The 65,389-nt window shown below is 60.8% G+C and overlaps 4 protein-coding genes across 4 annotated transcripts; all 4 read right to left on the minus strand.

The window, feature by feature from the left end:
- Positions 1-10,869: 10,869 nt before the first annotated feature.
- On the minus strand, positions 10,870-19,248 carry LOC116985505 (extensin-like). Its single transcript, XM_033040267.1, has 5 exons — positions 19,149-19,248; positions 18,809-19,104; positions 16,522-16,578; positions 14,275-14,340; positions 10,870-11,169 (listed from the first exon to the last, which is right to left on the minus strand). The coding sequence occupies exons 1-5, from the start codon at positions 19,246-19,248 to the stop codon at positions 10,870-10,872; spliced, it is 819 nt and encodes a 272-aa protein (XP_032896158.1).
- An 871-nt stretch (positions 19,249-20,119) lies between these two features.
- On the minus strand, positions 20,120-35,362 carry LOC116985506 (proline-rich extensin-like protein EPR1). Its single transcript, XM_033040268.1, has 5 exons — positions 35,181-35,362; positions 33,093-33,450; positions 30,502-30,770; positions 27,533-27,820; positions 20,120-20,702 (listed from the first exon to the last, which is right to left on the minus strand). The coding sequence occupies exons 1-5, from the start codon at positions 35,360-35,362 to the stop codon at positions 20,120-20,122; spliced, it is 1,680 nt and encodes a 559-aa protein (XP_032896159.1).
- Positions 35,363-47,425: 12,063 nt separating this feature from the next.
- Positions 47,426-50,396, minus strand: LOC116985507 (proline-rich extensin-like protein EPR1). Its single transcript, XM_033040269.1, has 2 exons — positions 50,067-50,396; positions 47,426-47,698 (listed from the first exon to the last, which is right to left on the minus strand). The coding sequence occupies exons 1-2, from the start codon at positions 50,394-50,396 to the stop codon at positions 47,426-47,428; spliced, it is 603 nt and encodes a 200-aa protein (XP_032896160.1).
- A 1,502-nt stretch (positions 50,397-51,898) lies between these two features.
- LOC116985508 (basic salivary proline-rich protein 4-like) lies at positions 51,899-61,047 on the minus strand. Its single transcript, XM_033040271.1, has 2 exons — positions 60,839-61,047; positions 51,899-52,361 (listed from the first exon to the last, which is right to left on the minus strand). The coding sequence occupies exons 1-2, from the start codon at positions 61,045-61,047 to the stop codon at positions 51,899-51,901; spliced, it is 672 nt and encodes a 223-aa protein (XP_032896162.1).
- Between the last annotated feature and the right edge of the window lie 4,342 nt (positions 61,048-65,389).

Raw genomic sequence — 65,389 nt, forward strand, 5'->3', positions numbered from 1 at the left:
TTTAACTATTGATTCAACCAAACTATATTTTAATTCAATGATTGTGCCATACATGACCTACTGTATAACAACTTGGTCACTGGCATGTAAGTCCACACTAAAGCCTGTTGAAATTGCTTATAAACAAGCCCTAAAAACTCTTGACAAAAAGCCCAGAATCACATCACTGTATCATTCTGAAGAAGTTTGATCTGCTGAGCTGGGAAAACGTAATAAAATATTTGGACTCGATTTGGTTTACAAAATCTTCCGTGGACTAGCCCCACCTCCGTTAAAGGACTTCATAATAGGTCGACAAGAGCAGCATCCAGGGGTGATTGTACAGTCCCGTTTAGGAAAAGTGTCTTTGGGCAGTCAGTATTTTCATATCGAGCGTCGCAGACCTGGAACGCGATACCATGCATCATACGGGATCTGCCAACCCTTACCTCATTTACCAAACATCTAAAAACATGGTTACTGCAAAATCAAAATTGCAATCATAATCTACCTTAAAATTATCCTTTTGTCTTCTTGATTGATTGTGTTGTGATGTGTTTACCTTGTTTACCAGAGGGACTAAAGATGGAAATTAGCTACTGGCTACAATCTTGCGTATTACATGTAATTTTTTATTAATATGCACTGTCCCCTAAATAAATAAATTACAAATTACAAGTTGAATACAGGGTGATGTCCAGATGTCACCTCTATTGTTAATATGTGTGAGGGTTTTTCAGAAAGAGATGAGCAGGTTTGCAAATGCATGATCAGGATTGGTTATGGAATGAGGTGTTTTAAACTATAGGAGCAACCTATACCCAGCCACTGACACTCTCGTCCGCTTAGCGGAGTTGGTCCTCACCCTCAACAACTTTACATTTGACTCCTCCCATTTCCTCCAAACACAAGGCGTAGCTATGGGCACACGCATGGGCCCCAGCTACGCCTGCCTCTTTGTCGGGTACGTTGAACAATCCTTGTTCGAGACGTACCAGGGCCCCATCCCCGACCTCTACCTCCGTTACATTGACGACTGCTTTGGGGCCACCCCCTGCACCTACACACAACTGACTGACTTCACCCACTTCACCACCAGCTTCCATCCGGCACTCCAATACACCTGGACGATTTCCGACACTTCCCTACCATTCCTTGACCTCACCATCTCCATCGCAGGGGACAGACTCCTGACCGACATACATTACAAACCCACTGACTCACGTGGCTATCTGGACTACACGTCTTCCCACCCTGATCCCTGTAAAGACTCCATCCCCTATTCCCAATTCCCCCGCCTACGCCGCATCTGTTCCCAGGATGAGACATTCCATACCAGGGCATCGGAAATGTCCTCGTTCTTCAGGGAACGGGGATTCCCCTCCGCCACCATAGATGAGGCTCACACCAGGGTCTCATCCATTCCCCGTAACACTGCTCTCTCTCCCCATCCCCGCACTCGCAACAAGGGCAGAGTCCCTCTGGTCCTCACCTTTCACCCCACCAGCCGGCAAATACAACACATAATCCTCCGCCATTTCCGCCACCTCCAACGTGACCCCACCACTCGCCACATCTTCCCATCTCCCCCCATGTCTGCCTTCCGCAAAGACCGCTCCCTCCGCAACTCCCTCGTCAATTCTTCCCTTCCCTCACGCACCACCCCCTCCCCGGGCACTTTCCGCTGCAACCGCAAGAAATGCAACACCTGTCCCTTCACCTCCCCCCTCGACTCCATTCAAGGACCCAAGCAGTCGTTCCAGGTGCGCCAAAGGTTCACCTGTATCTCCTCCAATCTCATCTACTGCATCCGCTGCTCTAGGTGTCAGCTGATTTACATCGGGGAGACCAATCGTAGGTTGGGCGATCGTTTCGCCGAACACCTCCGCTCAGTCCGCAATAACCTACCTGAACTCCCGGTGGCTCAGCACTTCAACTCCCCCTCCCATTCCCAATCCGACCTCTCTGTCCTGGGTCTCCTCCATTGCCAGAGTGAGCAACAGCGGAAATTGGAGGAACAGCACCTCATATTCCGTCTGGGGACCTTGCGTCCGTATGGCATTAACATTGAATTCTCCCAATTTTGCTAGCCCTTGCTGTCTCCTCCCCTTCCTTAACCCTCTAGCTGTCTCCTCCACCCTCCCATCCGCCCGCCCTCGGGCTCCTCCTCCTCCTCCCCTTTTCCTTCTTCCCCCCCCCCCCCCCCACCCCCCATCAGTCTATTTCCTTCGCTCCATAGATGCTGCTGCACCCGCTGAGTTTCCCCAGCAATTTTGTGTACCTTTGTTGTAAACTATTGTTCATTATGTTGCAGAGTCTTTGTGCTGTTATCTTGTGATTGGTCAAATTATGGAGCCTTGTTCAAATTGTTTACACCACCTGGGGAAATGTTTCTTTACTTTGGTGAAGTGGCTTCCAACTAGAACCTTCTGTGGAAGCAATGTAATGGGGTACTTTGTGATTGGGAACTGTCAATAAATGAGTTTTATTATCTTTATTTGTGATTAGCTTGTAGGGGTTGCCCCTCCATGTACTTTCGTGTCACGGGTCTGTAACAGTATAAAAGAGGGGACACTACATGGATCAGAGTCGATATTCTCGAAGTGCACGTGGGACTGTGTTGACTGTCTGGAGGTGTCTATTGGCACAAGGCTGAGGGCTTGGACGAGTAGAGACAAGGATCTGACCCACGGTGTTGGTTAGGTATCGTATAGGAAGTTCGTTTGTGAGTGAGAATAAAGAGTTAGTTGATCCAGTGCTTGACTCAGTGTTTTGTTGAACTAGACTAAATCGGTAAGCTGTCGGAGTATAATTACAATATATGTTGGTCTGAAACACTCTACAGTGCAAGAGCCCACTCCATCTTTTCAAATAACATGTACCAATTTCAAATGGACCATTTGAATCAAAGTTGCCTTTGTATGTTTGGGTTATCCACATAGAATATAAAACAGTACACACAGGAGCAGGCTCTTCAGTGTCCCTGCCATGTATAGCATGGCACCATGTTAAACTAATCTCCTCTGCCTGCTTGTGATCCATATTCCTCCATTCCCTGCATATCCATGTGCCTCATAAATATCACCATTGTTTCTGCCTCCATCACCACTCCCAGTAGTGCATTCCTGGCACTCATCACCCTCTATATAAAACAAACTTGCCACACATATCTCCTTTAAATTTTGCCCCTTTCACCTTTATCCTTGACAGTTCCACACTGGAGAAAGGTCCCTGACTGTCGACACTATCTATCTAACGTTTATACACTTCTACCAGGTCTACCCTCAACCTGCGATGTTCCAGAGAAAACAATCTAAGTTTATTCAAACTTTCCTTGTAACTAAGACCCTCCAATCTAGTGACATTCTGGTAAACATCCTCTCCATTCTTCCTGCAATGGGATGACAAGAACTGCACACATTACTTCAAATACGGCCAAAACAAAGGCATACTAAGCTATAAACATGTCTTCCATACTCATATACTCAATGATACAACTGATGAAGGTAAGACAAAGATACACCTTTACCATTACATCTACTTGTGTTGCCACTTTCATTGAGCATTGGACTTGGATCCCATGATCCTTCTTTCATCAACGCTGTTAAGATCCTGCCATTAACTGTAGACTTTGCTCTTACATTCGACCTCCTGAAGTGCAACACCACACACATGTAGAAACATGGAACTACAGATGCTGGCTTACAAAAATAAATAAAGTTCTGTCGTAACTGAGTGGGTCAGGTAGTAGTATTTTATTTTATATATTTTATTTCGAACATGTAAAACAAAAAAAAGTCAAAAACAAAGCAAAGTACCAATAAAATGAAATGAACAATAAACCGATACACAACTCATTGAATAACTTCTCATAAACATCACAAATTAAATCTTACATGTTCGAAAAGGAGTAGGAGGAAGTATACACTTATTTATTCCTAAACCCCTTCTCCGCTACTCATCAATTAATTCACAAACATGATCTCATCTATATATGTATATATACACAATGTGCACATACACAAACATGTGCATACATACATACATATATCCATACATAAGCCACATGCATACATACACGCATATTGGTGGTGGCCCATCGGTAATGATGATGGCAGGTTGTGCAGTCTCAATTCTGATGAGTTCTGACATGACACAAGAGATGTAGTGTATAGAAGAGAGCTGCACAAAAACCTGTGCGTGAATGAGTTTAAGGTGGAGAAGCAGTTGCACTGTAACAACCCCATCCTCTCGGCCGCAGACGTCAGTGTCCAGTGGTATGAAAAATCATCCCGGCTGGAGACTTCTTGGCTGCAGTAGATAACCATGTGGTCTTTAGGTATCTGACTCGCCTTTCGCATTCCACAGTGCATTGCTACGTCGCCTTTCCAGCCGTTGGTTCATTAAGATCTCTTCCACCTGGTCCGCCAAAGCAGACTTCCCATGAAGGATGAGCATGTCCCACAGGTTGAACTGGACTACATGGTACCATGGCAAACTTACATATATACAGTTCATAAACAATTATCCAAATTCTATGTACAACACGAATATCACACTGTGTCATTAAATTAAAGCATAACCGTCATCACATCCCTTCCTCATTCTAATACCTCTGGAAAATATCCACAAACTTCAAGGCATTTGATTTTAAAAACAGAAAGTTGGTTTGTTTACAAACTCCTACATTATTAACTATTCTCATGGCCTTTTTTTGCAGTTTGCTTTTGTAAATGTTACCCTGCAGCGACACATGCTGGTGCGCGCCAGCGTTGAAACCTGCGGTCGGAAGCCGCGCGCACGTGACTCTGGAGCGTTCGTGTATCCGCGCGGTTTCTGGGCTCAGCCAGCCAGTCTATTGAGGACCACCGTTGTGGTCACTTGTGTGTTAGGACTTGTGATACCGGAGAACCTTCATGCACAATAAATCTTGTTTCAAACCATTGGTCCTTGTCTGTGATCCACTAAAACCCCATACTTCCACACAGTAATTTAGATATGGCAGTACAAGTGAACAATAAACATCGTACAGTGCTTTGTGATTCACAATGTGCCTTGTTCTTCCCAAGACTGCAATGCTCCTTGTCCTTGCCAGCTTTGCTCGCACATCTTTTATATCAGGTTTCCAGCAGATTTTATGGCTTAATATCACGTCTATGTGGCGGCACCTGGGGGTCGGCCACAGACAGAACGAACCCTTGGCTCTGGAAGGAGGAGTTAGGAGGCGCAGGTCACGGGGTTGACCCTTAGGGGTATTTAAGGTCGTGCAACACCCGTGCCCATTTGAGAAGTAGGAAGCTGTATCTTACCGATTAAAACACGTCTTATGCACAACATGTGTCCCCTTAGTTGTTGGCTGGACTCCTGCGAGTCCCCGTTATACTGGTGACGCCCACGTTCAGGAGTGTGTGTAATCCTGGAAGGGACATTTCATGAGAAGATGCATTCCGCCGCTGCCGCCAACGAGGCCGATGACGTCGAACTAAACGTGGTCTCCCTGAAGCTGCTACATTTTGGACTTCGCAGCCGGGTGTTTGGTTCCGACAGGCCGAATCCTACATCCGCGCAGTAACGGCTGATGAGACCCGTTACCACTATGTGGGTTAGTGTTCTTGATCAACGGACGGCCGGTCGGGTCGTTCCTTTCACCACGAAAACCCACCGGCGGCGGGTAAGTACATAGGCTTCAAGAAGCTACAGCTCCAGATCTATGGGCCGAGCCGTATGGAGCGCGGCTGTCGGGTCCTCAACATGGGCGGGCTCGGCGACCAGAAGCCCTTGACCATGAGTGAGATGCTAACGCTCCTGGGCGACCACCAGCCCTGCCCGCTGTTTGAATTTACCCACCTGCAGCAGTTGCCGCGAGACATCCGCCGGCAGCTCTCAGGGGGAGAGCATCGAATATCCGATTAGACTAGCGGCACATGCCATCGGCGCTGGTGGAATGTCCGTACATCATTCTGCACCGTGACGCCCACAGATCATCCTTGCAGCGCTCTTATGAATGTCCCTTTCGGGCGCTGTGGCACGGGTACACGACATTCGTCTTGGACATGGGGGGCCGGCAGGACATTGTATCGGTGGCTCGTTTAAAGCCAGCACATCTTCACCTGAGTGAGCCAGTACAGGTGGCTCAGCCCCCACGTCGCATGCACCCACCATCCCGGGTCCCCTTAAATAATTCCCGACCGGGCAAGTTCCCTGTGCGATGGGACGTATTTACACGATCTGGCCGCCTCGTACGGCGTCCCGTCCGTTCGTGGTGGGGGGTGGGGGATGGGGGGTGGGGGGGGGGGTCATGTGACCGCACCTGGTGGTAGGCCACGGGCAGAATGAACCCTTGGCTCTGGAGGGAGGTTAGGCGTCGCAGTGTGGGAGGCGCAGGTCACAGTGTTGACCCTTAGTGGTATTTAAGGTCGGGGCAATGCCCGTGACCATTTGAGGAGTAGGGAGCTGTATCTTAATAATTAAAACACATCTCCAACACACAACATGTGTCCGCTTAGTTGTTGTCTGGACTCCTGTGAGTCCCCGCTACCTAGAAATGTATTTTCACAAACTCTTTCTATATCAACATCCTCACTTGTACCTGGGTGTTTATTTTACATTTTCCAAACAACATCATCTTTGTTTTGTTCAAATGTAATGATCATTTTTTTCTGCCAAATCACCTTTTTATTTTTCTCATTTCTGATGTGATCTCCTCCAAAACCTGCTGTAAATTCTCTCCAGAACAAAATATATTATTATTCTTCACAAATAAACAAATTAAACACATTTCAATACTTTTGATACTCTCTATATATCATTTATATATAAAATGAACAATGTTGGTCCTAATACTGCCCCTGACGTACTCCACGTGTAAAATCCAATCATGTTGATTAATGCTTACCTATCTTCACAAGCTTGTTACTTAAAAAGCTTCTCAACCAATTGACCACCAACCGGCTGATACCGTACATTTCCAATGTATCAAGTTGTAGCGGCACCTGGTGGCAACCCAAGGGCACAACAATCCATGGGCTCTAGAGGTCGGTGTCTTGGTATGGGAGGCGCTAGTCACAGGGTCATTAACGGAGTTGGTATTTAAGGCTGGGCAACGCCTGTGTCCTGTGTCAGGCGAAGATTAGGAAACTGCATTGGGGAGAATAAACATGTATAGTCCACACAACTCGTGTCTGACTGGTTTGTGACTGGACTCCTGCGAGTCCCCACCACATTGGTGACTACCAACACCCAGGAGTGTAATCCTAGAAGGGAAATTTGAAACAATGCATTCTGCCGCTGCCGTCCACGAGGCCAGACTCAACGCGGTCTCCCTAAAGCTACCAACATTTTGGACCTCGCAGCCAAGGATTTGGTTCCGACAGGCCGAATCCTAATTTTACATCCGCGGCATTACAGCCGACGAGACTCGCTATCTATGTGGTAAGCACCCTTGACCAGCAGACGGCCGGTCGGATCATTCCTTACCTGGATAATCCGCCGACGGTGGGTAAGTACACAGGCCTCAAGGAGCTGCTGCTCCGGATCTACGGGCCGAACCAAATGTAGCGTGCCTGTCATAGAAACATAGAAAATAGGTGCAGGAATAGGCCATTCGGCCCTTCGTGCCTGCACCGCCATTCAATATGGTCATGGCTGATCATCCAGCTCAGTATCCTGTACCTGCCTTCTCTCCATACCCCCTGATCCCTTTAGCCACAAGGGCCACATCTAACTCCCTCTTAAATATAGCCAATGAACTGCCCTCAACTACCTTCTGCAGGAGAGAATTCCACAGATTCACCAGTCTCTGTGTGAGAAAAGCTTTCCTCATCTCGGTCCTGAAAGATTTCCCCTTTATCCTTAAACTGTGACCCCTTGTTCTGGACTTCCCCAACATCGGGAACAATCTCCCTGCATCTAGCCTGTCCAACCCCTTAAGAATTTTGTACGTTTCTATAAGATCCCCCCTCAATCTTCTAAATTTTAGCGAGTACAAACCGAGTCTATCCAGTCTTTCTTCATATGAAATTCCTGACATCCCAGTAATCAGTCTGGTGAACCTTCTCTGTACTCCCTCTATGCAAACAATGTCTTTCCTCAGATTAGGAGACCAAAACTGTACGCAATACTCCAGGTGTGGTCTCACCAAGACCCTGTACAACTGCAGTAGAACCTCCCTGCTCCTGTACTCAAATCCTTTTGCTATGAATGTCTGTCAGGTCAGGTCCTTAACATGGGCGGGCTCGGCGACCAGATACCCTCGGCCTTTAGGAGCGACATGCTAATGCTCATGGGCGGCCACCTGCCCTGCCCGCTCTTTGAATTTAACTTCCTGCAGCAGTTGCCGTGAGACATCCGCCGGCAGCTCGCGGGAGAGAGTTGTGATGATCCCATCTGGCTAGCGGCCCGCACCGATGAACTGTGGCTGTCCGACCAGCAGCATGTGGGCACGTTGGAATACCTGGAACCGCTGGGATCCCCGGAATCACTGGACCGGATTGATTAAACGCCCAGTGACCCACGCCCACAGGAGCCAAGACAAGTGGCACAGGAACGGAGGATGGCTGAGCCACAGACCAGACAAGTGGCACAGGAGAGAAGGTTGGCGGAACTGGACCCAGGTGACCCACTGAGAGGAATGTGGGGTTTTTACCACCGGGTTTTTGAGGCCGGTGTTGGGGTTTCGCAGGTGGCGTTGGGGTTTCGCAGGTGGCGTTGGGGTTTAGAGGCTGGCGTTGCGTTTTAGAGGCTGGCGTTGGTGTGTCACGGCTCGAAGGGCCAAATGGCCACCTCCTGCATCTATTGTCTATTGTCTATTGTTTCGCTGCTGGCCTGGGGTTTGGAGGCTGGCGCTGAGTTTTAGCGGCTGGCGCTGGGGTTTAGCTGCTGGCGCTTGGGTTTCGCGGTTGGCTTTGGGTTTTCGCGTCTGGCGTTGGGGTTCTAAAATCTGGCGTTGCGGTTTAGAGGCCGGCATTGGGGTTTCGCAGCCGGCATTGTGGTTTCGCGGCTGGCGATGGGGTTTCGCGGCTGTCGTTGGGGTTTCGCGGCTGGCGTTGGGGTTCCGCGGCTGGCGATGTGGTCTAGCGACTGGCTTTGGTGTTTCGCGGCTGACGTTGGGGCTTTTGCGGCTGGCGTTGGTGGTTCACCGATGGCGTAGGGGTTTAGCGGCTGGCGTTGGGGTTTAGGGGCTGGCGTTGGGGTTTCACGGCTCACGTTGGGGTTCCGCGGCTGGCGATGTGGTCTAGCGACTGGCTTTGGTGTTTCGCGGCTGACGTTGGGGCTTTTGCGGCTGGCGTTGGTGGTTCACCGATGGCGTAGGGGTTTAGCGGCTGGCGTTGGGGTTTAGCGGCTGGCGTTGGGGTTTCGCGGCTGGCGCTGGGGTTTCGCGGCTGGCATTGGGGTTTCGCGACTGGCGTTGGGGGTCGCGGCTGGCGTTGGGGTTTCGCGGCTGGCATTGGGGGTTCGCGCCTGGCGATGGGGGTTCACGGCTGGCGTTGGGTTTAGCGGCTGGCGTAGGGGGTTCGCGCCTGGCGATGGGGGTTCGCGACTGGCGTTGGGGGTTCACGGCTGGCGTTGGGGGTTCGCGGCTGGCGTTGGGTTTAGCGGCTGGCGTTGGGGGTTCGCGGCTGGCGTTGGGATTTAGCGGCTGGCGTTGGGGTTAAGAGACTGGCGGGGTTAATAGGCTGGCATTGCGTTTTAGAGGCTGGTGTTGGGGGTTTCGTGGCTGGAGGGGGCTTCGCGGGTGGCATTTGGGGTTTCGCAGGTGGCGTTGGGGTTTCGCGTCTGGCGTTGGGTTTTCGCGGCCGGCGTTGGGGTTTTCCGGCTGGCGTTGGGGTTTCGCGTCTGGCGTTGGGGTTTCGCGGCTGGCGTTGCGTTTTAGAGGCCGGCGTTGGGGTTTCGCAGGTGGCGTTGGGGTTTCGCGGCTGGCGTGGCGGGTTCGCGGCTGGCGTTGGGGTTTCGCAGGTGGCGTTGGGGTATCGCGGCTGGCGTTGGGGTTTCGCGGCTGGCGTTGCATTTTAGAGGCCGGCGTTGGGGTTTCGCTGCTGGCGTTGCGGTTTCGCTGCTGGCGTTGCGGTTTCGCGGCTGGCGTTGGGGTTTCGCAGGTGGCGTTCGGGCATCGCGGCTGGCGTTGGGGTTTCGCGACAAGCGTTGGGGGTTCGCGTCCGACGTTGGGGGTTGGCGACTGGCGTTGAGGGTTCGCGGCTGGCGTTTGGGTTTAGAGGTTGGCGTTAGGGGGTTTGTGGCTGGCGTTGGGGTTTCGCGGCTGGCGTTGGTGGTTCGTGGCTGGCGTTGGGGTTTAGCGGCTGGCATTGGGGGTTCGCGCCTGGCGATGGGGGTTCGCGACTGGCGTTGGGGGTTCACGGCTGGCGTTGGGGGTTCGCGCCAGGCGACAGTGTTTCGCGGCTGACGGTGGGGTTTCTCGGCTGGCGTTGGGTTTTCGCGGCTGGCGTTGGGGTTTACAATCTGGCGTTGGGGGTTCGCGACTGGCATTGAGGGTTCGCGCATGGCGATGGGGGTTCGCGACTGGCGTTGGGGGTTCGCGGCTGGCGTTGGGGGTTCACAGCTGGCGTTGGGGGTTCGCGGCTGGCGTTGGGGGTTCGCGGCTGGCGTTGGGGGTTCACAGCTGGCGTTGGGGGTTTCGCGGCTGGCATTGGGGGTCGCGGCTGACGTTGGAGTTTTGCGGCTGGAGTTGGGATTTCGCCGCTGGCGGGGTTTCGTGGCTGGCTGGGTTTCGCAGCTGGCGTTGGGGTTTAGCGGCTGGCATTGGGGGTTCGTGCCTGGCGTTGGGGTTTCTAAGCCGGCGTTGATTTTTTCGCGGCTGGCGTTGTGGTTTAGCGGCTGGCATTGGAGGTTCGCGGCTGGCGTTGGTGGTTTGCGGCTGGCGTTGGGGTTTAGCGGCTAGCATTGGGGGTTCGCTGCTGGCGTTGGGGGTTCGCGGCTGGTGTTGGGGGTTTGCGGCTGGTGTTGGTTGTTCACGCCTAGCGATGGGGGTTCGCGGCTGACGGTGGGGTTTCGCGGCTGGTATTGTGGTTTCCCAGCTGGCATTGGGGTTTCGCAGCCGACGTTGGGATTTCGGGGCTGGCGTTGGTGGTTCGTGGCTGGCGTTAGGGTTTCGCGGCAGGCGTTGGGGTTTCGCGGCAAGCGTTGGGGGTTCGCGTCTGACGTTGGGGGTTCGCGACTGGCGTTGAGGGTTCGCGGCTGGCGTTTGGGTTTAGAGACTGGCGTTGGGGGTTTGCGGCTGGCGTTGGGGTTTCGCGGCTGACGTTGGTGTTTCGCGCCTGGCGCTGGTGGTTCGCGACTGGCGTTGGGGGTTCACGGCTGGCGTTGGGGGTTCGCGGCTGGAGTTGGGGTTTCGCGGCTGCTGTTGGGGTTTCGCTGCTGCCGTTGAGGTTTCGCAGGTGGCGTTGGGGATCCGCGGCTGGAGTTGGGGTTTCGCGAGTGGCGTTGGGGTTTCGTGGGTGGCGTTAGGGTTTCGCGGCTGGCGTTGGGGTTTCGCGGCAAGCGTTGGGGGTTCGCGTCTGACGTTGGGGGTTCGCGACTGGCGTTGAGTGTTCGTGGCTGGCGTTTGGGTTTAGAGGCTGGCGTTGGGGGTTTGCGGCTGGCGTTGGGGTTTCGCGGCTGACGTTGGTGTTTCGCGGCTGGCGTTGGTGGTTCGTGGCTGACGTTGGGGTTTAGCGGCTGGCATTGGGGGTTCGCGCCTGGCGATGGGGGTTCGCGCCTGGCGATGGGGGTTCGCGACTGGCGTTGGGGGTTCACGGCTGGCGTTGGGGGTTCGCGGCTGGCTTTGGGGGTTCGCGGCTGGCGTTGGGGGTTCGCGCCTGGCGATAATGTTTCGCGGTTGACGGTGGGGTTTCTCGGCTGGCGTTGGCTTTTCGCGGCTGGCGTTGGGGTTTAGAATCTGGCGTTGGGGTTCAGAGGCCGGCATTGGGGTTTCGCAGCCGGCGTTGGGGCTTCGCGGCTGGCGTTGGGGGTTTCGCGCATGGCGATGGGGGTTCGCGACTGGCGTTGGGGGTTCACTGCTGGCGCTGGGGGTCCGCGGCTGACGTTGGATTTTCGCGGCTGGCGTTGGGGTTTCGCGGCTGGCATTGGGGTTCAGAATCTGGCGTTGGGCTTCAGACGCTGGAGTTGGTGTTTAGCGACCGGCGTTGGGGATTTAGCGGCTGCCGTTGGTGGTCCGCCGATGGCTTTGGGGTTTCGTGGCTGGCGTTGTGATTTCGCGGCTGACGTTGGTGTTTCGCGGCTGGCGTTGGTGGTTCGTGGTTGGCGTTGGGGTTTAGCGGCTGGCATTGGGGGTTCGCGCCTGGTGATGGGGGTTCGCGACTGGCGTTGAGTGTTCGTGGCTGGCGTTTGGGTTTAGAGGCTGGCGTTGGGGGTTTGCGGCTGGCGTTGGGGTTTCGCGGCTGACGTTGGTGTTTCGCGGCTGGCGTTGGTGGTTCGTGGCTGACGTTGGGGTTTAGCGGCTGGCATTGGGGGTTCGCGCCTGGCGATGGGGGTTCGCGCCTGGCGATGGGGGTTCGCGACTGGCGTTGGGGGTTCACGGCTGGCGTTGGGGGTTCGCGGCTGGCTTTGGGGGTTCGCGGCTGGCGTTGGGGGTTCGCGCCTGGCGATAATGTTTCGCGGTTGACGGTGGGGTTTCTCGGCTGGCGTTGGCTTTTCGCGGCTGGCGTTGGAGTTTAGAATCTGGCGTTGGGGTTCAGAGGCCGGCATTGGGGTTTCGCAGCCGGCGTTGGGGCTTCGCGGCTGGCGTTGGGGGTTCGCGCCTGGCGATGGGGGTTCGCGACTGGCGTTGGGGGTTCACTGCTGGCGCTGGGGGTCCGCGGCTGACGTTGGATTTTCGCGGCTGGCGTTGGGGTTTCGCGGCTGGCATTGGGGTTCAGAATCTGGCGTTGGGCTTCAGACGCTGGAGTTGGTGTTTAGCGACCGGCGTTGGGGATTTAGCGGCTGCCGTTGGTGGTCCGCCGATGGCTTTGGGGTTTCGTGGCTGGCGTTGTGATTTCGCGGCTGACGTTGGTGTTTCGCGGCTGGCGTTGGTGGTTCGTGGTTGGCGTTGGGGTTTAGCGGCTGGCATTGGGGGTTCGCGCCTGGCGATGGGGGTTCGCGACTGGCGTTGGGGGTTCACGGCTGGCGTTGGGGGATCGCGGCTGGAGTTGGGGTTTCGCGGCTGCGGTTGGGGTTTCGCGGCTGCCGTTGAGGTTTCGCAGGTGGCGTTGGGGATCCGCGGCTGGAGTTGGGGTTTCGCGGGTGGCGTTGGGGTTTCGTGGGTGGCGTTAGGGTTTCGCGGCTGGCGTTGGGGTTTTGCGGCAAGCGTTGGGGGTTCGCGTCTGACGTTGGGGGTTCGCGACTGGCGTTGAGGGTTCGTGGCTGGCGTTTGGGTTTAGAGGCTGGCGTTGGGGGTTTGCGGCTGGCGTTGGGGTTTCGCGGCTGACGTTGGTGTTTCGCGGCTGGCGTTGGTGGTTCGTGGCTGACGTTGGGGTTTAGCGGCTGGCATTGGGGGTTCGCGCCTGGCGATGGGGGTTCGCGGCTGGCGTTGGGGGTTCGCGGCTGGCGTTGGGGGTTCGCGCCTGGCGATAGTGTTTCGCGGCTGACGGTGGGGTTTCTCGGCTGGCGTTGGCTTTTCGCGGCTGGCGTTGGGGTTTAGAATCTGGCGTTGGGGTTCAGAGGCCGGCATTGGGGTTTCGCAGCCGGCATTGGGGCTTCGCGGCTGGCGTTGGGGGTTCGCGCATGGCGATGGGGGTACGCGACTGGCGTTGGGGGTTCACTGCTGGCGCTGGGGGTTCGCGGCTGACGTTGGATTTTCGCGGCTGGCGTTGGGGTTTCGCGGCTGGCATTGGGGTTCAGAATCTGGCGTTGGGCTTCAGACGCCGGCGTTGGTGTTTAGCGACCGGCGTTGGGGATTTAGCGGCTGCCGTTGGTGGTCCGCCGATGGCGTTGGGGTTTCGTGGCTGGCGTTGTGGTTTAGCGGCTGGCGTTGGTGGCTCGTGGCTGGCGTTGGGGTTTCGCGGCTGGCGTTGGGGTTTCGCGGCTGGCGTTGGGGTTTCCCGGCTGGCGTTGGGATTTCGCAGCTGGTGGGGTTTCGAGGCTTGCGGGGTTACGCCGATGGCATTGTGGTTTCGCAGCTGGCGATGGGGTTTCGCGGCTGGCGTTGGGGTTTAGCGGATTGCGTTGGGGTTTAGCGGCTTTCGTTGGGGTTTCGCGGCAGTCGTTGGGGGTTCGCGGCTGGCGTTGGGATTTAGCGGCTGGCGTTGGGGTTTAGCGGCTGGCGTTGGTGGCTCGTGGCTGGCGTTGGGGTTTAGCGGCTGACGGGGGTCGCGGCTGACGTTGGAGTTTTGCGGCTGGAGGGGATTTCGCAGCTGGCGGGGTTTCGCGGCTGGCGTTGGGGTTGAGCGGCTGGCGTTGGGGTTTCGAGGCTGGCGGGGTTTCGCCGATGGCGTTGGGGTTTCGCGGCTGGCGTTGGGGTTTAGCGGCTGACGTTGGTGGCTCGTGACTGGCGTTGGGCTTTCGCGGCTGTCGTTGGGGCTTAGCGGCTGGCGTTGGGGTTTCGCGGCTGACGTTGGGGTTTCGCGGCTGTCGTTGGGGTTTAGCGGCTGGCGTTGGGGTTTCGCGGCTGGCGTTAGGGTTTCGCGGCTGTCGTTGGGGTTTAGCGGCTGGCGTTGGGGTTTCGCGGCTGGCGTTGGGGTTTCGCGGCTGGCGTTGGGGTTTAGCGGCTGGCGTTGCGGTATAGCGGCTGAAGTTGGGGTTTCTCGGCTGGCTTTGGGTTTTCGCGGCTGGCGTTGGAGTTTCCCAGCCGACGTTGGAGTTTTGCGTCTTGTGTTGGGATTTCGCAGCTGGTGGGGTTTCGCGGCTGGCGCTGGAGTTTAGCGGCTGACGTTGGGGTTTAGCGGCTTTCGTTGGGGTTTAGCGGCTTGCGTTGGGGTTGCGCGGCTGTCGTTGGAGGTTCGCGGCTGGCATCGGGGGTTCGCGGCTGGCGTTGGGGTTAGCGCCTGGTGATGGGGTTTAGCGGCTGGCGTTGGTGTTTCGCGGCTGGCGTTGGGATTTAACGGTTCGCGGCTGGCGTTGGGGGTTCGCGCCTGGCGATGGTGGTTCGCGGCTGACGGTGGGGTTTCTCGGCTGGAGTTGGGTTTTCGCGGCTGGCGTTGGGGTTTAGAATCTGAAGTTGGAGTTTAGAGGCCGGGATTGGGGTTTCGCAGTCGGCGTTGGGGCTTCGCGGCTGGCGTTGGGATTTCGCGGCTGGCGTTGGGGTTTCGCGGCTGTCGTTGGGGTTTCGCGGCTGCCGTTGGGGTTTCACGACTGCCGTTGGGGTTTCGCGGCTGGTGTTGGGGGTTCGCGCCTGGCGATGGGTGTTCGCGGCTGGCGTTGGGGGTTCGCGGCTGTCGTCGGGGTTTAGCGGCTGGCGTTGGGTTCGCAGCTGGAGTTGGGTTTTCGCGGCTGGCGTTGGTGTTTAGTGGCTGGCGTTGGGGTTTAGCGGCTTGCGTTGGGGTTTCGCGGCTGACGTTGGGGTTTAGCGGCTGGCGTTGGTGTTTCGTGGCTGGTGTTGGGGTTTAGCGGCTAGCGTTAGGGTTTCGCGGCAGACGGAGGTCGCGGCTGACGTTGGAGTTTTGCGGCTGGATGGGGATTTAGCAGCTGGCGGGGTTTCGTGGCTGGCGGGGTTTCGCGGCTGGCGTTTTGGTTTCGCGGCTGCCGTTGGGATTTAGCGGCTGGCGTTGGTGTTTAGTGGCTGTCGTTGGGGTTTCGCGGCTGGCGTTGGGGGTCGCGGTTGACGTTGGAGTTTTGCGGCTGGAGTTGGGATTTCGCAGCTGGCGGGGTTTCGCGGCTGGCGTTGGGGTTTCGCATCTGCCGTTGCGATTAGGTGACTGGCGTTCGGGTCGCGGCTGACGTTGGTGTTTTGCGGCTGGAGGGTATTTCGCAGCTGGCGGAGTTTCGCGGCTGGCGTTGGGATTTAGCGGCTGGCGTTGGTATTTAGCGGCTTGCGTTGGGGTTTCGCGTCTGGCGTTGGGGTTTCGCGACTGACGGGGATCGCGGCTGACGTTGGAGTTTTGCGGCTGGAGGGGATTTCGCAGCTGCCGAGGTTTCGTGGCTGGCGTTGGGGTTTAGCGGCTGGCGTTGGTGTTTATCGGCTGGCGTTGGTGTTTAGCGGCTGGCGTTGGTGTTTCGCGGCTGGCGTTGGGGTGTCGAGGCTGGCGCTGGGGTTTCGCGGCTGGCGTTGGGGTTTCGCGGCTGGCGTTGGGGTTCCGCGACTGGCGTTGGGGTCGCGGCTGACGTTGGAGTTTAGCGGGTGGCGTTGGTGTTTAGCTGCTGGCGTTGGGGTTTCGCGGCTGGCGTTGGGGGTTCGCGGCTGGCATTGGGGTTTCGCGGCTGGCGTTGAGTTTTCGCGCCTGGCGATGGGGTTTAGCGGCTGGCGTTGGTGTTTCGCGGCTGGCGATGGGGTTTAGCGGCTGACGTTGGTGGTCCGACGATGGCGTTGGGGTTTCGTGGGTGGCGTTGCGGTTTAGCGGCTGGAGTTGGTGGCTCATGGCTGGCGTTGGGGTTTCGCGTCTGGCGTTGGGGTTTCGCGGCTGACGTTAGAGTTTTGCGGCTGGTGGGGATTTCGCAGCTGGCGGGGTTTCGTGGCTGGCGGGATTTCGCAGCTGACGTTGGGGTTTAGCGGATTGCGTTGGGGTTTCGTGGCTGGCGTTGGGGTTTAGCGGCTGGCGTTGGTGGCTCGTGGCTGGCATTAGGGGTTGCGGCTGACGTTGGAGATTTGCGGCTAGCGTTGGGCTTTCGAGGCTGGCGGGGTTTCGACGATGGCGTTGGGGTTTAGCGGCTGGCGTTGGAGTTTCGCGGCTGACGTTGGTGGCTCGTGGCTAGAGTTGGGGTTTAGCGGCTGGCGTTTGGATTTCGCGGCTGGCGTTGGGGTTGAGCGGCTGGCGTTGGGGTTTATCGGCTGGCGTTGGTGTTTAACGGCTGGCGTTGGTGTTTCGCGGCTGGCGTTGGGGTTTCGAGGCTGGCGCTGGGGTTTCGCGGCTGGCGTTGGGGTTTCGCGACTGGGGTTGGCGTCGCGGCTGACGTTGGAGTTTAGCGGGAGGCGTTGGTGTTTAGCGGCTGGCGTTGGGGTTTCGCGGCTGGCGTTGGGGGTTCGCGGCTGGCATTGGGGGTTCGCGGCTGGCGTTGAGGTTTCGCGCCTTGCGATGGGGTTTAGCGGCTGGCGTTGGTGTTTCGCGGCTGGCGATGGGGTTTAGCGGCTGGCGTTGGTGGTCCGACGATGACGTTGGGGTTTCGTGACTGGCGTTGGGGTTTAGCGGCTGGCTTTGGGGCTCGTGACTGGCATTGGGGTTTAGCGGCTGGCGTTGGAGGTTAGCAGCTGGAGTTGGGTTTTCGCGGCTGACGTTGGGGTTTCGCGGCTTGCGTTGGGGGTAGCTGCTGACGTAGGAGTTTTGCGGCTGGAGTTGGGATTTCGCAGCTGGCGGGGTTTCGCGGCTGGCGGGGTTTCGTGGCTGGCGGGGTTTCGCGGCTGGCGTTGGGGTATAGCGGCTGGCGTTGGGGTGTAGCGGCTTGCGTTGGGGTTTCGCGGCTGGCGTTGGGTTTTTGTGGCTGGCGTTGGGGTATCGCAGCTGGCGTTGTGTTTTTGCTGCTGGCGTTTGGGTTTAGAGGGTGGCGTTGGGGTTTCGCGGCTGCCGTTGTTTTTTTTGCTGCTGGCATTTGGGTTTAGAGACTGGCGTTGGGGTTTCGTGGCTGTCGTTGGGTGTTCGCAGCTGACGTTGGGGTTTCACGGCTGGCGTTGAGGTTTCAAGGCTGGCATTGGGTCTCGTGGCTCGCGTTGGGGTATTGCGGTTGACGTTAGGGTTTTGCGGCTGCTGTTGGGGTTTGGCGGCTGGCATTAGGTTTTCGCAACGGGCATTGGGTGTTCGCGGATGGCGTTTGTGTTTCGCGGCTGCCGTTGGGATTTTGCTGCTGGCGTTTGGGTTTAGAGGTCGGCGTTGGGGGGGTTCGCGGCTGGCGTTGGGGGCTGGCACCTGGCACTGCACGTTCGCGGCGCGTTGCGGATTCGCGGCTGGCGTTGGGATTTCGCAGCTGGCATTGGGGTTTCGTGGCTGGCGGGGTTTCACACTGCCGTTGGGGTTTCGCGGCTGGCGGGGTTTTGCAGCTGGCGTTGGGGTTTAGAGGCTGGCGGGGTTTAGAGCCTGGCGTTGGGTTTTCGCGGCTGGCGTTGGGTTTTCGTGGCTGGCGTTGGGGTATCGCGGCTGGCGTTGGGATATCGCGGCTGGCGTTGGGCGTTCGCGGCTGGCGTTGGGGTTTCGTGGGTGGCGTTGTGGTTTCACGGCTGGTGTTGTGGTTTCGCCGCTGGCGTTTGGATTTCGCTGCTGGCGTTTGGGTTTAGAGCCTGGCGCTGGGTGTTCGCGGTTCACGTTGGAGTTTAGAGGCTGATGTTAATGTTTCGCGGCTGGCATTGGGTTTCGCGGCTGGCGTTGGAAGTTCGCAGCTGGCGTTGGGTGTTTGCGGCTGGCGTTGGAGTTTCGCAGCTGTCGTTGGGTGTGTAGAGGCTGGTGTTGCGGGCATTCTTTGGGGTTTAGCGGCTGGCGTTGGGGTTTTCCCGGCTGACGTTGAGGTTTAGAGGGCTGGCGTTGTGGATTCGAGGTTGGCAGTGGAGTTTTGCGGCTGGCGTTGGGGTTTCGCGGATGGTGTTGGGGTTTCGCGGTTTGCGTTGGGGTTTTGCGGCTGGCGTACGGGGTTTGCGGCTGTGGTTGGAGTTTATCGGCTGGGGTTGGGGTTTAGCGGCTGGCGTTGGTGTTTAGAGGCTGGCGTTGGGGTTTCGTGGCTGGCGCCGGGTTTTTGCTGCTGGCGTTTTGTTTTAGAAACTGGCGTTGCGGTTTCGTGGCTGGTGTTGGATGTTCGCGGCTGACGTTGGGGGTTCGCAGCTGAGGTTGCGGTATCGCGGCTGAGGTTGCGGTATCGCGGCTGGCGTTAGGGTTTTGCGGCTGGCGTTGGGGTTTAGAGGCTGGCGTTGCGTTTTCGAGGCTGGCGTTGGGATTTCACGGCTGGCGGTGGGTTTTTGCTGCTGCTGTTTGGGTATAGAGACTGGCATTGGGGTTTCGTGGCTGGCGTTGGGAGTTCGCGGCTGACGATGGGATTTCGCGGCTGCCGTTGGGTGTTCGCGGCCTAGGTTGGGGTTTCGCGGTTGGCGTTAGGGCTTCGCGGCTGGCGTTGTGGTTGCGCGGCTGGGGTTGGGGTTTCAGGGCTGGCGGCGGTATAGAGGCTGGCGTTGGGGGTTCGCCGTTGGCGATGGGGGTTCGCGGCTGTCATTGCGCGTTCGCGCTGTTGTTGCGGGTTCGCGGCTGGCGTTAGGATTTCCCGGCTGGCGTTGGGGTTTCACGACTTGCGTTGAGGTTTCGCGGCTGGCGTTGGGGTTTTACGACTGGCGTTGGGGGTATAGCTGCAGCCGTTGGGTGTATAGCGGCTGCCGTTAGGGGGTTTGCGGCGCGTTGGGGGTTCGCGGCTGGCTGCTCGTTCGCGGCTGGCGTTGCGGGTTCGCGGCTGGCGTTGGGATTTCGCAGCTGGTGTTAGGGTGTAGATGCAGGCGCTGGGGGTATGCGTTAGGGTTTTGCGGCTGGCGTTGGGGTTTCGCGGCTGGCGTTGGGGTTTCGCAGCTGGCATTGGGTGTTCGCGGCTGGTGTTTGGGTTTAGCGGCTGCCGTTGGTTTTTCGCTGCTGGCGTTTGGATTTAGAGGCTGGCGTTGCGGGTTCGCGGCTGGCGTTGCGGGTTCCGGCTGGCATTGGGGGTTCGCGGCTGGCACTGCACGTTCGGTGCGCGTTGCGGGGTCGTGGCTAGCGTTGGGATTTTGCAGCTTGCGTGGTTTCGCGGCTGGCGATGTTTCGCGACTGGCGTTGGGGTTTTGCGGCTGTCGTTGGGTTGTAGATGCGGGCGTTGGGGGTTTGCGTTGGGGTGTAGCTGCGGGCGTTGGGGGTATGCGTTGGGGTTTAGCGGCTGACGTTGGGGTTTTGTGGCAGGCGTTGGGGTTTAGAGGCTGGCGGGGTTTAGAGGCTGGCGTTGTTGTTTAATGGCTGACATTGGGCGTTTTGCGGCTGGCGTTGGGGGTTCGTGGCTTGCGTTGGGGTTCGCGGCTGGTGTTGGGGATTAGCGGATGGCATTGGGGGTTCGGGGCTGAGGTCGGGGTTCACGGCTGGAATTGAGGGTTCGCTGCCGTCGTCTGGGTTTCGCGACTGACGTTGGGGTTTCGCGACTGACGGTGGGGTTTCTCGCCTGGCGTTGGGGTTTCGCGGCTGGCGTTGGGGTTTAGAATCTGAAGTTGGAGTTTAGAGGTTGGCATTGGGGTCTCGCAGTCGGCGTTGGGGCTTCGCGGCTGGCGTTGGGATTTCGCGGCTGGCGTTTGGGTTTCGCGGCTGACGCTGGGGTTTCGCGGCTCCCGTTTGGGTTTCGCAGCTGGTGTTGGGGGTTCGCGCCTGGCAATGGAGGTTCGCGGCTGGCGTTGGGGGTTCGCGGCTGGCACTGCACGTTCGGTGCGCGTTGCGGGGTCGTGGCTAGCGTTGGGATTTTGCAGCTTGCGTGGTTTCGCGGCTGGCGATGTTTCGCGACTGGCGTTGGGGTTTTGCGGCTGTCGTTGGGTTGCAGATGCGGGCGTTGGGGGTTTGCGTTGGGGTGTAGCTGCGGGCGTTGGGGGTATGCGTTGGGGTTTCACGGCTGGCGTTGTGTTTTCGCGGCTGGCGTTGGGGTTTAGGGCTGGCGTAGGGGGTTCGCGGCTGGCGTTGGGATTTAGCGGCTAGCGTTGGGGTTAAGAGACTGGCGGGGTTAATAGGCTGGCGTTTTAGAGGCTGGTGTTGGGGTTTCGTGGCTGGAGGGGGTTTCGCGGGTGGCATTGGGGTTTCGCAGGGGGCGTTGGGGTTTCGCGTCTGTCGTTGGGGTTTCGCGTCTGTCGTTGGGGTTTCGCGGTTGGCGTTGCGTTTTATAGGCCGGCGTTGGTGTTTCGCTGCTGGCGGGGTTTCGTGGCTGACGTTGGTGTTTAGCAGCTGGCGGGGCTTCGAGGCTGGCGGGGTTTCGCCGATGTCGTTGGGGTTTCGCGACCGGCGTTGGGGTTTCGCGACTGGCGTTGCGGTTTGGAGGCTGACGTTAGAGTTTTGCGGCTGGAGGGGATTTCGCGGGGTTTCGTAGGCTGGCGGGGTTTCGCGGCTGGCGTTGGGGTTTCGCGGCTGGCGTTGGGGTTTCGCGGCTGACGTTGGGGTTCAGCGGCTGGAGTTGGTGGCTCATGGCTGGCGTTGGGGTTTCGAGTCTGGCGTTGGGGTTTCGCGGCTGACGTTAGAGTTTTGCGGCTGGAGGGGATTTCGCAGCTGGCGGGGTTTCGTGGCTGGCGGGGTTTCGCAGCTGACGTTGGGGTTTAGCGAATTGCGTTGGGGTTTCGTGGCTGGCGTTGGGGTTTAGCGGCTGGCGTTGGTGGCTCGTGGCTGGCATTAGGGGTTGCGGCTGACGTTGGAGCTTTGCGGCTAGCGTTGGGCTTTCGAGGCTGGCGGGGTTTCGACGATGGCGTTGGGGTTTAGCGGCTGGCGTTTGAGTTTCGCGGCTGACGTTGGTGGCTCGTGGCTGGAGTTGGGGTTTAGCGGCTGGCGTTGGGATTTCGCGGCTGGCGTTGGGGTTTAGCGGCTGGCGTTGGGGTTTATCGGCTGGCGTTGGTGTTTAGCGGCTGGCGTTGGTGTTTCGCGGCTGGCGTTAGGGTTTCGAGGCTGGCGCTGGGGTTTCGCGGCTGGCGTTGGGGTTTCGCGACTGGCGTTGGCGTCGTGGCTGACGTTGGAGTTTAGCGGATTGCGTTGGGGTTTCGTGGCTGGCGTTGGGGTTTAGCGGCTGGCGTTGGTGGCTCGCGGCTGGCAATAGGGGTTGCGGCTGACGTTGGAGCTTTGCGGCTAGCGTTGGGCTTTCGAGGCTCGCGGGGTTTCGACGATGGCGTTGGGGTTTAGCGGCTGGCGTTGGAGTTTCGCGGCTGACGTTGGTGGCTCGTGGCTGGAGTTGGGGTTTAGCGGCTGGCGTTGGGATTTCGCGGCTGGCATTTGGGTTTCGCGGCTGACGCTGGGGTTTCGCGGCTCCCGTTGGGGTTTCGCGGCTGGTGTTGGGGGTTCGCGCCTGGCGATGGAGGTTCGCGGCTGGCGTTGGGGGTTCGCGGCTGGCGTTGGGGTTTAGCGGCTGGCATTGGGGTTCGCGGCTGACGTTGAAGTTTTGCGGCTGGAGTCGGGATTTCGCCGCTGGCGGGGTTTCGTGGCTGGTGTTGGGGGTTCGCGCCTGGCGATGGGCGTTCGCGGCTGGCGTTGGGGATTAGCGGCTGGCGTTGGGGTTTAGTGGCTGGCGTAGGGGTTTCGCGGCAGGAGTTGGGGTTTCGCGCCTGGCGTTGAGGTTTATAATCTGGCGTTGGGCTTTAGACGCCGGCGTTGATGTTTAGCGGCCGGCGTTGGGGTTTCACGGCTGGCGTTGTGTTTTCGCGGCTGGCGTTGGGGTTTAGGGCTGGCGTAGGGGGTTCGCGGCTGGCGTTGGGATTTAGCGGCTAGCGTTGGGGTTAAGAGACGGGCGGGGTTAATAGGCTGGCGTTTTAGAGACTGGTGTTGGGGTTTCGTGGTTGGAGGGGGTTTCGCGGGTGGCATTGGGGTTTCGCAGGGGGCGTTGGGGTTTCGCGTCTGTCGTTGGGGTTTCGCGTCTGCCGTTGGGGTTTCGCGGCTGGCGTTGTGGTTTAGCGGCTGGCTTTGGTGGCTCGTGACTGGCATTGGGGTTTAGCGGCTGGCGTTGGAGGTTAGCAGCTGGAGTTGGGTTTTCGCGGCTGACGTTGGGGTTTCGCGGCTGGCGTTGGGGGTAGCGGCTGACGTAGGAGTTTTGCGGCTGGAGTTGGGATTTCGCAGCTGGCGGGGTTTCGCGGCTGGCTTTGGGGTTTAGCGGCTTGCGTTGAGGTTTCGCGTCTGGCGATGGGGTTTAGCGGCTGGCGTTGGTGTTTAGCGGCTGGCGTTGGTGTTTCGCGGCAGGCGTTGGGGTTTCGAGGCTGGCGGGGTTTCGTGGCTGGCGCGGTTTCGCGGCTGGCGGGGTTTCGTGGCTGGCGGGGTTTCGCGGCTGGCGTTGTGGTTTCGCGGCTGGTGTTGGGGGTTCGCGCCTGGCGATGGAGGTTCGCGGCTGGCGTTGGGGGTTCGCGGCTGGCGTTGGGGTTTAGCGGCTGGCATTGGGGGTCGCGGCTGACGTTGAAGTTTTGCGGCTGGAGTCGGGATTTCGCCGCTGGCGGGGTTTCGTGGCTGGTGTTAGGGGTTCGCGCCTGGCGATGGGCGTTCGCGGCTGGCGTTGGGGATTAGCGGCTGGCGTAGGGGTTTCGCGGCTGGAGTTGGGGTTTCGCGGCTGGCGTTGGGGTTTAGAATCTGGCGTTGGGCTTTAGACGCCGGCGTTGATGTTTAGCGGCCGGGGTTGGGGTTTCACGGCTGGCGTTGTGTTTTCGCGGCTGGCGTTGGGGTTTAGGGCTGGCGTAGGGGGTTCGCGGCTGGCGTTGGGATTTAGCGGCTGGCGTTGGGGTTAAGAGACTGGCGGGGTTAATAGGCTGGCGTTTTAGAGGCTGGTGTTGGGGTTTCGTGGCTGGAGGGGGTTTCGCGGATGGCATTGGGGTTTCGCAGGGGGCGTTGGGGTTTCGCGTCTGTCGTTGGGGTTTCGCGTCTGTCGTTGGGGTTTCGCGGTTGGCGTTGCGTTTTATAGGCCGGCGTTGGTGTTTCGCTGCTGGCGGGGTTTCGTGGCTGACGTTGGTGTTTAGCGGCTGGCGGGGCTTCGAGGCTGGCGGGGTTTCGCCGATGGCGTTGGGGTTTCGCGACCGGCGTTGGGGTTTCGCGACTGGCGTTGAGGTTTGGAGGCTGACGTTAGAGTTTTGCGGCTGGAGGGGATTTCGCGGGGTTTCGTAGGCTGGCGGGGTTTCGCGGCTGGCGTTGGGGTTTCGCGGCTGGCGTTGGGGTTTCGCGGCTGACGTTGGGGTTCAGCGGCTGGAGTTGGTGCCTCATGGCTGGCGTTGGGGTTTCGAGTCTGGCGTTGGGGTTTCGCGGCTGACGTTAGAGTTTTGCGGCTGGAGGGGATTTCGCAGCTGGCGGGGTTTCGTGGCTGGCGGGGTTTCGCAGCTGACGTTGGGGTTTAGCGAATTGCGTTGGGGTTTCGTGGCTGGCGTTGGGGTTTAGCGGCTGGCGTTGGTGGCTCGTGGCTGGCATTAGGGGTTGCGGCTGACGTTGGAGCTTTGCGGCTAGCGTTGGGCTTTCGAGGCTGGCGGGGTTTCGACGATGGCGTTGGGGTTTAGCGGCTGGCGTTTGAGTTTCGCGGCTGACGTTGGTGGCTCGTGGCTGGAGTTGGGGTTTAGCGGCTGGCGTTGGGATTTCGCGGCTGGCGTTGGGGTTTAGCGGCTGGCGTTGGGGTTTATCGGCTGGCGTTGGTGTTTAGCGGCTGGCGTTGGTGTTTCGCGGCTGGCGTTGGGGTTTCGAGGCTGGCGCTGGGGTTTCGCGGCTGGCGTTGGGGTTTCGCGACTGGCGTTGGCGTCGTGGCTGACGTTGGAGTTTAGCGGATTGCGTTGGGGTTTCGTGGCTGGCGTTGGGGTTTAGCGGCTGGCGTTGGTGGCTCGCGGCTGGCATTAGGGGTTGCGGCTGACGTTGGAGCTTTGCGGCTAGCGTTGGGCTTTCGAGGCTCGCGGGGTTTCGACGATGGCGTTGGGGTTTAGCGGCTGGCGTTGGAGTTTCACGGCTGACGTTGGTGGCTCGTGGCTGGAGTTGGGGTTTAGCGGCTGGCGTTGGGATTTCGCGGCTGGCATTTGGGTTTCGCGGCTGACGCTGGGGTGTCGCGGCTCCCGTTGGGGTTTCGCGGCTGGTGTTGGGGGTTCGCGCCTGGCGATGGAGGTTCGCGGCTGGCGTTGGGGGTTCGCGGCTGGCGTTGGGGTTTAGCGGCTGGCATTGGGGTTCGCGGCTGACGTTGAAGTTTTGCGGCTGGAGTCGGGATTTCGCCGCTGGCGGGGTTTCGTGGCTGGTGTTGGGGGTTCGCGCCTGGCGATGGGCGTTCGCGGCTGGCGTTGGGGGTTAGCGGCTGGCGTTGGGGTTTAGTGGCTGGCGTAGGGGTTTCGCGGCAGGAGTTGGGGTTTCGCGCCTGGCGTTGGGGTTTATAATCTGGCGTTGGGCTTTAGACGCCGGCGTTGATGTTTAGCGGCCGGCGTTCGGGTTTCACGGCTGGCGTTGTGTTTTCGCGGCTGGCGTTGGGGTTTAGGGCTGGCGTAGGGTGTTCGCGGCTGGCGTTGGGATTTAGCGGCTAGCGTTGGGGTTAAGAGACGGGCGGGGTTAATAGGCTGGCGTTTTAGAGACTGGTGTTGGGGTTTCGTGGTTGGAGGGGGTTTCGCGGGTGGCATTGGGGTTTCGCAGGGGGCGTTGGGGTTTCGCGTCTGTCGTTGGGGTTTCGCGTCTGCCGTTGGGGTTTCGCGGCTGGCGTTGTGGTTTAGCGGCTGGCTTTGGTGGCTCGTGACTGGCATTGGGGTTTAGCGGCTGGCGTTGGAGGTTAGCAGCTGGAGTTGGGTTTTCGCGGCTGACGTTGGGGTTTCGCGGCTGGCGTTGGGGGTAGCGGCTGACGTAGGAGTTTTGCGGCTGGAGTTGGGATTTCGCAGCTGGCGGGGTTTCGCGGCTGGCTTTGGGGTTTAGCGGCTTGCGTTGAGGTTTCGCGTCTGGAGATGGGGTTTAGCGGCTGGCGTTGGGGTTTCGAGGCTGGCGGGGTTTCGTGGCTGGCGCGGTTTCGCGGCTGGCGGGGTTTCGTGGCTGGCGGGGTTTCGCGGCTGGCGTTGTGGTTTCGCGGCTGCCGTTGGGGTTTAGCGGCTGGCGCTGGGGTTTCGCGGCTGGCATTGGGGTTTCGCGGCTGGCGTTGGGGTTTCGCGACCGGCGTTGGTGGTCGCGGCTGACGTTGGAGTTTTGCGGCTGGAGGGGATTTAGCAACTGCCGGTGTTTCGTGGCTGGCGGGGTTTCGTGGCTGGCGGGGTTTCGCGGCTGGCGTTGGGGTTTAGCGGATTGCGTTGGGGTTTCGTGGCTGGCGTTGGGGTTTAGCGGCTGGCGTTGGTGGCTCGTGGCTGGCATTAGGGGTTGCGGCTGACGTTGGAGCTTTGCGGCTAGCGTTGGGCTTTCGAGGCTGGCGGGGTTTCGACGATGGCGTTGGGGTTTAGCGGCTGGCGTTGGAATTTCGCGGCTGACGTTGGTGGCTCGTGGCTGGAGTTGGGGTTTAGCGGCTGGCGTTGGGATTTCGCGGCTGGCGTTTGGGTTTCGCGGCTGACGCTGGGGTTTCGCGGCTCCCGTTGGGGTTTCGCGGCTGGTGTTGGGGGTTCGCGCCTGGCGATGGAGGTTCGCGGCTGGCGTTGGGGTTTCGCGGCTGGCGTTGGGGTTTAGCGGCTGGCATTGGGGGTCGCGGCTGACGTTGAAGTTTTGCGGCTGGAGTCGGGGTTTCGCCGCTGGCGGGGTTTCGTGGCTGGTGTTGGGGGTTCGCGCCTGGCGATGGGCGTTCGCGGCTGGCGTTGGGGATTAGCGGCTGGCGTTGGGGTTTAGTGGCTGGCGTAGGGGTTTCGCGGCTGGAGTTGGGGTTTCGCGCCTGGCGTTGGGATTTAGAATCTGGCGTTGGGCTTTAGACGCCGGCGTTGATGTTTAGCGGCCGGCGTTGGGGTTTCACGGCTGGCGTTGTGTTTTCGCGGCTGGCGTTGGGGTTTAGGGCTGGCGTAGGGGGTTCGCGGCTGGCGTTGGGATTTAGCGGCTGGCGTTGGGGTTAAGAGACTGGCGGGGTTAATAGGCTGGCGTTTTAGAGGCTGGTGTTGGGGTTTCGTGGCTGGAGGGGGTTTCGCGGGTGGCATTGGGGTTTCGCAGGGGGCGTTGGGGTTTCGCGTCTGTCTTTGGGGTTTCGCGTCTGCCGTTGGGGTTTCGCGGCTGGCGTTGCGTTTTATAGGCCGGCGTTGGTGTTTCGCTGCTGGCGGGGTTTCGTTGCTGACGTTGGTGTTTGGCGGCTGGCGGGGTTTCGAGGCTGGCGGGGTTTCGCCGATGGCGTTGGGGTTTCGCGACTGGCGTTGGGGTTTCGCGACTGGCGTTGGGGTTTGGCGGCTGACGTTAGAGTTTTGCGGCTGACGTTAGAGTTTTGCGGCTGGAGGGGATTTCGCGGGGTTTCGTAGGCTGGCGGGGTTTCGCGGCTGGCGTTCGGGTTTCGCGGCTGGCGTTGGGGTTTCGCGGCTGGCGTTGGGGTTCAGCGGCTGGAGTTGGTGGCTCATGGTTGGCGTTGGGGTTTCGCGTCTGGCGTTGGGGTTTCGCGGCTGACGTTAGAGTTTTGCGGCTGGAGGGGATTTCGCAGCTGGCGGGGTTTCGTGGCTGGCGGGGTTTCGCAGCTGACGTTGGGGTTTAGCGGATTGCGTTGGGGTTTCGTGGCTGGCGTTGGGGTTTAGCGGCTGGCGTTGGTGGCTCGTGGCTGGCATTAGGGGTTGCGGCTGACGTTGGAGCTTTGCGGCTAGCGTTGGGCTTTCGAGGCTGGCGAGGTTTCGACGATGGCGTTGGGGTTTAGCGGCTGGCGTTGGAGTTTCGCGGCTGACGTTGGTGGCTCGTGGCTGGAGTTGGGGTTTAGCGGCTGGCGTTGGAGGTTCGCAGCTGGAGTTGGGTTTTCGCGGCTGGCGTTGGGGGTCGCGGCTGACGTTGGAACTTTACGGCTGGAGTTGGGATTTCGCAGCTGGTGGGGTTTCGAGGCTGGCGGGGTTACGGTTATGGCATCGGGGTTTCTCGGCTGGCGCTGGGGTTTCGCGGCTGACGTTGGTTGCTCGTGGCTGGCGTTGGTTGCTCGTGGCTGGAGTTGGGGTCTAGCGGCTGGCGTTGGAGGTTCGCAGCTGGAGTTGGGTTTTCGCGGATGGCGATGGGGTTTCGGGGCTGACGTTGGAGCTTTGCGGCTGGAGTTGGGATTTCGCAGCTGGTGGGGTTTCGAGGCTGGCGGGGTTACGCCTATGGCATCGGGGTTTCGCGGCTGGCGGTGTGGTTTCGCGGCTGACGTCGGTTGCTCGTGGCTGGCGTTGGTTGCTCGTGGCTGGAGTTGGGTCTAGCGGCTGGCGTTGGAGGTTCGCAGCTGGAGTTGGGTTTTCGCGGATGGCGATGGGGTTTCGCGGCTGCCGTTGGGGTTTAGCGGCTGGCGTTGGTGTTTAGTGGCTGTCGTTGGGAGTTGCGCGGCTGGCGTTGGGGTTTAGTGGCTGGCGTTGGTGTTTAGCGGCTGGCGTTGGTGTTTCGCGGCTGGCGGGGTTTCGTGGCTGGCGGGGTTTCGCGGCTGGCGTTGTGGTTTCGCGGCTGCCTTTGGGGTTTCGCGACCGGCGTTGGTGGTCGCGGCTGACGTTGGAGTTTTGCGGCTGGAGGGGATTTAGCAGCTGCCGGGGTTTCGTGGCTGGCGGGGTTTCGTGGCTGGCGGGGTTTCGCGGCTGGCGTTGGGGTTTAGCGGATTGCGTTGGGGTGTCGTGGCTGGCGTTGGGGTTTAGCGGCTGGCGTTGGTGGCTCGCGGCTGGCATTAGGGGTTGCGGCTGACGTTGGAGCTTTGCGGCTAGCGTTGGGCTTTCGAGGCTAGCGGGGTTTCGACGATGGCGTTGGGGTTTAGCGGCTGGCGTTGGAGTTTCGCGGCTGACGTTGGTGGCTCGTGGCTGGAGTTGGGGTTTAGCGGCTGGCGTTGGGATTTCGCGGCTGGCGTTTGGGTTTCGCGGCTGACGCTGGGGTTTCGCGGCTCCCGTTGGGGTTTCGCGGCTGGTGTTGGGGGTTCGCGCCTGGCGATGGAGGTTCGCGGCTGGCGTTGGGGGTTCGGGGCTGGCGTTGGGGTTTAGCGGCTGGCATTGGGGTTCGCGGCTGACGTTGAAGTTTTGCGGCTGGAGTCGGGATTTCGCCGCTGGCGGGGTTTCGTGGCTGGTGTTGGGGGTTCGCGCCTGGCGATGGGCGTTCGCGGCTGGCGTTGGGGATTAGCGGCTGGCGTTGGGGTTTAGTGGCTGGCGTAGGGGTTTCGCGGCTGGAGTTGGGGTTTCGCGCCTGGCGTTGGGGTTTATAATCTGGCGTTGGGCTTTAGACGCCGGCGTTAATGTTTAGCGGCCGGCGTTGGGGTTTCACGGCTGGCGTTGTGTTTTCGCGGCTGGCGTTGGGGTTTAGGGCTGGCGTAGGGGGTTCGCGGCTGGCGTTGGGATTTAGCGGCTAGCGTTGGGGTTAAGAGACGGGCGGGGTTAATAGGCTGGCGTTTTAGAGGCTGGTGTTGGGGTTTCGTGGCTGGAGGGGGTTTCGCGGGTGGCATTGGGGTTTCGCAGGGGGCGTTGGGGTTTCGCGGCTGGCGTTGGGGTTTCGCGGCTCCCGTTGGGGTTTCGCGGCTGGTGTTGGGGGTTCGCGCCTGGCGTTGGGGGTTCGCGGCTGGCGTTGGGGTTTCGCGGCTGGCGTTGGGGTTTAGCGGCTGGCATTGGGGGTCGCGGCTGACGTTGAAGTTTTGCGGCTGGAGTCGGGGTTTCGCCGCTGGCGGGGTTTCGTGGCTGGTGTTGGGGGTTCGCGCCTGGCGATGGGGGTTCGCGGCTGGCGTTGGGGATTAGCGGCTGGCGTTGGGGTTTAGTGGCTGGCGTAGGGGTTTCGCGGCTGGAGTTGGGGTTTCGCGCCTGGCGTTGGGATTTAGAATCTGGCGTTGGGCTTTAGACGCCGGCGTTGATGTTTAGCGGCCGGCGTTGGGGTTTCACGGCTGGCGTTGTGTTTTCGCGGCTGGCGTTGGGGTTTAGGGATGGCGTAGGGGGTTCGCGGCTGGCGTTGGGATTTAGCGGCTGGCGTTGCGTTTTATAGGCCGGCGTTGGTGTTTCGCTGCTGGCGGGGTTTCGTGGCTGACGTTGGTGTTTGGCGGCTGGCGGGGTTTCGAGGCTGGCGGGGTTTCGCCGATGGCGTTGGGGTTTCGCGACTGGCGTTGGGGTTTCGCGACTGGCGTTGGGGTTTGGCGGCTGACGTTAGAGTTTTGCGGCTGACGTTAGAGTTTTGCGGCTGGAGGGGATTTCGCGGGGTTTCGTAGGCTGGCGGGGTTTCGCGGCTGGCGTTCGGGTTTCGCGGCTGGCGTTGGGGTTTCGCGGCTGGCGTTGGGATTCAGCGGCTGGAGTTGGTGGCTCATGGTTGGCGTTGGGGTTTCGCGTCTGGCGTTGGGGTTTCGCGGCTGACGTTAGAGTTTTGCGGCTGGAGGGGATTTCGCAGCTGGCGGGGTTTCGTGGCTGGCGGGGTTTCGCAGCTGACGTTGGGGTTTAGCGGATTGCGTTGGGGTTTCGTGGCTGGCGTTGGGGTTTAGCGGCTGGCGTTGGTGGCTCGTGGCTGGCATTAGGGGTTGCGGCTGACGTTGGAGCTTTGCGGCTAGCGTTGGGCTTTCGAGGCTGGCGAGGTTTCGACGATGGCGTTGGGGTTTAGCGGCTGGCGTTGGAGTTTCGCGGCTGACGTTGGTGGCTCGTGGCTGGAGTTGGGGTTTAGCGGCTGGCGTTGGAGGTTCGCAGCTGGAGTTGGGTTTTCGCGGCTGGCGTTGGGGGTCGCGGCTGACCTTGGAACTTTACGGCTGGAGTTGGGATTTCGCAGCTGGTGGGGTTTCGAGGCTGGCGGGGTTACGGTTATGGCATCGGGGTTTCTCGGCTGGCGCTGGGGTTTCGCGGCTGACGTTGGTTGCTCGTGGCTGGCGTTGGTTGCTCGTGGCTGGAGTTGGGGTCTAGCGGCTGGCGTTGGAGGTTCGCAGCTGGAGTTGGGTTTTCGCGGATGGCGATGGGGTTTCGGGGCTGACGTTGGAGCTTTGCGGCTGGAGTTGGGATTTCGCAGCTGGTGGGGTTTCGAGGCTGGCGGGGTTACGCCTATGGCATCGGGGTTTCGCGGCTGGCGCTGAGGTTTCGCGGCTGACGTCGGTTGCTCGTGGCTGGCGTTGGTTGCTCGTGGCTGGAGTTGGGTCTAGCGGCTGGCGTTGGAGGTTCGCAGCTGGAGTTGGGTTTTCGCGGATGGCGATGGGGTTTCGCGGCTGCCGTTGGGGTTTAGCGGCTGGCGTTGGTGTTTAGTGGCTGTCGTTGGGAGTTGCGCGGCTGGCGTTGGGGTTTAGTGGCTGGCGTTGGTGTTTAGCGGCTGGCGTTGGTGTTTCGCGGCTGGCGGGGTTTCGTGGCTGGCGGGGTTTCGCGGCTGGCGTTGTGGTTTCGCGGCTGCCTTTGGGGTTTCGCGACCGGCGTTGGTGGTCGCGGCTGACGTTGGAGTTTTGCGGCTGGAGGGGATTTAGCAGCTGCCGGGGTTTCGTGGCTGGCGGGGTTTCGTGGCTGGCGGGGTTTCGCGGCTGGCGTTGGGGTTTAGCGGATTGCGTTGGGGTGTCGTGGCTGGCGTTGGGGTTTAGCGGCTGGCTTTGGTGGCTCGCGGCTGGCATTAGGGGTTGCGGCTGACGTTGGAGCTTTGCGGCTAGCGTTGGGCTTTCGAGGCTAGCGGGGTTTCGCTGATGGCGTTGGGGTTTAGCGGCTGGCGTTGGAGTTTCGCGGCTGACGTTGGTGGCTCGTGGCTGGAGTTGGGGTTTAGCGGCTGGCGTTGGGATTTCGCGGCTGGCGTTTGGGTTTCGCGGCTGACGCTGGGGTTTCGCGGCTCCCGTTGGGGTTTCGCGGCTGGTGTTGGGGGTTCGCGCCTGGCGATGGAGGTTCGCGGCTGGCGTTGGGGGTTCGGGGCTGGCGTTGGGGTTTAGCGGCTGGCATTGGGGTTCGCGGCTGACGTTGAAGTTTTGCACTGGAGTCGGGATTTCGCCGCTGGCGGGGTTTCGTGGCTGGTGTTGGGGGTTCGCGCCTGGCGATGGGCGTTCGCGGCTGGCGTTGGGGATTAGCGGCTGGCGTTGGGGTTTAGTGGCTGGCGTAGGGGTTTCGCGGCTGGAGTTGGGGTTTCGCGCCTGGCGTTGGGGTTTATAATCTGGCGTTGGGCTTTAGACGCCGGCGTTGATGTTTAGCGGCCGGCGTTGGGGTTTCACGGCTGGCGTTGTGTTTTCGCGGCTGGCGTTGGGGTTTAGGGCTGGCGTAGGGGGTTCGCGGTTGGCGTTGGGATTTAGCGGCTAGCGTTGGGGTTAAGAGACGGGCGGGGTTAATAGGCTGGCGTTTTAGAGGCTGGTGTTGGGGTTTCGTGGCTGGAGGGGGTTTCGCGGGTGGCATTGGGGTTTCGCAGGGGGCGTTGGGGTTTCGCGGCTGGCGTTGGGGTTTCGCGGCTGGCGTTGGGGTTCAGCGGCTGGAGTTGGTGGCTCATGGTTGGCGTTGGGGTTTCGCGTCTGGCGTTGGGGTTTCGCGGCTGACGTTAGAGTTTTGCGGCTGGAGGGGATTTCGCAGCTGGCGGGGTTTCGTGGCTGGCGGGGTTTCGCAGCTGACGTTGGGGTTTGGCGGATTGCGTTGGGGTTTCGTGGCTGGCGTTGGGGTTTAGCGGCTGGCGTTGGTGGCTCGTGGCTGGCATTAGGGGTTGCGGCTGACGTTGGAGCTTTGCAGCTAGCGTTGGGATTTCGAGGCTGGCGAGGTTTCGACGATGGCGTTGGGGTTTAGCGGCTGGCGTTGGGGGTCGCGGCTGACGTTGGAACTTTACGGCTGGAGTTGGGATTTCGCAGCTGGTGGGGTTTCGAGGCTGGCGGGGTTACGCCTATGGCATCGGGGTTTCGCGGCTGGCGCTGAGGTTTCGCGGCTGACGTTGGTTGCTCGTGGCTGGCGTTGGTTGCTCGTGGCTGGAGTTGGGGTCTAGCGGCTGGCGTTGGAGGTTCGCAGCTGGAGTTGGGTTTTCGCGGATGGCGATGGGGTTTCGCGGCTGACGTTGGAGCTTTGCGGCTGGAGTTGGGATTTCGCAGCTGGTGGGGTTTCGAGGCTGGCGGGGTTACGCCTATGGCATCGGGGTTTCGCGGCTGGCGCTGAGGTTTCGCGGCTGACGTTGGTTGCTCGTGGCTGGCGTTGGTTGCTCGTGGCTGGAGTTGGGGTCTAGCGGCTGGCGTTGGAGGTTCGCAGCTGGAGTTGGGTTTTCGCGGATGGCGATGGGGTTTCGCGGCTGCCGTTGGGGTTTAGCGGCTGGCGTTGGTGTTTAGTGGCTGTCGTTGGGAGTTGCGCGGCTGGAGTTGGGATTTCGCAGCTGGTGGGGTTTCGAGGCTGGCGGGGTTACGCTTATGGCATCGGGGTTTCTCGGCTGGCGCTGGGGTTTCGCGGCTGACGTTGGTTGCTCGTGGCTGGCGTTGGTTGCTCGTGGCTGGAGTTGGGGTCTAGCGGCTGGCGTTGGAGGTTCGCAGCTGGAGTTGGGTTTTCGCGGATGGCGATGGGGTTTCGCGGCTGACGTTGGAGCTTTGCGGCTGGAGTTGGGATTTCGCAGCTGGTGGGGTTTCGAGGCTGGCGGGGTTACGCCTATGGCATCGGGGTTTCGCGGCTGGCGCTGAGGTTTCGCGGCTGACGTTGGTTGCTCGTGGCTGGGGTTGGTTGCTCGTGGCTGGAGTTGGGGTCTAGCGGCTGGCGTTGGAGGTTCGCAGCTGGAGTTGGGTTTTCGCGGATGGCGATGGGGTTTCGCGGCTGCCGTTGGGGTTTAGCGGCTGGCGTTGGTGTTTAGTGGCTGTCGTTGGGAGTTGCGCGGCTGGCGTTGGGGTTTAGTGGCTGGCGTTGGTGTTTAGCGGCTGGCGTTGGTGTTTCGCGGCTGGCGGGGTTTCGCGGCTGGCGGGGTTTCGCGGCTGGCGTTGTGGTTTCGCGGCTGCCGTTGGGGTTTCGCGACCGGCGTTGGTGGTCGCGGCTGACGTTGGAGTTTTGCGGCTGGAGGGGATTTAGCAGCTGCCGGGGTTTCGTGGCTGGCGGGGTTTCGTGGCTGGCGGGGTTTCGCGGCTGGCGTTGGGGTTTAGCGGATTGCGTTGGGGTGTCGTGGCTGGCGTTGGGGTTTAGCGGCTGGCGTTGGTGGCTCGCGGCTGGCATTAGGGGTTGCGGCTGACGTTGGAGCTTTGCGGCTAGCGTTGGGCTTTCGAGGCTAGCGGGGTTTGGACGATGGCGTTGGGGTTTAGCGGCTGGCGTTGGAGTTTCGCGGCTGACGTTGGTGCATCGTGGCTGGAGTTGGGGTTTAGCGGCTGGCGTTGGGGTTTAGCGGCCGCCGTTAGAGGTTCGCAGCTGGGGTTGGGTTTTCACGGCTGGCGTTGGGGTTTCGCGGCTGACGGGGATCGCGGCTGAGGTTGGAGTTTTGCGGCTGGAGGGGATTTCGCAGCTGCCGATGTTTCGTGTCTGGCGTGGTTTCGCGGCTGGCGTTGGGGTTTAGCGGCTGGCGTTGGTGTTTATCGGCTGGCGTTGGTGTTTAGCGGCTGGCGTTGGTGTTTCGCGGCTGGCGTTGAGGTTTCGAGGCTGGCGCTGGGGTTTCGCGGCTGGCGTTGGGGTTTCGCGACTGGCGTTGGGGTCGCGGCTGACGTTGGAGTTTATCGGGTGGCGTTGGTGTTTAGCGGCTTGCATTGGGGTGTAGCGGCTTGCGTTGAGGTTTCGCGGCTGGCGTTGGGTTTTTGTGGCTGGCGTTGGGGTATCGCAGCTGTCGTTGTGTTTTTGCTGCTGGCGTTTGGGTTTAGAGGGTGGCGTTGGGGTTTCGCGGTTGCCGTTGTTTTTTTTTTGCTGCTGGAATTTGGGTTTAGAGACTGGCGTTGGGGTTTCGTGGCTGTGGTTGGGTGTTCGCAGCTGACGTTAGGGTTTCACGGCTGGCGTTGAGGTTTCGCGGCTGGCGTTGAGGTTTCGCGGCTGGCATTGGGGTTTCGCGGCTCGCGTTGCGGGTTTGCGGCTGGCGTTGGGATTTCGCAGCTGGTGTTGGTATTTCGCGGCTGGCATTAGGTTTAGAGGCTGTAGGAGGTTCGCAGCTGGCGTTGGGGGTTCGCGGCTGGTGTTGCTGGTTCGCGGCTGGCATTGCTGGTTCCGCGGCAGGCATTGGGGTTTTGCGGCTGGCGTTGGGTGTTTGCGGCTGATCTTGAGGTTTAGAGGCTGGCGTTGTGGTTTCGAGGCTGGCAGTGGAGTTTTGCGGCTGGCGTTGAGGTTTCGCGGATGGTGTTGGGGTTTCGCGGTTTGCGTTGGGGTTTTGCGGCTGGCGTACGGGGTTTGCGGCTGTGGTTGGAGTTTATCGGCTGGGGTTGGGGTTTAGCGGCTGGCGTTGGGGTTTCGTGGCTGGCGCCGGGTTTTTGCTGCTGCCGTTTTGTTTTAGAAACTGGCGTTGAGGTTTCGTGGCTGGTGTTGGGTGTTCGCGGCTGACGTTGGGGTTTCGCAGCTGAGGTTGCGGTATCGCGGCTGAGGTTGCGGTATCGCGGTTGGCGTTAGGGTTTTGCGGCTGGCGTTGGGGTTTAGAGGCTGGCGTTGCGTTTTCGATGCTGGCGTTGGGATTTCACGGCTGGCGGTGGGTTTTTGCTGCTGCCGTTTGGGTTTAGAGACTGGCATTGGGGTTTCGTGGCTGGCGTTGGGAGTTCGCGGCTGACGATGGGATTTCGCGGCTGCCGTTGGGTGTTCGCGGCCTAGGTTGGGGTTTCGCGGTTGGCGTTAGGGCTTCGCGGCTGGCGTTGGGGTTGCGCGGCTGGGGTTGGGGTTTCAGGGCTGGCGGCGGTATAGAGGCTGGCGTTGGGGGTTCGCCGTTGGCGATGGGGGTTCGCGGCTGTCATTGCGCGTTCGCGCTGTTGTTGCGGGTTCGCGGCTGGCGTTAGGATTTCGCGGCTGGCGTTGGGGTTTTACGACTGGCGTTGGGGGTATAGCGGCTGCCGTTGGGTGTATAGCGGCTGCCGTTAGGGGGTTCGCGGCGCGTTGGGGGTTCGCGGCTGGCTGCTCGTTCGCGGCTGGCGTTGCGGGTTCGCGGCTGGCGTTGGGATTTCGCAGCTGGTGTTGGGGTTTCGTGGCTGGCGGGGTTTCGCGGTTGGCTTTGGGGTTTCGCGGCTGGCGTTAGGGTGTAGATGCAGGCGTTGGAGGTATGCGTTAGGGTTTTGCGGCTGGCGTTGGGGTTTCGCGGCTGGCGTTGGGGTTTCGCAACTGGCATTGGGTGTTCGCGGCTGGTGTTTGGGTTTAGCGGCTGCCGTTGGGTTTTCGCTGCTGGCGTTTGGATTTAGAGGCTGGCGTTGAGGGTTCGCGGCTGGCGTTGCTGGTTCCGGCTGGCATTGGGGGTTCGCGGCTGGCACTGCACGTTCGCGGCGCGTTGCGGGTTCGTGGCTAGCGTTGGGATTTTGCAGCTTGCGTGGTTTCGCGGCTGGCGATGTTTCGCGACTGGCGTTGGGGTTTTGCGGCTGTCGTTGGGTTGTAGATGCGGGCGTTGGGGGTTTGCGTTGGGGTGTAGGTGCGGGCGTTGGGGGTATGCGTTGGGGTTTAGCGGCTGACGTTGGGATTTGTGGCAGGCATTGGGGTTTAGAGGCTGGCGTTGGGGGTTCGCGGCTTGCGTTGGGGATTCGCGGCAGGTGTTGGGGATTAGCGGATGGCATTGGGGGTTCGGGGCTGAGGTAGGGTTTCACGGCTGGAATTGAGGGTTCGCTGCCGTCGTTGGGGTTTCGCGACTGACGTTGGGGTTTCGCCACTGACGGTGGGGTTTCTCGGCTGGCGTTGGGTTTTCGCGGCTGGCGTTGGGGTTTAGAATCTGAAGTTGGAGTTTAGAGGTTGGCATTGGGGTCTCGCAGTCGGCGTTGGGGCTTCGCGGCTGGCGTTGGGATTTCGCGGCTGGCGTTTGGGTTTCGCGGCTGACGATGGGGTTTCGCGGCTCCCGTTGGGGTTTCGCGGCTGGTGTTGGGGGTTCGCGCCTGGCGATGGAGGTTCGCGGCTGGCGTTGGGGGTTCGCGGCTGGCGTTGGAGTTTAGCGGCTGGCATTGGGGGGTCGCGGCTGACGTTGAGGTTTTGCGGCTGGAGTCGGGATTTCGCCGCTGGCGGGGTTTCGTGGCTGGTGTTGGGGGTTCGCGCCTGGCGATGGGCGTTCGCGGCTGGCGTTGGGGATTAGCGGCTGGCGTTGGGGTTTAGCGGCTGGCGTAGGGGTTTCGCGGCTGGAGTTGGGGTTTCGCGGCTGGCGTTGGGGTTTAGAATCTGGCGTTGGGCTTTAGACGCCGGCGTTGATGTTTAGCGGCCGGCGTTGGGGTTTCACGGCTGGCGTTGTGTTTTCGCGGCTGGCGTTGGGGTTTAGGGCTGGCGTAGGGGGTTCGCGGCTGGCGTTGGGATTTAGCGGTGGCGTTGGGGTTAAGAGACTGGCGGGGTTAATAGGCTGGCGTTTTAGAGGCTGGTGTTGGGGTTTCGTGGCTGGAGGGGGTTTCGCGGGTGGCATTGGGGTTTCGCAGGGGGCGTTGGGGTTTCGCGTCTGTCGTTGGGGTTTCGCGTCTGTCGTTGGGGTTTCGCGGCTGGCGTTGGGGTTTCGCGGCTGGCGTTAGAGTTTTGCGGCTGGAGGGGATTTCGCGGGGTTTCGTAGGCTGGCGGGGTTTCGCGGCTGGGGTTGGGGTTTCGCGGCTGGCGTTAGAGTGTTGCGGCTGGTGGGGATTTCGCAGCTGGCGGGGTTTCGTGGCTGGCGGGGTTTCGCAGCTGACGTTGGGGTTTAGCGGATTGCGTTGGGGTTTCGTGGCTGGCGTTGGGGTTTAGCGGCTGGCGTTGGTGGCTCGTGGCTGGCATTAGGGGTTGCGGCTGACTTTGGAGCTTTGCGGCTAGCGTTGGGCTTTCGAGGCTGGCGGTGTTTCGACGATGGCGTTGGGGTTTAGCGGCTGGCGTTGGAGTTTCGCGGCTGACGTTGGTGGCTCGTGGCTGGAGTTGGGGTTTAGCGGCTGGCGTTGGAGGTTCGTAGCTGGAGTTGGGTTTTCGCGGCTGTCGTTGGGGGGTCGCGGCTGACGTTGGAACTTTACGGCTGGAGTTGGCATTTCGCAGCTGGTGGGGTTTCGAGTCTGGCGGGGTTACGCCTATGGCATCGGGGTTTCGCGGCTGGCGCTGGGGTTTCGCGGCTGACGTTGGTTGCTCGTGGCTGGCGTTGGTTGCTCGTGGCTGGAATTGGGGTCTAGCGGCTGGCGTTGGAGGTTCGCAGCTGGAGTTGGGTTTTCGCGGATGGCGATGGGGTTTCGCGGCTGACATCGGAGCTTTGCGGCTGGAGTTGGGATTTCGCAGCTGGTGGTGTTTCGAGGGTGGCGTTGGGGTTTCGCGGCTGACGGGGCTCGCGGCTGAGGTTGGAGTTTTGCGGCTGGAGGGGATTTCGCACCTGCCGAGGTTTCGTGGCTGGCGGGGTTTCGCGGCTGGCGTTGGGTTTTAGCGGCTGGCGTTGGTGTTTATCGGCTGGCGTTGGTGTTTAGCGGCTGGCGTTGGTGTTTCGCGGCTGGCGTTGGTGTTTCGCGGCTGGCGTTGGTGTTTCGAGGCTGGCGCTGGGGTGTCGCGGCTGGCGTTGGGGTTTAGCGGCTGGCGTTGGTGTTTCGCGGCTGGCGTTGGGGTTTAGCGGCTGGCGCTGGAGGTTAGCAGCTGGAGTTGGGTTTTCGCGGCTGGCGTTGGGGTTTCGCGGCTGTCGTTGGGGGTCGCAGCTGCCGTTGGGATTTGGCGACTGGCGTTGGGGTCGCGGCTGACGTTGGAGTTTTACGGCTGGAGGGGATTTCGCAGCTGGCGGAGTTTCATGGCTGGCGTGGTTTCGCGGCTGGCGTTGGGGTTTCGCGGCTGGCGTTGTGGTTTAGCGGCTGGCGTTGGTGTTTAGTGGCTGGCGTTGGGGTTTCGCGGCTGGCGTTGGGGTTTCGCGGCTGGCGTTGGGGTTTAGCGGCTTGCGTTGGGGATTAGCGGCTTGCATTGGGATTTCGCGGCTTGCGATGGGGTTTCGCGGCTGGCGTTGGTATTTCGCGGCTGGTGTTGGAGTATAGCGGCTGGCGTTGGGGTTTCGCGGCAGACGGAGGTCGCGGCTGACGTTGGAGTTTTGCGGCTGGATGGGGATTTCGCGGCTGGCGGGGTTTCGTGGCTGGCGGGGTTTCGCGGCTGGCGTTGTGGTTTCGCGGCTGCTGTTGGGGTTTAGCGGCTGGCGTTGGTGTTTAGTGGCTGTCGTTGGGGTTTCGCGTCTGGTCGTTGGGGTTTAGCGTCTGGCGTTGGTGTTTAGCGGCTGGCGTTGGTGTTTCGCGGCTGGCGTTGGGGTTTCGAGGCTGGCGGGGTTTCGCCGATGGCGTTGGGGTTTCCCACCCGACGTTGGAGTTTTGCGGCTGGAGTTGGGATTTCGCAGCTGGCGGGGTTTCGCGGCTGGCGTTGGGATTTCGCGGCTTGTGTTGTGGGTTCGCGCCTGGCGATGGGGGTTCACGGCTGGCATTGGGGTTTAGCGGCCGCCGTTAGAGGTTCGCAGATGGGGTTGGGTTTTCACGGCTGGCGTTGGGGTTTCGCGGCTGACGGGGATCGCGGCTGAGGTTGGAGTTTTGCGGCTGGAGGGGATTTCGCAGCTGCCGAGGTTTCGTGTCTGGCGGGGTTTCGCGGCTGGCGTTGGGGTTTCGAGGCTGGCGCTGGGGTTTCGCGGCTGGCGTTGGGGATTCGCGACTGGCGTTGGGGTCGCGGCTGACGTTGGAGTTTAGCGGGTGGCGTTGGTGTTTAGCGGCTTGCATTGGGGTGTAGCGGCTTGCGTTGAGGTTTCGCGGCTGGCGTTGGGTTTTTGTGGCTGGCGTTGGGGTATCGTAGCTGTCGTTGTGTTTTTGCTGCTGGAGTTTGGGTTTAGAGGGTGACGTTGGGGTTTCGCGGCTGCCGTTGGTTTTTTTGCTGCTGGCATTTGGGGTTAGAGACTGGCGTTGGGGTTCCGTGGCTGTGGTTGGGTGTTCGCAGCTGACGTTGGGGTTTCACGGCTGGCGTTGGGGTTTCGCGGCTGGCGTTGAGGTTTCGCGGCTGGCATTGGGGTTTCGCGGCTGGCGTTGGGGTATCGCGGTTGGCGTTAGGGTTTTGCGGCTGCTGTTGAGGTTTGGCGGCTTGCATTAGGTTTTCGCAACGGGCATTGGGTGTTCGCGGATGGCGTTTGTGTTTCGCGGCTGCCGTTGGGATTTTGCTGCTGGCGTTTGGGTTTAGAGGTCGGCGTTGGGGGTTCGGGGCTGGCGTTGGGGGCTCGCAGCTGGCATTGCACGTTCGCGGCGCGTTGTAGGTTCGCGACTGGCGTTGGGATTTCGCAGCTGGCATTGGGGTTTCGTGGCTGGCGGGGTTTCGTGACTGCCGTTGGGGTTTCGCGGCTGGCGGGGTTTTGCATCTGGCGTTGGGGTTTAGAGGCTGGCGGGGTTTAGAGCCTGGCGTTGGGTTTTAGCGGCTGGCGTTGGGTTTTCGTGGCTGGCGTTGGGGTATCGCGGCTGGCGTTGGGATATCGCGGCTGGCGTTGGACGTTCGCGGCTGGAGCGGTTTTCGGTGCTGGCGTTAGAAGTTCGCAGCTGGCGTTGGGGTTTCGCGGCTGGCGTTGGGGTTTCGTGGAAGGCGTTGTGGTTTAGCGGCTGGCGTTGGTGTTTAGTGGCTGGCGTTGGGGTTTCGCGGCTGGCGTTGGGGTTTAGCGGCTTGCATTGGGGTTTAGCGGCTTGCATTGGGGTTTCGCGGCTTGCGTTGGGGTTTCACGGCTGGCGTTGGTATTTCGCGGCTGGTGTTGGAGTATAGCGGCTGGCGTTGGGGTTTCGCGGCAGACGGAGGTCGCGGCTGACGTTGGAGTTTTGCGGCTGGATGGGGATTTCGCGGCTGGCGTGGTTTCGTGGCTGGCGGGGTTTCGCGGCTGGCGTTGTGGTTTCGCGGCTGCTGTTGGGGTTTAGCGGCTGGCGTTGGTGTTTAGTGGCTGTCGTTGGGGTTTCGCGGCTGGCGTTGGGGTTTAGGGCTGGCGTAGGGGGTTCGCGGCTGGCGTTGGGATTTAGCGGCTGGCGTTGGGGTTAAGAGACTGGCGGGGTTAATAAGCTGGCGTTTTAGAGGCTGGTGTTGTAGTTTAGCGTCTGTCGTTGGGGTTTCGCGTCTGCCGTTGGGGTTTCGCGGCTGGCGTTGCGTTCTATAGGCCGGCGTTGGTGTTTCGCTGCTGACGGGGTTTCGTGGCTGGCTGGGTTTCGCCGATGGCGTTGGGGTTTCGCGACTGGCGTTGGGGTTTCGCGACTGGCGTTGGGGTTTGGCGGCTGACGTTAGAGTTTTGCGGCTGGGGGGGATTTCGCGGGGTTTCGTAGGCTGGCGGGGTTTCGCGGCTGGCGTTGGGGTTTCGCGGCTGGCGTTGGGGTTTCGCGGCTGGCGTTAGGGTTCAGCGGCTGGAGTTGGTGGCTCATGGCTGGCGTTGGGGTTTCGCGTCTGGCGTTGGGGTTTCGCGGCTGACGTTAGAGTTTTGCGGCTGGAGGGGATTTCGCAGCTGGCGGGGTTTCGTGGCTGGCGGGGTTTCGCAGCTGACGTTGGGGTTTAGCGGATTGCGTTGGGGTTTCGTGGCTGGCGTTGGGGTTTAGCAGCTGGCGTTGGTGGCTCGTGGCTGGCATTAGGGGTTGCGGCTGACGTTGGTGCTTTGCGGCTAGCATTGGGCTTTCGAGGCTGGCGGGGTTTCGACGATGGCGTTGGGGTTTAGCGGCTGGCGTTGGAGTTTCGCGGCTGACGTTGGTGGCTCGTTGCTGGAGTTGGGGTTTAGCGGCTGGCGTTGGGATTTCGCGGCTGGCGTTTGGGTCTCGCGGCTGGCGCTGGGGTTTCGCGGCTCACGTTGGGGTTTCGCGGCTGGTGTTGGGGGTTCGCGCCTGGCGATGGAGGTTCGCGGCTGGCGTTGGGGGTTCGCGGCTGGCGTTGGGGTTTAGCGGCTGGCATTGGGGTTTCGAGGCTGGCGGGGTTTCGCCGATGGCGTTGGGGTTTCCCACCCGACGTTGGAGTTTTGCGGCTGGAGTTGGGATTTCGCAGCTGGCGGGGTTTCGCGGCTGGCGTTGGGATTTCGCGGCTTGTGTTGTGGGTTCGCGGCTGGCGGTGGGGGTTCACGGCTGGCATTGGGGTTTAGCGGCCGCCGTTAGAGGTTCGCAGATGGGGTTGGGTTTTCACGGCTGGCGTTGGGGTTTCGCGGCTGACGGGGATCGCGGCTGAGGTTGGAGTTTTGCGGCTGGAGGGGATTTCGCAGCTGCCGAGGTTTCGTGTCTGGCGGGGTTTCGCGGCTGGCGTTGGGGTTTCGAGGCTGGCGCTGGGGTTTCGCGGCTGGCGTTGGGGTTTCGCGACTGGCGTTGGGGTCGAGGCTGACGTTGGAGTTTAGCGGGTGGCGTTGGTGTTTAGCGGCTTGCATTGGGGTGTAGCGGCTTGCGTTGAGGTTTCGCGGCTGGCGTTGGGTTTTTGTGGCTGGCGTTGGGGTATCGTAGCTGTCGTTGTGTTTTTGCTGCTGGAGTTTGGGTTTAGAGGGTGACGTTGGGGTTTCGCGGCTGCCGTTGGTTTTTTTTGCTGCTGGCATTTGGGTTTAGAGACTGGCGTTGGGGTTCCGTGGCTGTGGTTGGGTGTTCGCAGCTGACGTTGGGGTTTCACGGCTGGCGTTGGGGTTTCGCGGCTGGCGTTGAGGTTTCGCGGCTGGCGTTGGGGTTTCGCGGCTGGCGTTGGGGTATCGCGGGTGGCGTTAGGGTTTTGCGGCTGCTGTTGAGGTTTGGCGGCTTGCATTAGGTTTTCGCAACGGGCATTGGGTGTTCGCGGATGGCGTTTGTGTTTCGCGGCTGCCGTTGGGATTTTGCTGCTGGCGTTTGGGTTTAGAGGTCGGCGTTGGGGGTTCGGGGCTGGCGTTGGGGGCTCGCAGCTGGCATTGCACGTTCGCGGCGCGTTGCAGGTTCGCGACTGGCGTTGGGATTTCGCAGCTGGCATTGGGGTTTCGTGGCTGGCGGGGTTTCGTGACTGCCGTTGGGGTTTCGCGGCTGGCGGGGTTTTGCATCTGGCGTTGGGGTTTAGAGGCTGGCGGGGTTTAGAGCCTGGAGTTGGGTTTTAGCGGCTGGCGTTGGGTTTTCGTGGCTGGCGTTGGGTATCGCGGCTGGCGTTGGGATATCGCGGCTGGCGTTGGACGTTCGCGGCTGGAGCGGTTTTCGGTGCTGGCGTTAGAAGTTCGCAGCTGGCGTTGGGGTTTCGCGGCTGGCGTTGGGGTTTCGTGGAAGGCGTTGTGGTTTAGCGGCTGGCGTTGGTGTTTAGTGGCTGGCGTTGGGGTTTCGCGGCTGGCGTTGGGGTTTAGCGGCTTGCGTTGGGGTTTAGCGGCTTGCATTGGGGTTTCGCGGCTTGCGTTGGGGTTTCACGGCTGGCGTTGGTATTTCGCGGCTGGTGTTGGAGTATAGCGGCTGGCGTTGGGGTTTCGCGGCAGACGGAGGTCGCGGCTGACGTTGGAGTTTTGCGGCTGGATGGGGATTTCGCGGCTGGCGTGGTTTCGTGGCTGGCGGGGTTTCGCGGCTGGCGTTGTGGTTTCGCGGCTGCTGTTGGGGTTTAGCGGCTGGCGTTGGTGTTTAGTGGCTGTCGTTGGGGTTTCGCGGCTGGCGTTGGGGTTTAGCGGCTGGCGTTGGTGTTTAGCGGCTGGCGTTGGTGTTTCGCGGCTGGCGTTGGGGTTTCCCACCCGACGTTGGAGTTTTGCGGCTGGAGTTGGGATTTCGCAGCTGGCGGGGTTTCGCGGCTGGCGTTGGGGTTTCGCGGCTTGTGTTGTGGGTTCGCGCCTGGCGATGGGGGTTCACGGCTGGCGTTGGGGTTTAGCGGCCGCCGTTAGAGGTTCGCAGCTGGGGTTGGGTTTTCACGGCTGGCGTTGGGGTTTCGCGGCTGACGGGGATCGCGGCTGAGGTTGGAGTTTTGCGGTTTTCGTTGCTGGCGTTAGAAGTTCGCAGCTGGCGTTGGGGTTTCGCGGCTGGCGTTGGGGTTTCGTGGAAGGCGTTGTGGTTTCACGGCTGGTGTTGTGGTTTCGCCGCTGACGTTTGGTTTTCGCTGCTGGCGTTTGGGTTTAGAGCCTGGCGTTGGGTGTTCGCGGTTGACGTTGGAGTTTAGAGGCTGGTGTTTGTGTTTCGCGGCTGGCGTTGGGGTTTCGCGGCTTGTGTTGTGGGTTCGCGCCTGGCGATGGGGGTTCACGGCTGGCGTTGGGGTTTAGCGGCCGCCGTTAGAGGTTCGCAGCTGGGGTTGGGTTTTCACGGCTGGCGTTGGGGTTTCGCGGCTGACGGGGATCGCGGCTGAGGTTGGAGTTTTGCGGTTTTCGTTGCTGGCGTTAGAAGTTCGCGGCTGGCTTTGGGTTTTCGCGGCTGGCGTTGGGGTTTAGGGCTGGCGTTGTGGTTTCACGGCTGGTGTTGTGGTTTCGCCGCTGACGTTTGGTTTTCGCTGCTGGCGTTTGGGTTTAGAGCCTGGCGTTGGGTGTTCGCGGTTGACGTTGGAGTTTAGAGGCTGGTGTTTGTGTTTCGCGGCTGGCTTTGGGTTTTCGCGGCTGGCGTTGGGGTTTAGGGCTGGCGTAGGGGGTTCGCGGCTGGCGTTGGGATTTAGCGGCTGGCGTTGGGGTTAAGAGACTGGCGGGGTTAATAGGCTGGCGTTTTAGAGGCTGGTGTTGGGGTTTCGTGTCTGGAGGGGGTTTCGCGGGTGGCATTGGGGTTTCGCGGCTGCTGTTGGGGTTTAGCGGCTGGCGTTGGTGTTTAGTGGCTGTCGTTGGGGTTTCGCGGCTGGCGTTGGGGTTTAGGGCTGGCGTAGGGGGTTCGCGGCTGGCGTTGGGATTTAGCGGCTGGCGTTGGGGTTAAGAGACTGGCGGGGTTAATAAGCTGGCGTTTTAGAGGCTGGTGTTGGGGTTTCGCGTCTGCCGTTGGGGTTTCGCGGCTGGCGTTGCGTTCTATAGGCCGGCGTTGGTGTTTCGCTGCTGACGGGGTTTCGTGGCTGGCTGGGTTTCGCCGATGGCGTTGGGGTTTCGCGACTGGCGTTGGGGTTTCGCGACTGGCGTTGGGGTTTGGCGGCTGACGTTAGAGTTTTGCGGCTGGGGGGGATTTCGCGGGGTTTCGTAGGCTGGCGGGGTTTCGCGGCTGGCGTTGGGGTTTCGCGGCTGGCGTTGGGGTTTCGCGGCTGGCGTTAGGGTTCAGCGGCTGGAGTTGGTGGCTCATGGCTGGCGTTGGGGTTTCGCGTCTGGCGTTGGGGTTTCGCGGCTGACGTTAGAGTTTTGCGGCTGGAGGGGATTTCGCAGCTGGCGGGGTTTCGTGGCTGGCGGGGTTTCGCAGCTGACGTTGGGGTTTAGCGGATTGCGTTGGGGTTTCGTGGCTGGCGTTGGGGTTTAGCAGCTGGCGTTGGTGGCTCGTGGCTGGCATTAGGGGTTGCGGCTGACGTTGGTGCTTTGCGGCTAGCATTGGGCTTTCGAGGCTGGCGGGGTTTCGACGATGGCGTTGGGGTTTAGCGGCTGGCGTTGGAGTTTCGCGGCTGACGTTGGTGGCTCGTTGCTGGAGTTGGGGTTTAGCGGCTGGCGTTGGGATTTCGCGGCTGGCGTTTGGGTCTCGCGGCTGGCGCTGGGGTTTCGCGGCTCACGTTGGGGTTTCGCGGCTGGTGTTGGGGGTTCGCGCCTGGCGATGGAGGTTCGCGGCTGGCGTTGGGGGTTCGCGGCTGGCGTTGGGGTTTAGCGGCTGGCATTGGGGTTTCGAGGCTGGCGGGGTTTCGCCGATGGCGTTGGGGTTTCCCACCCGACGTTGGAGTTTTGCGGCTGGAGTTGGGATTTCGCAGCTGGCGGGGTTTCGCGGCTGGCGTTGGGATTTCGCGGCTTGTGTTGTGGGTTCGCGCCTGGCGATGGGGGTTCACGGCTGGCATTGGGGTTTAGCGGCCGCCGTTAGAGGTTCGCAGATGGGGTTGGGTTTTCACGGCTGGCGTTGGGGTTTCGCGGCTGACGGGGATCGCGGCTGAGGTTGGAGTTTTGCGGCTGGAGGGGATTTCGCAGCTGCCGAGGTTTCGTGTCTGGCGGGGTTTCGCGGCTGGCGTTGGGGTTTCGAGGCTGGCGCTGGGGTTTCGCGGCTGGCGTTGGGGTTTCGCGACTGGCGTTGGGGTCGAGGCTGACGTTGGAGTTTAGCGGGTGGCGTTGGTGTTTAGCGGCTTGCATTGGGGTGTAGCGGCTTGCGTTGAGGTTTCGCGGCTGGCGTTGGGTTTTTGTGGCTGGCGTTGGGGTATCGTAGCTGTCGTTGTGTTTTTGCTGCTGGAGTTTGGGTTTAGAGGGTGACGTTGGGGTTTCGCGGCTGCCGTTGGTTTTTTTGCTGCTGGCATTTGGGTTTAGAGACTGGCGTTGGGGTTCCGTGGCTGTGGTTGGGTGTTCGCAGCTGACGTTGGGGTTTCACGGCTGGCGTTGGGGTTTCGCGGCTGGCGTTGAGGTTTCGCGGCTGGCATTGGGGTTTCGCGGCTGGCGTTGGGGTATCGCGGTTGGCGTTAGGGTTTTGCGGCTGCTGTTGAGGTTTGGCGGCTTGCATTAGGTTTTCGCAACGGGCATTGGGTGTTCGCGGATGGCGTTTGTGTTTCGCGGCTGCCGTTGGGATTTTGCTGCTGGCGTTTGGGTTTAGAGGTCGGCGTTGGGGGTTCGGGGCTGGCGTTGGGGGCTCGCAGCTGGCATTGCACGTTCGCGGCGCGTTGCAGGTTCGCGACTGGCGTTGGGATTTCGCAGCTGGCATTGGGGTTTCGTGGCTGGCGGGGTTTCGTGACTGCCGTTGGGGTTTCGCGGCTGGCGGGGTTTTGCATCTGGCGTTGGGGTTTAGAGGCTGGCGGGGTTTAGAGCCTGGCGTTGGGTTTTAGCGGCTGGCGTTGGGTTTTCGTGGCTGGCGTTGGGGTATCGCGGCTGGCGTTGGGATATCGCGGCTGGCGTTGGACGTTCGCGGCTGGAGCGGTTTTCGGTGCTGGCGTTAGAAGTTCGCAGCTGGCGTTGGGGTTTCGCGGCTGGCGTTGGGGTTTCGTGGAAGGCGTTGTGGTTTAGCGGCTGGCGTTGGTGTTTAGTGGCTGGCGTTGGGGTTTCGTGGAAGGCGTTGTGGTTTAGCGGCTGGCGTTGGTGTTTAGTGGCTGGCGTTGGAGTATAGCGGCTGGCGTTGGAGTTTCGCGGCAGACGGAGGTCGCGGCTGACGTTGGAGTTTTGCGGCTGGATGGGGATTTCGCGGCTGGCGTGGTTTCGTGGCTGGCGGGGTTTCGCGGCTGGCGTTGTGGTTTCGCGGCTGCTGTTGGGGTTTAGCGGCTGGCGTTGGTGTTTAGTGGCTGTCGTTGGGGTTTCGCGGCTGGCGTTGGGGTTTAGCGGCTGGCGTTGGGGTTTAGCGGCTTGCGTTGGGGTTTCGCGTCTGGCGTTGGGGTTTAGCGGCTGGCGTTGGTGTTTAGCGGCTGGCGTTGGTGTTTCGCGGCTGGCGTTGGGGTTTCCCACACGACGTTGGAGTTTTGCGGCTGGAGTTGGGATTTCGCAGCTGGCGGGGTTTCGCGGCTGGCGTTGGGGTTTCGCGGCTTGTGTTGTGGGTTCGCGCCTGGCGATGGGGGTTCACGGCTGGCGTTGGGGTTTAGCGGCCGCCGTTAGAGGTTCGCAGCTGGGGTTGGGTTTTCACGGCTGGCGTTGGGGTTTCGCGGCTGACGGGGATCGCGGCTGAGGTTGGAGTTTTGCGGTTTTCGTTGCTGGCGTTAGAAGTTCGCAGCTGGCGTTGGGGTTTCGCGGCTGGCGTTGGGGTTTCGTGGAAGGCGTTGTGGTTTCACGGCTGGTGTTGTGGTTTCGCCGCTGACGTTTGGTTTTCGCTGCTGGCGTTTGGGTTTAGAGCCTGGCGTTGGGTGTTCGCGGTTGACGTTGGAGTTTAGAGGCTGGTGTTTGTGTTTCGCGGCTGGCTTTGGGTTTTCGCGGCTGGCGTTGGGGTTTAGGGCTGGCGTAGGGGGTTCGCGGCTGGCGTTGGGATTTAGCGGCTGGCGTTGGGGTTAAGAGACTGGCGGGGTTAATAGGCTGGCGTTTTAGAGGCTGGTGTTGGGGTTTCGTGTCTGGAGGGGGTTTCGCGGGTGGCATTGGGGTTTCGCGGCTGCTGTTGGGGTTTAGCGGCTGGCGTTGGTGTTTAGTGGCTGTCGTTGGGGTTTAGTGGCTGTCGTTGGGGTTTCGCGGCTGGCGTTGGGGTTTAGGGCTGGCGTAGGGGGTTCGCGGCTGGCGTTGGGATTTAGCGGCTGGCGTTGGGGTTAAGAGACTGGCGGGGTTAATAAGCTGGCGTTTTAGAGGCTGGTGTTGGGGTTTCGCGTCTGCCGTTGGGGTTTCGCGGCTGGCGTTGCGTTCTATAGGCCGGCGTTGGTGTTTCGCTGCTGACGGGGTTTCGTGGCTGGCTGGGTTTCGCCGATGGCGTTGGGGTTTCGCGGCTGGCGTTGGGGTTTCGCGACTGGCGTTGGGGTTTGGCGGCTGACTTTAGAGTTTTGCGGCTGGGGGGGATTTCGCGGGGTTTCGTAGGCTGGCGGGGTTTCGCGGCTGGCGTTGGGGTTTCGCGGCTGGCGTTGGGGTTTCGCGGCTGGCGTTAGGGTTCAGCGGCTGGAGTTGGTGGCTCATGGCTGGCGTTGGGGTTTCGCGTCTGGCGTTGGGGTTTCACGGCTGACGTTAGAGTTTTGCGGCTGGAGGGGATTTCGCAGCTGGCGGGGTTTCGTGGCTGGCGGGGTTTCGCAGCTGACGTTGGGGTTTAGCGGATTGCGTTGGGGTTTCGTGGCTGGCGTTGGGGTTTAGCAGCTGTCGTTGGTGGCTCGTGGCTGGCATTAGGGGTTGCGGCTGACGTTGGAGCTTTGCGGCTAGCATTGGGCTTTCGAGGCTGGCGGGGTTTCGACGATGGCGTTGGGGTTTAGCGGCTGGCGTTGGAGTTTCGCGGCTGACGTTGGTGGCTCGTTGCTGGAGTTGGGGTTTAGCGGCTGGCGTTGGGATTTCGCGGCTGGCGTTTGGGTCTCGCGGCTGGCGCTGGGGTTTCGCGGCTCACGTTGGGGTTTCGCGGCTGGTGTTGGGGGTTCGCGCCTGGCGATGGAGGTTCGCGGCTGGCGTTGGGGGTTCGCGGCTGGCGTTGGGGTTTAGCGGCTGGCATTGGGCGTCGCGGCTGACGTTGAAGTTTTGCGGCTGGAGTCGGGATTTCGCCGCTGGCGGGGTTTCGTGGCTGGTGTTGGGGGTTCGCGCCTGGCGATGGGCGTTCGCGGGTGGCGTTGGGGATTAGCGGCTGGCGTTGATGTTTAGCGGCCGGCGTTGGGGTTTCACGGCTGGCGTTGTGTTTTCGCGGCTGGCGTTGGGGTTTAGGGCTGGCGTAGGGTGTTCGCGGCTGGCGTTGGGATTTAGCGGCTGGCGTTGGGGTTAAGAGACTGGCGGGGTTAATCGGCTGGCGTTTTAGAGGCTGGTGTTGGGGTTTCGTGGCTGGAGGGGGTTTCGCGGGTGGCATTGGTGTTTCGAAGGGGGCGTTGGGGTTTAGCGTCTGTCGTTGGGGTTTCGCGTCTGCCGTTGGGGTTTCGCGGCTGGCGTTGCGTTCTATAGGCCGGCGTTGGTGTTTCGCTGCTGACGGGGTTTCGTGGCTGGCTGGGTTTCGCCGATGGCGTTGGGGTTTCGCGACTGGCGTTGGGGTTTCGCGACTGGCGTTGGGGTTTGGCGGCTGACTTTAGAGTTTTGCGGCTGGGGGGGATTTCGCGGGGTTTCGTAGGCTGGCGGGGTTTCGCGGCTGGCGTTGGGGTTTCGCGGCTGGCGTTGGGGTTTCGCGGCTGGCGTTAGGGTTCAGCGGCTGGAGTTGGTGGCTCATGGCTGGCGTTGGGGTTTTCGCGTCTGGCGTTGGGGTTTCACGGCTGACGTTAGAGTTTTGCGGCTGGAGGGGATTTCGCAGCTGGCGGGGTTTCGTGGCTGGCGGGGTTTCGCAGCTGACGTTGGGGTTTAGCGGATTGCGTTGGGGTTTCGTGGCTGGCGTTGGGGTTTAGCAGCTGTCGTTGGTGGCTCGTGGCTGGCATTAGGGGTTGCGGCTGACGTTGGAGCTTTGCGGCTAGCATTGGGCTTTCGAGGCTGGCGGGGTTTCGACGATGGCGTTGGGGTTTAGCGGCTGGCGTTGGAGTTTTCGCGGCTGACGTTGGTGGCTCGTTGCTGGAGTTGGGGTTTAGCGGCTGGCGTTGGGATTTCGCGGCTGGCGTTTGGGTCTCGCGGCTGGCGCTGGGGTTTCGCGGCTCACGTTGGGGTTTCGCGGCTGGTGTTGGGGGTTCGCGCCTGACGATGGAGGTTCGCGGCTGGCGTTGGGGGTTCGCGGCTGGCGTTGGGGTTTAGCGGCTGGCATTGGGCGTCGCGGCTGACGTTGAAGTTTTTGCGGGCTGGAGTCGGGATTTCGCCGCTGGCGGGGTTTCGTGGCTGGTGTTGGGGGTTCGCGCCTGGCGATGGGCGTTCGCGGGTGGCGTTGGGGATTAGCGGCTGGCGTTGATGTTTAGCGGCCGGCGTTGGGGTTTCACGGCTGGCGTTGTGTTTTCGCGGCTGGCGTTGGGGTTTAGGGCTGGCGTAGGGTGTTCGCGGCTGGCGTTGGGATTTAGCGGCTGGCGTTGGGGTTAAGAGACTGGCGGGGTTAATCGGCTGGCGTTTTAGAGGCTGGTGTTGGGGTTTCGTGGCTGGAGGGGGTTTCGCGGGTGGCATTGGTGTTTCGAAGGGGGCGTTGGGGTTTCGCGTCTGTCGTTCGGGTTTCGCGTCTGCCGTTGGGGTTTCGCGGCTGGCGTTGCGTTTTATAGGCCGGCGTTGGTGTTTCGCTGCTGGCGGGGTTTCGTGGCTGACGTTGGTGTTTAGCGGCTGGCGCGGTTTCGAGGCTGGCGGGGTTTAGCCGATGGCGTTGGGGTTTCGCGACTGGCGTTGGGGTTTCGCGACTGGCGTTGGGGTTTGGCGGCTGACGTTAGAGTTTTGCGGCTGGAGGGGATTTCGCGGGGTTTCGTAGGCTGGCGGGGTTTCGCGGCTGGCGTTGGGGTTTCGCGGCTGGCGTTGGGGTTTCGCGGCTGGCGTTGGGGTTCAGCGGCTGGAGTTGGTGGCTCATGGCTTGCGTTGGGGTTTCGCGTCTGGCGTTGGGGTTTCGCGGCTGACGTTAGAGTGTTGCGGCTGGTGGGGATTTCGCAGCTGGCGGGGTTTCGTGGCTCGCGGGGTTTCGCAGCTGACGTTGGGGTTTAGCGGATTGCGTTGGGGTTTCGTGGCTGGCGTTGGGATTTAGCGGCTGGCGTTGGTGGCTCGTGGCTGGCATTAGGGTTTGCGGCTGACGTTGGAGCTTTGCGGCTAGCGTTGGGCTTTCGAGGCTGGCGGGGTTTCGACGATGGCGTTGGGGTTTAGCGGCTGGCGTTGGAGTTTCGCGGCTGACGTTGGTGGCTCGTGGCTGGAGTTGGGGATTAGCGGCTGGCGTTGGAGGTTCGTAGCTGGAGTTGGGTTTGGGGTTAAGAGACTGGCGGGGTTAATAGGCTGGCGTTTTAGAGGCTGGTTTTGGGGTTTCGTGGCTGGAGGGGGTTTCGCGGGTGGCATTGGTGTTTCGCAGGGGGCGTTGGGGTTTCGCGTCTGTCGTTGGGGTTTCGCGTCTGTCGTTGGGGTTTCGCGTCTGCCGTTGGGGTTTCGCGGCTGGCGTTTCGTTTTATAGGCCGGCGTTGGTGTTTCGCTGCTGGCGGGGTTTCGTGGCTGACGTTGGTGTTTAGCGGCTGGCGGGGTTTCGAGGCTGGCGGGGTTTCGCCGATGGCGTTGGGGTTTCGCGACTGGCGTTGGAGTTTCGCGACTGGCGTTGGTGTTTGGCGGCTTACGTTAGAGTTTTGCGGCTGGAGGGGATTTCGCGGGGTTTCGTAGGCTGGCGGGGTTTCGCGGCTGGCGTTGGGGTTTCGCGGCTGGCGTTGGGGTTTCGCGGCTGGCGTTGGGGTTCAGCGGCTGGAGTTGGTGGCTCATGGCTGGCGTTGGGGTTTCGCGTCTGGCGTTGGGGTTTCGCGGCTGACGTTAGAGTGTTGCGGCTGGTGGGGATTTCGCAGCTGGCGGGGTTTCGTGGCTGGCGGGGTTTCGCAGCTGACGTTGGGGTTTAGCGGATTGCGTTGGGGTTTCGTGGCTGGCGTTGGGGTTTAGCGGCTGGCGTTGGTGGCTCGTGGCTGGCATTAGGGGTTGCGGCTGACGTTGGAGCTTTGCGGCTAGCGTTGGGCTTTCGAAGCTGGCGGGGTTTCGACGATGGCGTTGGGGTTTAGCGGCTGGCGTTGGAGTTTCGCGGCTGATGTTGGTGGCTCGTGGCTGGAGTTGGGGTTTAGCGGCTGGCGTTGGAGGTTCGTAGCTGGAGTTGGGTTTTCGCGGCTGTCGTTGGGGGTCGCGGCTGACGTTGGAACTTTACGGCTGGAGTTGGGATTTCGCAGCTGGTGGGGTTTCGAGGCTGGCGAGGTTACGCCTATGGCATCGGGGTTTCGCGGCTGGCGCTGGGGTTTCGCGGCTGACGTTGGTTGCTCGTGGCTGGCGTTGGTTGCTCGTGGCTGGAGTTGGGGTCTAGCGGCTGGCGTTGGAGGTTCGCAGCTGACGTTGGAGCTTTGCGGCTGTTGTTGGGATTTCGCAGCTGGTGGGGTTTCGATGGTGGCGTTGGGGTTTCGCGGCTGACGGGGCTCGCGGCTGAGGTTGGAGTTTTGCGGCTGGAGGGGATTTCGCAAATGCCGAGGTTTCGTGGCTGGCGGGGTTTCGCGGCTGGCGTTGGGGTTTAGCGGCTGGCGTTGGTGTTTATCGGCTGGCGATGGTGTTTAGCGGCTGGCGTTGGGGTTTCGCGGCTGGCGTTGGGGTTTAGCGGCTGGCGCTGGAGGTTAGCAGCTGGAGTTGGGTTTTCGCGGCTGGCGTTGGGGTTTCGCGGCTGTCGTTGGGGGTCGCAGCTGCCGTTGGGATTTGGCGACTGGCGTTGGGGTCGCGGCTGACGTTGGAGTTTTGCGGCTGGAGGGGATTTCGCAGCTGGCGGAGTTTCATGGCTGGCGGGGTTTCGCGGCTGGCGTTGGGGTTTCGCGGCTGGCGTTGTGGTTTAGCGGCTGGCGTTGGTGTTTAGTGGCTGGCGTTGGAGTTTCGCTGCTGGCGTTGGGGTCGCGGATGATGTTGGAGTTTTGCGGCTGGAGGGGATTTCGCAGCTGGCGGAGTTTCATGGCTGGCGGGGTTTCGCGGCTGGCGTTGGGGTTTCGCGGCTGGCGTTGTGTTTTCGGGGCTGGCGTTGTGGTTTCCCGGCTTGCGTTGTGGGTTTGCGGCTGGCGTTGGGGTTTCGCGGCTTGCGTTGGGGTTTCGCGGCTTGCATTGGGGTTTCGCGGCTTGCGTTGGGGTTTCGCGGCTGGCGTTGGTATTTCGCGGCTGGTGTTGGAGTATAGCGGCTGGCGTTGGGGTTTCGCGGCAGACGGAGGTCGCGGCTGACGTTGGAGTTTTGCGGCTGGATGGGGATTTCGCGGCTGGCGGGGTTTCGTGGCTGGCGGGGTTTCGCGGCTGGCGTTGTGGTTTCGCGGCTGCTGTTGGGGTTTAGCGGCTGGCGTTGGTGTTTAGTGGCTGTCGTTGGGGTTTCGCGGCTGGCGTTGTGGTTTAGCGGCTGGCGTTGGGGTTTAGCGGCTTGCGTTGGGGTTCCGCGTCTGGCGTTGGGGTTTAGCGTCTGGCGTTGGTGTTTAGCGGCTGGCGTTGGTGTTTCGCGGCTGGCGTTGGGGTTTCGAGGCTGGCGGGGTTTCGCCGATGGCGTTGGGGTTTCCCACCCGACGTTGGAGTTTTGCGGCTGGAGTTCGGATTTCGCAGCTGGCGGGGTTTCGCGGCTGGCGTTGGGGTTTCGCGGCTTGTGTTGTGGGTTCGCGCCTGGCGATGGGGGTTCACGGCTGGCATTGGGGTTTAGCGGCCGCCGTTAGAGGTTCGCAGCTGGGGTTGGGTTTTCACGGCTGGCGTTGGGGTTTCGCGGCTGACGGGGATCGCGGCTGAGGTTGCAGTTTTGCGGCTGGAGGGGATTTCGCAGCTGCCGAGGTTTCGTGTCTGGCGGGGTTTCGCGGCTGGCGTTGGGGTTTAGAGGCAGGCGTTGGTGTTTATCGGCTGGCGGTGGTGTTTAGCGGCTGGCGTTGGTGTTTCGCGGCTGGCGTTGGGGTTTCGAGGCTGGCGCTGGGGTTTCGCGGCTGGCGTTGGGGTTTCGCGACTGGCGTTGGGGTCGCGGCTGACGTTGGAGTTTAGCGGGTGGCGTTGGTGTTTAGCGGCTTGCATTGGGGTGTAGCGGCTTGCGTTGAGGTTTCGCGGCTGCCGTTGGGTTTTTGTGGCTGGCGTTGCGGTTTAGAGGGTGGCGTTGGGGTTTCGCGGCTGCCGTTGGTTTTTTCGCTGCTGGCATTTGGGTTTAGAGACTGGCGTTGGGGTTTCGTGGCTGTGGTTGGGTGTTCGCAACTGACGTTGGGGTTTCCGGCTGGCGTTGGGGTTTCGCGGCTGGCGTTGGGTTTTTGTGGCTGGCGTTGGGGTGTAGCGGCTTGCGTTGAGGTTTCGCGGCTGCCGTTGGGTTTTTGTGGCTGGCGTTGGGGTTTAGAGACTGGCGTTGGGGTTTCGTGGCTGCGGTTGGGTGTTCGCAGCTGACTTTGGGGTTTCCGGCTGGCGTTGGGGTTTCGCGGCTGGCGTTGAGGTTTCGCGGCTGGCATTGGGGTTTCGCGGCTGGCGTTGGGGTATCGCGGTTGGCGTTAGGGTTTTGCGGCTGCTGTTGAGGTTTGGCGGCTTGCATTAGGTTTTCGCAACGGGCATTGGGTGTTCGCGGATGGCGTGTGTGTTTCGCGGCTGCCGTTGGGATTTTGCTGCTGGCGTTTGGGTTTAGAGGTCGGCGTTGGGGGTTCGCGGCTGGCGTTGGGGGCTCGCAGTTGGCACTGCACGTTCGCGGCGCGTTGCGGGTTCGCGGCTGGCGTTGGGATTTCGCTGCTGGCATTGGGGTTTCGTGGCTGGCGGGGTTTCGTGACTGCCGTTGGGGTTTCGCGGCTGGCGGGGTTTTGCAGCTGTCGTTGGGGTTTAGAGGATGGCGGGGTTTTCGTGGCTGGCGTTCGGGTATCGCGGCTGGCGTTGGGATATCGCGGCTGGCGTTGGACGTTCGCGGCTGGAGCGGTTTTCGTTGCTGGCGTTAGAAGTTCGCAGCTGGCGTTGGGGTTTCGCGGCTGGCGTTGGGGTTTAGCGGCTTGCGTTGGGGTTTAGCGGCTTGCATTGGGGTTTCGCGGCTTGCGTTGGGGTTTCGCGGCTGGCGTTGGTATTTCGCGGCTGGTGTTGGATTATAGCGGCTGGCGTTGGGGTTTCGCGGCAGACGGAGGTCGCGGCTGACGTTGGAGTTTTGCGGCTGGATGGGGATTTCGCAGCTGCCGAGGTTTCGTGTCTGGCGGGGTTTCGCGGCTGGCGTTGGGGTTTAGAGGCAGGCGTTGGTGTTTATCGGCTGGCGGTGGTGTTTAGCGGCTGGCGTTGGTGTTTCGCGGCTGGCGTTGGGGTTTCGAGGCTGGCGCTGGGGTTTCGCGGCTGGCGTTGGGGTTTCGCGACTGGCGTTGGGGTCGCGGCTGACGTTGGAGTTTAGCGGGTGGCGTTGGTGTTTAGCGGCTTGCATTGGGGTGTAGCGGCTTGCGTTGAGGTTTCGCGGCTGCCGTTGGGTTTTTGTGGCTGGCGTTGGGGTTTAGAGGGTGGCGTTGGGGTTTCGCGGCTGCCGTTAGTTTTTTTGCTGCTGGCATTTGGGTTTAGAGACTGGCGTTGGGGTTTCGTGGCTGTGGTTGGGTGTTCGCAGCTGACGTTGGGGTTTCCGGCTGGCGTTGGGGTTTCGCGGCTGGCGTTGAGGTTTCGCGGCTGGCATTGGGGTTTCGCGGCTGGCGTTGGGGTATCGCGGTTGGCGTTAGGGTTTTGCGGCTGCTGTTGAGGTTTGGCGGCTTGCATTAGGTTTTCGCAACGGGCATTGGGTGTTCGCGGATGGCGTGTGTGTTTCGCGGCTGCCGTTGGGATTTTGCTGCTGGCGTTTGGGTTTAGAGGTCGGCGTTGGGGGTTCGCGGCTGGCGTTGGGGGCTCGCAGTTGGCACTGCACGTTCGCGGCGCGTTGCGGGTTCGCGGCTGGCGTTGGGATTTCGCAGCTGGCATTGGGGTTTCGTGGCTGGCGGGGTTTCGTGACTGCCGTTGGGGTTTCGCGGCTGGCGGGGTTTTGCAGCTGGCGTTGGGGTTTAGAGGCTGGCGGGGTTTAGAGCCTGGCGTTGGGTTTTAGCGGCTGGCGTTGGGTTTTCGTGGCTGGCGTTCGGGTATCGCGGCTGGCGTTGGGATATCGCGGCTGGCGTTGGACGTTCGCGGCTGGACCGGTTTACTTTGCTGGCGTTAGAAGTTCGCAGCTGGCGTTGGGGTTTCGCGGCTGGCGTTGCGGTTTAGCGGCTTGCGTTGGGGTTTAGCGGCTTGCATTGGGGTTTCGCGGCTTGCGTTGGGGTTTCGCGGCTGGCGTTGGTATTTCGCGGCTGGTGTTGGATTATAGCGGCTGGCGTTGGGGTTTCGCGGCAGACGGAGGTCGCGGCTGACGTTGGAGTTTCGCGGCTGGATGGGGATTTCGCGGCTGGCGGGGTTTCGTGGCTGGCGGGGTTTCGCGGCTGCTGTTGGGGTTTAGCGGCTGGCGTTGGTGTTTAGTGGCTGTCGTTGGGGTTTCGCGGCTGGCGTTGGGGTTGAGCGGTTGGCGTTGGGGTTTAGCGGCTTGCGTTGGGGTTTCGCGTCTGTCGTTGGGGTTTAGCGGCTGGCGTTGGTGTTTAGCGGCTGGCGTTGGTGTTTCGCGGCTGGCGTTGGGGTTTCGCGGCTTGTGTTGTGGGTTCGCGCCTGGCGATGGGGGTTCACGGCTTCCGTTGGGGTTTAGCGGCCGCCGTTAGAGGTTCGCAGCTGGGGTTGGGTTTTCACGGCTGGCGTTGGGGTTTCGCGGCTGACGGGGATCGCGGCTGAGGTTGGAGTTTTGCGGTTTTCGTTGCTGGCGTTAGAAGTTCGCAGCTGGCGTTGGGGTTTCGCGGCTGGCGTTGGGGTTTCGTGGAAGGCGTTGTGGTTTCACGGCTGGTGTTGTGGTTTCGCCGCTGACGTTTGGTTTTCGCTGCTGGCGTTTGGGGTTAGAGCCTGGCGTTGGGTGTTCGCGGTTGACGTTGGAGTTTAGAGGCTGGTGTTTGTGTTTCGCGGCTGGCTTTGGGTTTTCGCGGCTTGAGTTGGGGTTTCACGGCTTGTGTAGTGGGTTCGCGGCTGGCGTTGGGGTTTCGCGGCTGACGGGGGTCGCGCCTGATGTTGGAGTTTTGCGGCTGGAGGGGATTTCGCAGCTGCCGAGGTTTCCTGGCTGGCGGGGTTTCGCTGCTGGCGTTGGTGCTTAGCGGCTGGCGTTGGTGTTTACCGGCTGGCGTTGGTGTTTATCGGCTGGCGTTGGTGTTTCGCGGCTAGCGTTGTGGTTTAGAGGATGGCATTGGTGTTTCGCGGCTGGCGTTGGGGTTTCGCGGCTGGCGTTGGGGTTTCGCGGCTGGCGTTGGGGTTTCGCGGCTGGCGTTGGGGTTTAGCGGCTTGCGTTGGGGTTTCGCGGCTGACGGGGGTCGCGGCTGACGTTGGAGTTTTGCGGCTGGAGGGGATTTCGCAGCTGGCGGGGTTTCGCGGCTGGCGTTGGGGTTTCGAGGCTGGCGGGGTTTCGCCGATGGCGTTGGGGTTTCGCGGCTGACGTTGGGGTTTAGCGGCTAGCGTTGGGGTTTCGAGGCTGGTGGAGTTTCGCCGATGGCGTTGGGGTTTAGCGGCTGGCGTTGGGGTTTCGCGGCTGACGTTGGTGGCTCGTGGCTGGCGTTGGGGTTTAGCGGCTGGCGTTGGAGGTTCGCAGCTGGAGTTGGGTTTTCGCGGCTGGCGTTGAGGTTTCGCGGCTGGCATTAGGGGTCGTGGCTGACGTTGGAGCTTTGCGGCTAGCGTTGGGCTTTCGAGGCTGGTGGAGTTTCGACGATGGCGTTGGGTTTCCGCGGCTGGCGTTGGAGTTTCGCGACTGACGTTGGTTGCTCGTGGCTGGAGTTGGGGTCAAGCGGCTGGCGTTGGAGGTTCGCAGCTGGAGTTGGGGTTTCGCGGCTGGCGTTGGGGTTTCGCGGCTGACGTTGGTGGCTCGTGGCTGGCGTTGGGGTTTAGCGGCTGGCGTTGGAGGTTCGCAGCTGGAGTTGGGTTTTCGCGGCTGGCGTTGAGGTTTCGCGGCTGGCATTGGGGGTCGTGGCTGACGTTGGAGCTTTGCGGCTAGCGTTGGGCTTTCGAGGCTGGCGGGGTTTCGCGGCTGGCGCTGGGGTTCCGCGGCTGGCGTTGGAGTTTCGCGACTGACGTTGGTTGCTCGTGGCTGGAGTTGGTGTCTAGCGGCTGGCGTTGGAGGTTCGCAGCTGGAGTTGGGTTTTCGCGGATGGCGATGGGGTTTCGCGGCTGGCGTTGAGGGTCGCGGCTGACGTTGGAGCTTTGCGGCTGGAGTTGGGATTTCGCAGCTGGTGGGGTTTCGAGGGTGGCGGGGTTACGCCGATGGCATTGGGGTTTCGCGGCTGGCGCTGGGGTTTCGCGGCAGCCGTTGCGGTTTCGCGGCTGGTGTTGGGGGTTCGCGCCTGGCGATGGGGGTTCGCGGTTGGCGTTCGGGTTTCGCGGCTGGCGTTGGGGTTTAGCGGCTGTCGTTGGGTTCGCTGCTGGCGTTGGTGTTTAGAATCTGGCGTTGGGCTTTAGACGCCGGCGTTGGTGTTTAGCGGCCCGCGTTGGGGTTTCACGGCTGGCGTTGTGTTTTCGCGGCTGGCGTTGGGGTTTAGCGGCGGCCGTAGGTGGTTCGTGGCTGGCGGGGTTTCGCGGCTGGCGTTGGGGTTTCGCGGCTGGCGTTGGTGGCTCGTGGCTGGCTTTGGGGTTTCGCGACTGGCGTTGGGGTTTCGCGGCTGACGTTGGAGTTTTGCGGCTGGAGGGGATTGCGCAGCTGGCGGGGTTTCGTGGCTGGCGGGGTTTCGCAGATGGCGTTGGGGTTTCGCAGCTGGCGTTGTGGTTTAGCGGCTGCCGTTGGTGTTTCGCGACTGGCATTGGGGTTTCGCGGCTGACGTTGGGGTTTAGCTGCTTGCGTTGGGGTTTCCCGGCTGCCGGGGGTCGCGGCTGACGTTGGAGCTTTGCGGCTGGAGTTGGGATTTCGCAGTTTGTGGGGTATCGAGGCTGGCGGGGTTACGCCGATGGGATTGGGGTTTCGCGGCTGGCGCTGGGGTTTCGCGGCTGGCGTTGGGGTTTCGCGGCTGCGTTGGGGTTTAGCGGCTTACGTTGGGGTTTAGCGGCTTGCGTTGGGGTTTCGCGGCTGTCGTTGGGGTTTCGCGGCTGGCATCGGGGGTTCGCGGCTGGCGTTGGTGTTTCGCGGCTGGCGTTGGTGTTTCGCGGCTGGCGTTGGGATTTCGCGGCTGGCGTTGGGGTTTCGCGGCTGGCGTTGGGGTTTCGCGGCTGGCGTTGGGGTTTAGCGGCTGGCGTTGCGGTATCGCGGCTGAAGTTGGGGTTTCTCCGCTGGCTTTGGGTTTTCGCGGCTGGCGGTGTTTCGCGGCTGGCGTTGGGGTTTCGCGGCTGGCGTTGGGGTTTAGCGGCTGCGGTTAGTGGTTCGCAGCTGGAGTTGGAGTTTTCTGGCTGAAGGGGATTTCGCAGCTGCCGAGGGTTCGTGGCTGGCGTGTTTATCGGCTGGCGTTTGGTGTTTAACGGCTGGCGTTGGTGTTTCGCGGTTGGCGTTGGGGTTCCGAGGCTGGCGCTGGGGTTTCGCGGCTGGCGTTGGGGTTTCGCGACTGGCTTTGGGGTCGCGGCTGACGTTGGAGTTTAGCGGCTGGCGTTGGTGTTTAGCGTCTGGCGTTGGGGTTTCGCAGCTAGCGTTGAGGGTTCGCGGCTGGCATTGGGGTTTCGCAGCTGCCGTTGGGATTTGGCGACTGGCGTTGGGGTCGCGGCTGACGTTGGAGTTTTGCGGCTGGAGGGCATTTCGCAGCTGGCGGAGTTTCGTGGCTGGCGTGTTTTCGCAGCTGGCGTTGGGGTTTCGCTGCTGGCGTTGTGGTTTAGCGGCTGGCGTTGGTGTTTAGTGGCTGGCGTTGGGGTTTCGCGGCTGGCGTTGGGGTTTAGCGGCTTGCGTTGGGGTTTAGCGGCCTGCATTGGGGGTTCGCGTCTGGCGTTGGGGTTTAGCGGCTGGCGTTGGTGTTTCGCGGCTGGTGTTGGGGTTTAGAGGCTGGCGTTGGGGTTTCGCGGCTGGCATTGGGGTTTCGTGGCTGGCGGGGTTTCGTGGCTGCCGTTGGGGTTTCGCGAATGGCGGGGTTTTGCAGCTGGCGTTGGGGTTTAGAGGCTGGCGGGGTTTAGAGCCTGGCGTTGAGTTTTCGCGGCTGGCGTTGGGTTTTCGCGGCTGGCGTTGGGGTATCGCGGCTGGCGTTGGGATATCGCGGCTGGCGTTGGGCGTTCGCGGCTGGCGGGGTTTTCGCTGCTGGCGTTAGAAGTTCGCAGCTGGCATTGGGGTTTCGCGGCTGGCGTTGGGGTTTTGTGGGTGGCGTTGTGGTTTCACGGCTGGTGTTGTGGTTTCGCCGCTGGCGTTTGGTTTCCGCTGCTGGCGTTTGGGTTTAGAGCCTGGCGTTGGGTGTTCGCGGTTGACGTTGGTGTTTAGAGGCTGGTGTTTGTGTTTCGCGGCTGGCGTTGGGGTTTCCCGGCAGGCGTTGGAGGTTCGCGGCTGGCATTGGGTTTCGCGGCTGGCGTTGGAAGTTCGCAGCTGGCGTTGGTGTTTCGCGGCTGGCGTTTGGGTTTAAAGCCTGGCGTTGGAGGTTCGCGGCTGGCGTTGGGGGTTCGCGGCTGGCATTGGGTTTCGCGGCTGGCGTTGGAAGTTCGCAGCTGGCGTTGGTGTTTCGCGGCTGGCGTTTGGGTTTAAAGCCTGGCGTTGGAGGTTCGCGGCTGGCGTTGGGGGTTCGCGGCTGGTGTTGGGGGTTCGCGGCTGGTGTTTGGATTTCGCGGCTGGTGTTGGGGGTTTTCAGCTGGCGATGCGGGTTCGCGGCTGGCGTTGGGTTTCGCGGCTGGCGTTGGAAGTTCGCAGCTGCCGTTGGGGTTTCGCGGCTGGCGTTGGGTGCTTGCGGCTGGCGTTGGAGTTTTGTGGCTGGCGTTGGGGTTTCGCCGCTGACGTTCCGGGTTTGCGGCTGGCGTTGAGATTTCGCAGCTGGTGTTGGTGTTTCGCGGCTGGCATTAGGTTTAGAGGCTGTAGGAGGTCCGCGGCTGGCGTTAGGGCTTCGCGGCTGGCGTTGGGCTTGCGCGGCTGGGGTTGGGGTTTCAGGGTTGGCGGCGGTATAGAGGCTGGCGTTGGGGGTTCGCCGTTGGGGTTCGCGGCTGTCATTGCGCGTTCGCGCTGTTGTTGCGGGTTCGCGGCTGGCGTTAGGATTTCGCGGCTGGCGTTGGGGTTTCACGACTTGCGTTGGGGTTTTGCGGCTGGCGTTGGGGTTTTACGACTGGCGTTGCGGGTATAGCGGCTGCCGTTGGGTGTATAGCGGCTGCCGTTGGGGGTTCGCGGCGCGTTGGGGGTTCGCGGCTGGCTGCTCGTTCGCGGCTGGCGTTGCGGGTTCGCGGCTGTCGTTGGGATTTCGCAGCTGGTGTTGGGGTTTCGTGGCTGGCGGGGTTTCGCGTTTGGCTTTGGGGTTTCGCGGCTGGCGTTACGGTGTAGATGCAGGCGTTGGGGGTATGCGTTAGGGTTTTGCGGCTGGCGTTGGGGTTTCGCGGCTGGCGTTGGGGTTTCGCAACTGGCATTGGGTGTTCGCGGCTGGTGTTTGGGTTTAGCGGCTGCCGTTGGGTTTTTGCTGCTGGCGTTTGGATTTAGAGGCTGGCGTTGAGGGTTCGTGGCTGGCACTGCGCGTTCGCGGCGCGTTGCGGGTTCGTGGCTAGCGTTGGGATTTTGCAGCTTGCGTGGTTTCGTGGCTGGCGATGTTTCGCGACTGGCGTTGGGGTTTTGCGGCTGTCGTTGGGGTGTAGATGCGGGCGTTGGGGGTATGCGTTGGGGTGTAGATGGGGGCGTTAGGGGTATGCGTTGGGGTTTAGCGGCTGACGTTGGGGTTTTGTGGCTGGCGTTCGGGTTTAGAGGCTGGCGGGGTTTAGAGGCTGGCGTTGTTGTTTAATGGCTGACATTGGGCGTTTTGCGGCTGGCGTTGGGGATTCGCGGCTTGCGTTGGGGATTCGGGGCTGAGGTCGGGGTTCACGGCTGGCATTGAGGGTTCGCTGCTGGCGTTGGGGTTTCGCGACTGACGTTGGGATTTCGCGACTGACGTTGGATTTCGCGACTGACGTTGGGGTTTAGCAGCTGGCTTTGGGGTTTCGAGGCTGGCGTTGGGGTTTCGCGGATGGTGTTGGGGTTTCGCGGATGGTGTTGGGGTTTCGCGGTTTGCGTTGGGGTTTTGCGGCTGGTGTACGGGGTTTGCGGCTGTGGTTGGAGTTTATCGGCTGGCGTTGGGGTTTAGAGGCTGGCGTTGGGGTTTAGAGGCTGGCGTTGGTGTTTAGCGGCTGTCGTTGGGGTTTCGTGGCTGGCGTCGGGTTTTTGCTGCTGGCGTTTTGTTTTAGAAACTGGCGTTAAGGTTTCGTGGCTGATGTTGGGTGTTCGCGGCTGACGTTGGGGTTTCGCGACTGACGTTGGGGTTTAGCAGCGGCTTTGGGGTTTAGAGGCTGGCGTTGCGTTTTAGTGGCTAGCGTTGGGGTTTAGAGGCTGGCGCTGGGGTTTAGAGACTGGCGCTGGGGTTTAGAGGCTAGCGTTGCGTTTTAGAGTTTGTCGTTTGGGTTTAGAGGCTGGCGTTGGGGTTTAGCATCTGGCGTTTGGGGTTTGCGACTGGCATTGGGAGTTTGCGGCTGACGTTGGGGATTTTGCGGCTGGCGTTTTGGTTTAGCGTCTGGCTTTTGGGGTTCGGGACTGACATTGGGGGGTTGTGGCTGGCGTTGGGGATTTGCGGCTGGCAATGGGGGTCCGCGACTGGTTTTGGGGGTTCGCGGCTGGCGGGGTTTCACGGCTGGCGTTGGGGTTTCGCGTCTGGCGTTGGGGTTTAACGGTTGGCGTTGGGGTTTAATGGCTGACGTTGGGGGTTCGCGGCTGGCGTTGGGGTTTCGCAGCTGCCGTTGGGGTTTAGAGGCTGACGGCGTTTAGAGGCTGGCGTTGCATTTTAAAGGCTGGCGTTGGGTAGATGCTGGCGTTGGGGGTTCGCGGCTGGCGTGGGGGGTTCGCGGCTGGCGTTGGGGGTTCGCGGCTGGCGTGGGGGGTTCGCGGCTGGCGTGGGGGGTTCGCGGCTGGCGTTGGGGGTTCGCGGCTGGCGTGGGGAGTTCGCGTCTGGCGTTGGGGTTTCGCGGCTGGCGGGGTTTAGAGGCTGGGGTTGCATTTTAAAGGCTGGCGTTGGGGATTAGCGGCTGGCGTTGAGGGTTCGCGGCTGGTGTTGGGGTTTTGCGGCTGACATAGAAACATAGAAACATAGAAAGTAGGTGCAGGAGTAGGCCATTCGGGCCTTCGAGCCTGCACCGCCATTCAATATGATCATGGCTGATCATCCAACTCAGTATCCTGTACCTGCTTTCTCTCCTTACCCCCTGATCCCTTTAGCCACAAGGGCCACATCTAACTCCCTCTTAAATATAGCCAATGAACTGGCCTCAACTACCTTCTGTGGCAGGGAGTTCCAGAGATTCACCACTCTCTGTGTGAAAAATGCTTTCCTCGCGTTGGGTTTTAGCAGCTGCCGTTTTGGTTTAGCGGTTGGCGTTGAGGTTTCACGGTTGGTGTTGTGGTTTGGCGGCTGGTGTTGGGGTTCGCGCCTGGCGTTGGGGTTTCGCGCCAGGCGTTGGGGTTTAGTGGCTGCTGTTCGGGTTTTGCGGCTGGCGTTGGGGTTTCTCGGCTGCCGCTGGTGTTTCGCTGCTGGCGTTCGGGTTTAGCGGCTGGCGTTGGGGGGTTGCAGCTGGCGTTGTTGGTTTGCAGCTGGTGTTGGGGGTTGCGGATACCGTTGGGATTTCGCAGCTGGCGGGGTTTCGCTGCGGTCGCAAGGGAATTGCTACACTTGTCGCTTTACCTTCTGTAAATACCTTAGTCTCACACAGGTTGAAGCATACGCATCTTTATTGTCTAGTTCATCATCACATATGCAGTACATCACACGTTCAGTATTGCAGCCACTGCCAGGCAGCAGGCGAGTTCTTACACTATAAATCAGATAAATAGGCGGAGTTATAATTACAAAGCATTCTGATTGGCTAAAATGCAATAACCAATCTACATCTCTTCTTGTATAAATGAAAAAGCAACTAAGGCATTTCAAACTATAACGAGTAAATAATAATGGGGTTCCACGTAATCGCCATATCTAATAGGTGGCTTGCTAACTCTCGAACGGTATGGTGCTGCATCATAGAAACATAGAAACATAGAAATTAGGTGCAGGAGTAGGCCATTCGGCCCTTCAAGCCTGCACCGCCATTCAATATGATCATGGCTGATCATCCAACTCAGTATCCCGTATCTGCCTTCTCTCCATACCCTCTGATCCCCTTAGCCACAAGGGCCACATCTAACTCCCTCTTAAATATAGCCAATGAACTGGAATCGACTACCCTCTGTGGCAGAGAGTTCCAGAGATTCACCACTCTCTGTGTGAAAAAAGTTCTTCTCATCTCGGTTTTAAAGGATTTCCCCCTTATCCTTAAGCTGTGACCCCTTGTCCTGGACTTCCCCCAACATCGGGAGCAATCTTCCTGCATCTAGCCTGCCCAACCCCTTAAGAATTTTGTAAGTTTCTATAAGATCCCCTCTCAATCTCCTAAATTCTAGAGAGTATAAACCAAGTCTAACCAGTCTTTCTTCATAAGACAGTCCTGATATCCCCGGACTGTCATCAAACTTTTCCTCTGAAAAGTTGGGGGCTGGGGTAGCTTAATCCACGGGTCTATGGGGAGAGTCCGCAGGGGAACCTGGGGTGGACCGTCGCAGAGATACCGGGGTGCCGGTTACAACAGGGGGACGCGGGGACCGGACCACGTTTGCAGTCGTACCACTTGGCCTCGTAGAAGTGGTTTAAGTGGTTTGTTGGCCTTATCATAACAGCGCTTCTGCGTGTCTCGATTGAACTGTACACGCTTTTATATTACAGCAGGGGGGCAGACCTTTGGTTGTAGCTGTTTCTGAGAGACAGGCAGTGGATGGCGTGTCTGGCGGGACATCAGCCGCTGGGCTGGAGAGCCGAGAATGTTATCTTTAGCAATGTTTCGCAGGTTCAGGAAGTCCAGGTAGACATCAGATTTAACCAGATAGGAGCGCCCCATGAGTTGCTTTGCGCTCCATGAGTTGCTTCGCACGCTCGGCGAATCCATTGGACTGTGGGTATCCTGGACTGCTGGTGAAGTGCTGGAAGTTCCACCGTTTAGCAAAATCCTTAAATTTTTGGCTGATGAATTGAGTTATGTTGTCTGTCTGAAGGCGAACAGGTATCCCATTCCTGGAAAAGTGAATTCTCAGCTTTTGAGTCACAGTTTCAGAAGTGATTGTTGGTAGGAAGTCAAGCTCAAACCAGTTAGAGTAGGAGTCCAGTAGAACAAGGTAGTGTTTCCCGTGCCATTCGAAGATCTCGGCAGCCAGTGATGACCATGGTAAAGAGGGAGCTGGGTGGGATAGGAGTGGCTGCTTCTGCTGATTGTTGCAGATCGCGCATGATTCTGTTAGTTCA

This window comes from Amblyraja radiata, chromosome 22 (genome assembly GCF_010909765.2).
Source record: "Amblyraja radiata isolate CabotCenter1 chromosome 22, sAmbRad1.1.pri, whole genome shotgun sequence".
In the NCBI taxonomy this organism is placed as follows: Eukaryota; Metazoa; Chordata; class Chondrichthyes; order Rajiformes; family Rajidae; genus Amblyraja; species Amblyraja radiata.

Bases quoted from the DNA above. Each gene is read 5' to 3' on its own strand.
- LOC116985505 (XM_033040267.1), bottom strand. From the start codon at position 19,248: ATGACAGCCGCGAACCCCCATCGCCAACGGCGAACCCCCAACGCCAGC. The intron at 19,105-19,148 runs GCCAGCCGCGAA...ACCCCAACCTAG, and splicing joins CCCAGCCGCGCAACCACAAC to GCCGCGAACACCCAACGGCA. The intron at 16,579-18,808 runs GCCAGTTTCTAA...AAATCCCGCCAG, and splicing joins ACCAGCCACGAAACCGCAAC to CCACGAAACCCCGCCAGCTG.
- LOC116985506 (XM_033040268.1), bottom strand. From the start codon at position 35,362: ATGCCAGTCTCTAAACCCAAACGGCAGCAGCAAAAACCCACCGCCAGC. The intron at 27,821-30,501 runs GTCAGCCGCGAC...ACCCAACTCCAG, and splicing joins TCCAGCCGTAAAGTTCCAAG to CTGCGAACCTCCAACGCCAG. The intron at 20,703-27,532 runs GTCAGCCGCGAA...TCCCAACGCCAG, and splicing joins TCCAGCCACGAGCCACCAAC to CCGCGAACCCCCTACGCCAG.
- LOC116985507 (XM_033040269.1), bottom strand. From the start codon at position 50,396: ATGCCACCCGCGAAACCCCCTCCAGCCACGAAACCCCAACACCAGCCT. The intron at 47,699-50,066 runs GTCAGCCGCGAC...CCCCAACGCCAG, and splicing joins CAGCCCGCAAAAACTTCAAC to CCGCTAAATCCCAACGCCAG.
- LOC116985508 (XM_033040271.1), bottom strand. From the start codon at position 61,047: ATGACAGCCGCGAACCCCAACGGCGAACCCCCAACGCCAGCCTCTATA. The intron at 52,362-60,838 runs GTCAGCGGCGAA...CTCCAACCTCAG, and splicing joins GCCAGCCGCAAACCCGGAAC to CCGCGAGCCCCGTCAGCCGC.